At 43.1% G+C, this 70475-nt stretch overlaps 3 protein-coding genes and 12 non-coding genes across 15 annotated transcripts; 5 read left to right on the forward strand and 10 right to left on the reverse strand.

Moving 5' to 3' along the window:
- Positions 1 to 6988: 6988 nt before the first annotated feature.
- On the forward strand, positions 6989 to 30618 carry adamtsl2 (ADAMTS-like 2). The gene is made up of 18 exons (XM_070904705.1): positions 6989 to 7093; positions 10270 to 10412; positions 11331 to 11406; positions 11704 to 11806; positions 12754 to 12899; positions 13370 to 13493; positions 13653 to 13733; positions 13859 to 14034; positions 15036 to 15339; positions 17005 to 17368; positions 25396 to 25499; positions 26063 to 26189; positions 26329 to 26542; positions 27553 to 27708; positions 28864 to 29034; positions 29405 to 29581; positions 29820 to 29964; positions 30491 to 30618. Exons 1-18 carry the CDS (start codon positions 6989 to 6991, stop codon positions 30616 to 30618), a joined length of 2844 nt encoding a protein of 947 aa, XP_070760806.1.
- trnas-gcu (transfer RNA serine (anticodon GCU)) lies at positions 17814 to 17895 on the reverse strand. The gene has a single exon. It is a non-coding gene; the product is annotated as a tRNA-Ser (tRNA).
- trnaa-ugc (transfer RNA alanine (anticodon UGC)) lies at positions 18026 to 18098 on the forward strand. The gene has a single exon. It is a non-coding gene; the product is annotated as a tRNA-Ala (tRNA).
- Positions 18661 to 18742, reverse strand: trnas-gcu (transfer RNA serine (anticodon GCU)). The gene has a single exon. It is a non-coding gene; the product is annotated as a tRNA-Ser (tRNA).
- trnaa-ugc (transfer RNA alanine (anticodon UGC)) lies at positions 18872 to 18944 on the forward strand. Its single transcript has one exon. It is a non-coding gene; the product is annotated as a tRNA-Ala (tRNA).
- trnas-gcu (transfer RNA serine (anticodon GCU)) lies at positions 19507 to 19588 on the reverse strand. The gene has a single exon. It is a non-coding gene; the product is annotated as a tRNA-Ser (tRNA).
- trnas-gcu (transfer RNA serine (anticodon GCU)) lies at positions 20194 to 20275 on the reverse strand. Its single transcript has one exon. It is a non-coding gene; the product is annotated as a tRNA-Ser (tRNA).
- Positions 21041 to 21122, reverse strand: trnas-gcu (transfer RNA serine (anticodon GCU)). The gene has a single exon. It is a non-coding gene; the product is annotated as a tRNA-Ser (tRNA).
- Positions 21728 to 21809, reverse strand: trnas-gcu (transfer RNA serine (anticodon GCU)). The gene has a single exon. It is a non-coding gene; the product is annotated as a tRNA-Ser (tRNA).
- Positions 22481 to 22562, reverse strand: trnas-gcu (transfer RNA serine (anticodon GCU)). The gene has a single exon. It is a non-coding gene; the product is annotated as a tRNA-Ser (tRNA).
- Positions 22693 to 22765, forward strand: trnaa-ugc (transfer RNA alanine (anticodon UGC)). The gene has a single exon. It is a non-coding gene; the product is annotated as a tRNA-Ala (tRNA).
- Positions 23328 to 23409, reverse strand: trnas-gcu (transfer RNA serine (anticodon GCU)). The gene has a single exon. It is a non-coding gene; the product is annotated as a tRNA-Ser (tRNA).
- trnas-gcu (transfer RNA serine (anticodon GCU)) lies at positions 24186 to 24267 on the reverse strand. Its single transcript has one exon. It is a non-coding gene; the product is annotated as a tRNA-Ser (tRNA).
- A 6026-nt stretch (positions 30619 to 36644) lies between the features above and the next one.
- LOC139284699 (protein FAM163B) lies at positions 36645 to 38128 on the reverse strand. The gene is made up of 2 exons (XM_070905051.1): positions 38036 to 38128; positions 36645 to 37088 (listed from the first exon to the last, which is right to left on the reverse strand). Exons 1-2 carry the CDS (start codon positions 38126 to 38128, stop codon positions 36645 to 36647), a joined length of 537 nt encoding a protein of 178 aa, XP_070761152.1.
- Positions 38129 to 63966: 25838 nt separating this feature from the next.
- LOC139283734 (natterin-3-like) lies at positions 63967 to 66366 on the forward strand. Its single transcript, XM_070903762.1, has 3 exons — positions 63967 to 63996; positions 65017 to 65071; positions 65279 to 66366. The coding sequence occupies exons 1-3, from the start codon at positions 63967 to 63969 to the stop codon at positions 66364 to 66366; spliced, it is 1173 nt and encodes a 390-aa protein (XP_070759863.1).
- The last annotated feature ends 4109 nt before the right edge of the window (positions 66367 to 70475 follow it).

Below are 70475 nucleotides of genomic sequence, written 5' to 3' on the forward strand. Positions count from 1 at the left end.
AATAAACGCGTACTGACTGCCATGTCAAAGTGTTTGGTGGGACGCAAGTCACATGTTAGCCTTACACGCAAAAGGCATACACCATGCAAGATCTTCTTTTCGTATGAAACTACTCATCCTTTGGAGAGTTACAAGGTGGCTGTAAAGTTTCTACCTGCAGAAAGTGTTTGTGGACAGTTTGGATCCAGACCGACGACAGCGGATTCTAATAATGCTCTAATAATAAAGTTATTATGACGGTAAAAGAGAATCAGAACATTCATAGAAACTTCTCAAACCGCTCCTGCAGCATAATCCACTTCTCTGCGGTCTGTTTGTGAGCTCAGTGTGTTCCAAACAGTTGTTGTTTAGCCTAAATCTAGCTAAACACACTGGTTGTGTATGTGCTTTTTTGTCTAGCGGAGGATGACCCGCGATAGAAAAGCTGTGCTTTCTCTTTGCTGAAGTTTACGTTCCTGCAGGTGGCGCTCTTTGCCTGTTAAGCCTCGATTGAGTTTACCGTCTACCGTTTATGAACAAAACTATTTTCATACTGAATATACATGAAGACAGCAGTTTGTAATAGGTAGAAGTCAGCAGCATTGTGTGCTTTACCAGCACGCTGTTAAACTGCACGGACTCGCTCCAAGAAGTCTGGTGGTCAGACAAACCACTAATGGGCTCACTTGCTTCGCAAAACCTGCTCGAGTGTAATTTTGTTCTTGTTTCATTGCGAGTGAATGTAACACAGATGAACTGAGCCTGGGAAAGCCAGCCCTGAAGAGCGAGTCTTGAAATAGGTCAGAGTTCAAGTGTGAGCAATCTAGCCTGGCTTCTGTTTGCCCCAGGGGCAACTAAACTCTGCTGTCCTCTCCTCAACTTCTCAGACTGTGCTGCTTACTCATCCATCTTTCTCGTCCTCCTTCTCACTTTGTATCTTATCCGTTATCCTCCCTCCCCATCTCTGTATCTGTCTGCCCATCTGTCTGCCTGTCTGTTGGCTCTCTTGGTGTTTTTGCTTTACAAGAGGCCGAGGAGAGCCCGATCCATTTTCCACTTTGCATGTGTACTTAAGAAGCGACCGTCGCTGAGGAAAAAGAAGACAGTTTGGCTCATGGAGCAAAAGGCAGAAGGGATGAGTCTGCCCACTGACAAGCAGACATCCACAACCCCCCCCCTCCGAGTTTGACCGATATGGGCTTTGGAAGGCAGACACCGACACACTGGGATCTGTCTAATCACCAATATGTCATACCACTTTTTCATGTCACAAATATTTTAAAAATCTAAACTATGCAGCGGTTTTCTTACAAATTTAATCAACATAATTGTCTCAACCATCTAACCATCAATCTCTCGACTGAAACTATGCACATCGTTATTGTGAATCTCTATTACCACCATGTGACTGCAGTGTCCTGGTCTAAAGCTGGCCCGGAACATTTCCTGTCATTCTGTCTTTCCTCACTGTGAACTGCCTGATTTGCTTTTAGTCGTTATGTGTTCAGGTGTAGAAAATTCCGGTCAATGTGCGAAGGTGATGTTCATCACATACGACACGCTTTAAGATACTTGTGGCTCTTAAAGACCACTGCATGATGGCCGCTGCTTGATGCACGTCATTGCGTCATTGCCTGTGGACCGACCCAACACGTGCCTCCCCTGGTCTACATGTCAAAGTGTACAGCTCCAGCCGGTCAGACCAGCACCTGGCTGGCTGCAATCGCTGTGTGAGTGAGTGAGTGAGTGAGTGAATGGATGAATGAAAAGCGCTTTGGATAACAGTGCTATATAAATGTGGTCCACTCACCTTGCAGCCCACAGCTATGATGACTGCATCGCTGCGTGTTGATTGATTGGTGCTGTTTAAATACACAAATTTCAGAGTCCCATGAGAGATGGACGAAAGAATATTGGTCTATAGACTAGACCACAAACCAATCAGAATTGTGTAAAGGAATCTGTGGGTTTACCTGGTTTTATATTGACCCGTGTGCTTTCTGCACAGCGTGAACTACTCACAGGGATGAGAGCGCAGCAGCAGCGTGGGCTCGTTTATGGTTACGGACACTGCAGACAAGTTCCAAGAAGAGATGGAGCATTAGGAATTTGAGATGGCAGCGTTTTTCCAAGGTGCCTAATGCCCACAGTTAGTCTATCTAAAATGGTTATTTGGATTTGTGTTCTTCTTTGGCGTCACTTCAGGGTCTTTCATCCAGTCTCATCTTGAAAAAGCCACACCAACTTCCCCAGTGGCTTTTTCTGTTTTCTCAAGGAGGACATGATACCTTATTGTAGAGCTGCAACTAATGATTATTTCATTATCAAGTAATCAATTAATGTTGATAGTTAGGGTTATGTAAATAGAAATAATAAAAACAGCTATCTCAAGGTGAGCTTTTCAAATTGCTTATTTAGTCTGATCAACAGTCCAAAACCCAAAGATTCAATTTACAACTTATTGTCTAAAACAGAGAAAAGTAGCAAATTCAGTGTATTTTCTTGTTTTTTTTCACTAGATAAATCATCAAAGTTGTTGATTGATTTTATGTCACTAATTGAATAATCGACTCATTGTTTCAGCACTACCTTATTCTAAACCTGTGAAATATTTCCATTTCAATTGTATGATATTCATATTACAGGTGGCCAACAGCTCCTGGCTGATATCCAGTGTTAGATAATAAACGTCCAGTATTGGTCTGATATATCGGTCTGACTGCTCTGCTCCAGTCCAGCCTCCCAGGGGACAGACTACTGCTGTCTGTCTGTCTGCTGAGGCTGCCAGCGCTACAAAAACAAGACAGCGAGGCGAGGGGCCCCAGGGGGCCGTCAGGGTGGGGACGGCACAGGGGTGAGGGAGGGGGAGACGGGGAGGATGAGGGGACTGTGTTTACTTTTGTCCTCTGTGCCTGCCCTGCCCGGCTGGCTGGGAAACGACAGCAAAGGGGAGGAGGAAGGAGGAAGACCCTGTCTGGACGAGCAAGAGGCAACAGGCTGATTCTGATTGTGTGTGTGTGTGTGTGTGTGTGTGTGTGTGTGTGTGTGTGAGCCATTTTGTGGCAAAGGATGTTTCAACCAATTGAAGACACTCTGGCAAAGTGAAAACATTATAGCAAAATAAGGGCATTTTGGTAAAGTGGGGACTTTGAGAATGAGAATACTTGACCAAAATGAGGACTCTGGTGAAGTGATGAAGTTTCAGCCAAGCGAGGACGTTCTGGCAAAGTGAGGACATTATAGCAAAGTACGACATTTTGGTGGAGACATTGCAGCTAAGTAAAGACATTGTACCAAAATTTGGGGACATTTTGGTAAACTGGGGGCAACTGTGGCAAAGGAAAGATATTTTGGCAAAAAGAGGACTTGCAGCAAAGTGAGGACTTTGGGAAAAGCGAGGACATTGTGGCAAAATAAGGATGTTTGTGGCAGAAGTGGCAGAATTAGGTTTAGTTTTAGGTTGAAGTTTAGACTCAGGTGTAGGTTCAGGTAGCTGTGAGGACAAAGATCGGGGTTATGGGGGAGGGAAAGTATGATGATCTCAAGTATAGTTGTAGATGTAGATGTCTGTGTGAGCAGCAGAGAGGGAGAGCGAGTCTCTGTGTGAACAACACTGAGAGCGTGTGACTGTTTATTGAGTGTGTAAATTCATGCTAGGGCATTTGCATACCTGCACGTGCACATGGCTTAAGCTTGAGCACGAGCGTGCACGGTGGGCAACGTGTATGTGTGTGTGTACTCAGTCACGCCACTGGCTGAGTGTATACACATGTGCAGCTGTGTCTGACTGAGGGTCCGTCTCCTGTGTGTGTGTGTGTGTGTGTGTGTGTGTGTGTGTTTGGCAGCTGGCCGGGCTCCAGCTGTGTCTGGTTGGATAATGAAGTCCAGGTGCTGCTGCGCCTGCTTTAAGACACCTGTCACCAATATTTAGTGCCAGAGAAAGCCAGACTGCAAACAGGGCGAGACGAGCTGTTTGCTTATTTTAACAAGGCTGCCTAACTGGACCTGAGGACACGGGATGTACTATGAACCCCTTTCTAGAAGCTCTGTCTGTGTGTGTGTGTGTGTGTGTGTGTGTGTTTGTAAGTATGTGTGTGTGTATGTGCAGCACGGAGACTCCAGAAATCATTCAGCTCCCCCGACTTTTGCTGATTCAGACATTGCGACGAAGAGTGTTTCCCTGCAGTTTGGGCTCAAAAGGTTGAATATTTTAATTGTATAGTATTTAATTGTTTTCTAATTTCAACACATTTGCAACAAATTCCATCAACATATATTTGCTTTGTCATTTGTTGAAAAATAAACCTAATTTCATGATTGTACGTTTAGGCAGAGAGAACACCAGATCCAGCCGACAGTTAATGGGGGTTGAATACTTTCTGCAAGTACATTTGAATACATGTGAATATATCTACTGTATATGAGTATCTATGTATAAATGACTGAATACACTTACAGTATGTAGGCACGTGTGTCTGTTTTAAGCCCACATTCCTCATGTAAAGATGATGATGATTGAAACTCTTCAAAACATGGGTTGCCTGGTATTTGTGTGTGTCTATAAGATCATTCTTAAAGCTCTTTAGCTCAAAACCAGCAGTATTAAAACAATTCTATGTCCCCTGTAGCTTAACAAACTGGTCCACTATCCATTTGTATGCTCAGTATGTTCCAAACACTCACACACATTTGCTAAATGTGACAAACTACTCAGCTTCTGTTTGTAGCTTAGCACAGCTAGCTGTTTACATTTGGAGTTGCATGGTTTCTCCCATAAAAACTCATCTTTCGATCAGTTTAATTTGTAGGTGATGGCCTTAACAATAGATGCTCCAAATGTAACAGCTTTTGCTGCGTGAAATGGCCTGATGGTAAATTATATTATATAATTATTTATAAATGTAACATAGGTTTGTACGGTAAAGGTAAACAGCTAACAGCGATAACGAGAAATATAAGCTATGCGCTAGGCACATACTGATCATACAAATGCAGAGCCACCATTCTGCAGACTGCTGTGGGTTACTGTTTTATACTGTAAACAGAGGTTTTTGGTTCAGTATTCCTTTAACAGGCTTCATTGAGTCTCGTATATACAACTGCAGAGCCCTTCAAGTGCCCCCCTTTTCCTGTGTGTCTGTGCCCGTTCATGTTAGCCTTTACATACAGACATCTACATTTCCTTGTAGTCTGAAGAGCCAAACAAAGGCCTACCTGTGTAAAGTCCTAGGAAACTTACCTTCGTCCTTCCAGCACATTGGGGCTTGTTTAACTTTTACGCAGGCCCCTCCGCTGTCCAGCTCCTGTCTCCAACACCTGTGGCCTCTCAACAGCCTGTCTGTGTCACCCTCCACCTGCCGGCGCCAGCTCGCCACGGACTGCCAGCACATTCAAATACCTGCAGCCGGCACGCTGGTTTTGGCGTGAGCGTGCATTGTCTGAGAAAATGTCTTTGCTTGCTGTGCCGTTGTTTCGCTGGCGTTTCACTGACGTGCTTGGAAACCTGAGTGCATACTGGGTTACATTTCCAGCCCACCTGATGCTGTAATCCAGAACATCTTTCAGCTACCAGCTTTAAGCGCACTCACAAGATGCAACTGTAATGCAATTAAGGCAATAATGTGAGTCAGGCAGGAGCTTTATAAACACTTGTATAAACACTTTACTCTGTTTATGTAAGTGCATTTGTGACGCTGTTGGACGGAGGAAGAATCGGCTCGAGGCATCAGGAACAATCAAACAAACGAACGCAGTAAAACAAATTAGAGAGCTTTAAAGGTGTTGGTAGGGGTCTGGGCTAGCTGTTTCCCCTGTTTCCAGTCTTTATGCTAAGCTAGGTTAACTATGATCTGATCTTTACACATGCTTTCATTGGGCCAAAATATAGATTTGTATTATAAAATCAGTGAGGTTCTGCACCTTATTGAATCTTGAGTGTATGTCCACTCTCTGCTGTTTGAAATTGTCTCTGTAATTACTGCTATGTGCTCTTGAATCTTGGATCAACACTGATGTGAGTTAGTGTCAAACACCCCCTCTCTGTACAAAGGTAAAAGACACCAGCAGCACTTCAGGTATCCTCCCTAAACAACCACAGATGTTCTTGGAGGCGAGGGATTTCACTGGAGAGTCAGAAAGGAAATATTACGACCACAAATGTGTTCTCGTGGCGTAAAAAAATCCAACTTCAGGCCCTTCTGTGGGTTTGGAAGCTGAGAAGCCTCAATTTAGAGAGGGAAAAGACATGAAAAAACGCCCACACGTCTCAGCAATATGCTTTCATCCACAATTCACATAAGTGCCTGGACGTGGGTTTTTAATGCCACGAGAACTCATTAGTGGTCATGATATTTCCCTTCATACCCGTCAGCCTTTGTTAAAGACTCATCACTGGGTGCTTCCATCGAGAAACACAGACAGATTTCTGGCCCAAATTCCCTCCATTAATCATAAGGTTGGCTGCTTTGTGTTTGGTGAAAACTGTCACGTGTTGGATGTTGGTCTGCGTGTTGAGCACTTGAGAGGCTGCTGATTTCTGGCTTTGATTGTCTTTCATCACAAACAGGACACAAGGCAGATTTAGGCAGAAACATTACAGTGTGCCAACATGTTTCTCTGTGTTGAAGTCATCTTGATGGTTTTAAAACTGTTTAATGGGCATCAAGGGTCCTTGTATTTAACACTACACATGGAGAAAAAAATTAAATCTTTGGAAAACTGGGTTACTGTATGTTTTCCTAAGACAGCAGAGATGTTTTGCTTAGCTTTCGTGCCGGAAATTAAATAACTATGCTTTATACATTCGACTCAAAGGTCAGAGGTCAGTTACAGAACAGTTCCTGGTGGAGCTGGTCGAGGTTCAGTTTCTTGCTGCTGCAGTAATGACCTGGGAACCATTAGTAACAAGACGGCCTCTTCAGCCGCCAGATATTTCCTTTTCGTTCACATATTAAACCCGTCTTTCTTCCTTCTCTCTCTCTCTCTCTCTCTCTCTCTCTGATTAACCAGGATGAGGTTGTGGTCATGGGAACAGTTCGGGGAGATCAGCGTGGTCCTGCTGGGCTTCCTGACGCTGGCGGTGTCTGTGGGGAACCTGTCCACCAGGGGGCTGCAGGTACACAACACACAGGACAGCACTGTACTATTGTGACTGAAAGACACTGATGACTTACAGTGTTTGTGTCAGTCTGTGTGTAAATGGTTGCGTAACAAACATGAAATCTCAGACACCTTCGACTGGATTCATGACATTATTTCAAAGAAGTAGTCTGACATGTTGGGAAATATGTTAGTTTGCAGTCTCATCAACCCAGTAAGCATTTGGTGTAAATGGGTAAAAACTGGGATCAATTTTGCTGAAAGTTGAATCAGGTTTTGTCCAGCAACAACTCCAGATCTTAACAATGACCCTAAATATCTACATCTTTGATCTGCTAAACACTAATTCAGTCCTTACTGGGAGGCGTTAGAGAGCCAAAGTGTCCTTCAACTTCAGGACTGTCTGAAGAGCTGAAACATGATTGTTCATATTCTTAGGTAAATGGGTATCTACTGCTGTACCTGACATCACAGTTTCACCCCTAATTACCAGCGTTGACGCGTGTCGACACTCCAGAGAAGCAGCAGATTTAACACAGTCAATTGAATCTGGACTGTTCACAAAATTTCAATGCAACCTGCTTGCGAGTGAAACATTGCTATCGTGTCACCTCGTCATTCATCTTTCAGATGAAGCCGCATTTAGCAAGCTCGTTGTCAGAGGAGGAGCGTTTGTTCAAAGTCTAAAATGGCATCTTTAAAACGGTGCACCTGAGGATGAGTAGACTGAGAAGTACTCGTGTGTGTAATGAAATGCAATGAAACTATTGCCAACAACACTAAATGTGCCCCTTTTGAACCAAACTGTCCTGTGGAGGGAAGAATCATAAAAGTGAATCGGCAGAAATCATCATAATAAGACAATAAGCAGTGGAATCAGCCTTTTAAAATATGAATACAGTGAAGAGCACAACACTTACATCCGTATGTCCGCCTGGCCATCCCAACTTCTGTGTCCAAGTTTAAGGATGTAGTTACACAACAAAGGTGTCAACTGAAATTATTCTTACAAACATTCTGTAGTTCTGGAGTTTTTAGAACTTGAATATCACTTGCAGTCCAACCTTCAAGTGGACGTCTACGACGTGTATTTGAGAAGCTCTGCTCTATTACAGGCAGTTGTAGATACAGCTGGTGGAACAGAGTCGAGCTCTATAAACTCTATAAACATCTGCAGACTAAATCAGTTGCAACGTTCACACCTGTTGACATTTTCCCTCGACAACGACATGACGTGACAAATTTGGAAGAAAAGCTTCCATCACAACAACACTCACCTCCTCAGCAGTGACATTACAGCTGAGGAAAACATCAGAGACGGTCTATTTAGATCAGAGTCACAGCGCCAGGCAGAGAGGAATCACTCCTTCTGCTGGTGGTCAGTCCTGTTCCTGCTCACCATGGTGATGATGATGATGATGATGATGATGATGATGATGATGATGTATGTGGCCCTTTTACCTCTCAGCCTTACTTTTCTTCAGTTAATTTCATCAGTTGGTCAGTGAAGTGACCACAGAGCCAGTTGGTAACTAAGTGGGTCACATCAACATAATTAGTTACTTTTTTATTGATTATTCTTGTGTATTAATCCTGTTTTCCAAGCAGGAAACCCAAACTCATTGATTTTCAAGTAGACATACAGTTATTTAACAGATAGCGTGTTGTCTGCATGAAGGTAGTAATGTTACTTCTGGGAAATGTACTGCTCCTCATACATGTAGAGGGCTGTCCTGAGGCAGCTTCCATACTCCTGTTTATACGGAGGGAACATACAGAGCTCAGTAGGAAGGCAGCTCCATCTGCTTGGAAAGCCTGTGAAAGACACGGTCATTAACAGACGCGTTAATATCATCAGTGATTTTAAACACAAAGTCAATTTCAGGGCGCATGCAGTTGTTTTAATGAGACTGCCCTCACAAAGGTAAACATCTCTAACTGAATTACAACTAAAGTAGAAACAACGTGCAAAGTGTAAATACTAACTTTAAAAGTAATCTGAGCACTGTGATGAGTTGCCTGCCTCTCTAGCTCTTTTCTGTCTCTCTCTCTCTCTGTACCATCTATGTCTCCCTGTCTCTCCCTCACTTACGCTCTCTGTCTGGTATTTCCAGTGTCTCTCGCCCTCTCTCACAGCTGCTCTGTCTCACACCTTTACAAGGAGCTCAGTACACATTCCAGCGCTCACTCTGATGAATCTGTCTGAATGAAGGGACGCAGCCATCGGCCTGAATTAATGCTGCTCCTGTACATCAGGAATGTGTGAAATGCTGACCGTCTTCAAAACGCTCTGACGCTCATTTACTGTCGTTCTGTTCGGTTCTGACGCACTTTGTTCTGTAATAGTTGGGCTATTACCTCCATGAGTACTACTACTGCAGCTGCTGCGGCCACCACTGCTGTTCTCCTGCCCCCCCCATTAATGCTAACAGCTACTATTGCTGTTTCTGCTGCTACTGACTTTTACTTTTGCTCAATTAATATAAGTACTATGGCAGATGGCCAAAATATGGTTGAGTTAAGGCAACTATTGGCCAGTTGGCATCCCAGTAAGCAGTATGGCAATAGCAGCAAAAAGAGAGCATTGCTCTCAGTGAAGTTTCCTCAAATGTTGGAAAAAAAGTAACCAGCCACATGTAAGATTTATTATTAGGATTGTGACAGAATTGAGATTCTGGACCAAATATGGCCCACATGCAACAAATCAAAAGTAATCTGCTTTTAGGGAAACAGGCCTGTCTTAGAAAGGCTAAGTTGTGGCCCAGTCGTGGCCCATGTAAAGCCCGGCCTCCGAGCTCCAGATTGTGTTGTGGCTGTGGTGGTGCAGCCACATTCTGATGGATTCACCACTCTCTGCCTGGTGGTGTGTGGGCCAGATGAACTTGGTAAGCCGTGGGCCATCACTCAGTGCTGTGCTTATTGTAAATCAAACAAAATGATCTGTTATTTAATGACCCCCTTCTCACAACATTGCAGTTGAAAGTGCACAGCTACAGAGAAAGATATGAATAGTAAACGTCATCTGATTTGATTCACTAAGCTGAAAAGGTTTGGTTTGACGGTAAACACAAACAGCTGCTTCTACATGAGTCTTAATACTGTTAATATGACTAATGCTACTGCTCCAGCTGCCAGCTGAATTACCACTGTTAGTGTGTCTTTGTATTTGTGTGCGTGTGTGTGTGTGTTCAGGAGGACGGCGTGGCTTCCAACAGTCTGGAAGAGGAGCTGGAGGTGACCACGTACTGGTGGGGGGAGTGGGCCAAGTGGACGGCCTGCACTCGTACCTGTGGAGGGGGAGTGATGTCACAGGAGAGACACTGCCTCAAACAGAGGTCAGTCTGCACACACACACACACACACACACACACACACACACACACACACACACATTCATAGGATCTACATCAGGGCTGCTCAAAGGTTTTATTTCAGTTCAGATGGTAAAAAATACATAATGTAATACATGACACGTGGTCCAGACCAACATCATTTGCAGTTTGGGCCCAATCCTGACATTGGTTCACACTTTTCACACAGTTCCAAACATAATACATAATACATTCGGTAGTCTCCTTACTTAACCTTTAAGGAATAGTTTGACATTTTGAGAAATAAGATCGATTCCAATATTCTCATCCAACTCTTGCTCAGAAAGTAAATAAGCGTATTTCTCCAAATGTTCTAACTGTTCCTTTAACCAAAAACCTTATTCTAACCATAACCGTAAAACCAAGTCTTAACCCTGAAACGAATGGTTCATGTTGTGGGGGGGGACCAGCTTGTTGCCCCCAGATGGAGGTGAGTCCTCACAATGTGACTGAACAGATTTTTGTCCCCACAGCGTAAATAATGAATGCACACACACATATACACATAGATAGGCATAATTACGCATATGCATATGTACTCATTCACACTCTCAGAGGCAGTAATAAGAATGCATGGATGCACACATTCATGCACAAGTATTCACAATTATTGCACACTTATTAAAACGCGGATATATAGGAATATTTTTCAGTTGGGAAAATCAAAACAAGAATATAAGCTGATATTGTTTGGAGCTTGACAGTCAAATTATAGATTCATATAGATTCAGAGTATATTTGGGGTGAACTGCGCTTTAAGCTCAGCTGACAGATCATAACACAACATGCATCTCAACCTTATTATGTTTCATTCTGGTTTATATCCAGTCTTTTTTTTTTAATATGTTGTTATTTCTCCAAATGTTTGTTTTCTGTCCAAAGAAAGAAAGTTGCTGCTGGGAAAGACAACATGACCTGTACAGGAACTGCTAAGAAATATCATCTCTGCAACACTAAAGTGAGTCGCAGACTTCTAGTTAATTTCTCATCATTTTATTTCACGTCTTTATTAAAACAAACACAGTCCCTCTGACTGGCTGACAGTGGAGGACCGTGGCCTCCAGGCGAGACTGCATGTAGCTGTTTGAAAGTGAAGCCGGGCGGGGCTCAGAACGGCCGTGCATTCTCAGAAAACCATCCCTGCACAAATAAACGCTTAAAAAGAATTTATTTGTATAACATACTGTAAAACCGAGTCTTAACAAGTGTGAAACAGACCTCTTTTAATGCTCTGAGCTGTCTCTCTGCACTGCAGGAATGTCCTGCCACTGGGAGGAGCTTCAGAGAGGAGCAGTGCTGGTCCTTCAACTCCCAGCTTTACAATGGGAGGAACTACCAGTGGAAACCTCTGTATCCTGGTAATAACACCCATAAAATGCCTCGACAACCTCTCTTTACCCCATTAAACAGACCAGAGGTGACTGAGGTCTTTGCTGTCGGAGCTGCTGAGCTCCAACGTCCTTTATATGACTTCTTAAAACAAGTGTTGTCTTCTGATATAACTGCCTGTTAATACAGGATGTTGTTCCTAATTAATATCTGAAAGTGTTTTTTATTTATTCGCCTTGTCGGCTGATATTTGTCAGTATGGTAACAAAGATCGGGCCTGTAACTGAAACAAAAGGTGATGACTGACAAGTGATGGAGGGATATAATAAAGGTCAAGGACGAGAGGTGAAGAACTGGGTAAGATGTAAGCCAATGAGAGCTCCCGAGCTGAGAGACCTCACGACTCCATGTTTCCTCCACGGAGTGTGAGCAGCGAGACAAAGGGGAGACTCTTCTCAAGCTCCACTAATCCACAGCTTCTTATAAATCAAATGACTGTGTGAAAGTGGTCGCTCACAATGCTGAGAGACAGAGAATTCTCATCAACTCTGCATCTCTGCACAGACCAAAGGCCAAAGTTAGCTTCCAGCTGGTGATGAAGGTGGAGCATCCAGCAGCTAAAGAGCAGCTGTGAGATCGTTTCCCCAAATCAGAGCTAAAATGAGAGCGAAAGATGGACTTACATTCGTCAGGTGAACATGTTGCTCTGTGTCTGCTGGATGTGTAACTAGGTAACATGTTTACCGTGACAACTGTACAAGGTCATAATAAGGCCGTTGGTTGACCAGAAATTGATGATTGCACCTTTAAGCTATAATAACTTCATTAGTAGCAGTGGTAATGCCAGTAGCAGGAACAGAAATAGCAGACGTTGTAAAAAGCAGTGATAGAGAATACGCAGGTACAAGCAGAAACTATCGTATTTCCAGTGTTACTGGTTATAAGACAGTGACGTTTGACCTGTGTTCTTCTCCAGATGACTACGTTCACATCTCCAGTAACCCCTGCGACCTCCACTGCACCACGACCGACGGCCAGAGGCAGCTGATGGTGACGGCACGAGACGGCACTTCATGCAAGTACAGCAGTTACCGCGGCGTCTGCGTGGACGGTAAGTGTGAGGTGAGTCCAGCTTCTTCTTGTCTTACTTCCCCTCACCACACCAAGTTTGTATGACCAACGACCCCTCAAGGAGGAAGCTGCTGCAGTAGCATCTCAGCTTCATGTCTAAAGTGAATGAGATGAAAAGTTACAAAGCATTTATAAAAACGAAGGTCCCCCTGTTCTCCTTCACTGCTTGTTCTGTCAGATAGACTCATCGTTTAATAGCCAGCGCCCCCGTCAGGCTCCATCCAAACTATTTCTACACATGAGATTAGTCAAGTGAGCTCCGGACAAAAATCTTAACACAACACGAATGTATCACAGGAAAAGATTATTCATTTTATATCAAACACAATCTAATGATAGAAAATATTCGCTAGCCTCTGCGTCATTACCATGTTATTACTGTTAGTTTCACTTATTTATGATTTTTGGAAGATTTGTTTTATGTTATCCTCTCTACTTCCACTTACTGCTCTGCTGCTCAGCCAATCGGATGTGACGGAGTGCTGTTTTCCTCCAACACCTTGGATAAGTGTGGGGTCTGTCAGGGGGACGGCAGCAGCTGCAGCAGAGTCACTGGAAACTTCCGCCGCGGGGCCGTGACTCTGGGTGAGCCTCTGCGTTCAGTTGTCCCATGCTCTTCTTATTATAATATGTAGGACTTTCTCTATCTGATGTGCACCCAAACATTTAGTGATTTAGTGAATAAAGGCATTACATAAAAAAGCATTAGGTGACGCTGACCACTTTCTATTTCCTGTCGTCAAGGTTACTCTTTTATCACTCAAATCCCTGAAGGATCATGGGACATCCAGATCATTGAGAGGAAGAAGTCGGCCGATGTTCTCGGTGGGTACTAACCCAAAAGACAATTATCTCTCTTTGGAAATGTCTCATTTTAACTTGATGGAGAAAACGCAGGACTTTTCTGACTCAAACCAGAGTTCTCTGTTTACATTGATCTTGTTTCCCAGCTGTGACTGACCAGGCAGGCAACTTCTTCTTTAACGGAGCTTACAAGGTGGACAGTCCGCAGAACTTCCATGCTGCAGGAACCGTTTTCAAGTACCGCCGGCCCATGGATGTGTACGAGACCGGGATCGAGTACATCGTTGCCAAAGGCCCCATCGACCAGGCCATCAATATTCTGGTACACCTAACCTTCCTCCTGAACTCTTCCTCCACACTCACCTGTCGCTTCTTCTTCATCATGGCGCTAACTGTTCGACAGAGGATGTGCATGTTGTATGATATCATCATACATGCAGTGACCACAGCAACTCACCGCAACGTCACCGGTTTGATTCCGGCTTTGTTGCATATCAGTCCCTCCCTGTAATATTAAACTAAGGTTCTCTAAAAGTTGTTAAATTACAGAACAGAGGAATGTTTGCTGTTTGACCTTGACAGTCTTTGTTACCTAATTGTAAAATAAGAAGCCCAAGAATTGAAGCTTTAGGCTGCTGTTCTTAACTCTTAAACTTAATAAAGGTCACTCTGATTAAGACTGCTGACTCATGAGGCAGTTTTTTTCTGGGTAGCAGCGGAGACTGCCAACACTTGCAGCAACAAAAAACAACTGAGCACAGAGTCTGTTCAGAATATTTCCTGGCAACAAGATGCTCATGTGTGATCAAAGCAGTGATGTTGCAGCAGCTCAGCTCCTGTAGCGCATCAGAGATGGACAAAATGTTTGTATCGTCTCCTTTTTAAGAGTGTCTGCCAAATGTCTACGATGTAAACGATTGAGTACAGGCCTTGTGTTCTGACAGAGGCCATATATCCCAAACAGAGTCCATGTCACAGGCCAGGTCTGATAGATCTCTCTGCAGGAACCCAGAGCTCCTCCTGGACGCTCACGGTGACTCCGCTGGTTCATCTCTCTGCTAACACTCTCTGAGTTTTTATCATCAGGGTTATGAGCCAAGATGCATATCATGTAAAACGCCACAGACTTCATTCTTGTTTTGAACCTGGAAGAGCATCATATTATCCTTGTAATTATAATCTGTGGCAGAGTCACAGGCCTGCAACAAACCCTACGGCTATTCAGCACATTGTCTCTGGGAAATTTCATCTTAATACAAAATGTGTTCAATATGTATAAACTAACCCGACCTTGACTTGACTCACTCTCCCCTCATCACTCAGGTGTGGAACCAGAACGGTCGCACACCGTACATCACTTACGAATACACCGTCCTCCGAGACTCCCTGCCACCCGTCCCACCTCCTCCTGTCTACACCGGATCAGACACCTCAGCCGGAGAGGTTTCCGTGGAGGTTGGGGGTCTGCTGCCCCCAAACAGCAGTATTTATGACCAGGCAGCCCCTGAGGGCCAGTTAGAGCCGGGAGGGGCCGAGGTGCAGAAGGGCCAAGAGACCAACGAGGTGTACGAGGAGACAGCTGCCATCGACTGCGACCAGGATGGAGCAGCTGCCCCAAAATTCACAGGTGGGGAGTGTTTGTTTTTTATTAATCGACTAATCATGTAAGAGCCCAAGGTGACGTCCTCTCATTGCTCGTTGTGTCGAACCAGAAGTCCAAAACCCAAAGATATTCAATGTATAAGCATTCACTTTAATTTGGTCATTTAAGAATTGTGACCTGATCTTTACAATATTTTACAGTTGAAAAATTCAAAATAAACAGAAACTTCAGTCCATCAGTGCTGCAGTGTTACGGTGACACTGTTTCTTACCTTCAACTTATCTTTTGCATTTTTTGTTACTTATTAGCGGACATATTTTCCAAAACAAATGTATCTGTGATAAGATAATATCGTCCATGCTGATGTATCGGCTGGGCTCTTAGCGAAAGAGAAAAGTGAAATCAGAGGGTGGTTCAGTGGCAGATGAGACGAAATAGGTCAGATTTTACACCAGATCCTCTCTCTGTTTCTGTGTGTGTGTGTGTGTGTGAGATGGCCCTTTGGAGCTCTGCATTATTCACAGTACAGACATATAAAGAGGATCAGCAGCAGATGAAAAATTCAGAGTTTGGTGGTGTTTTCTCCTTTTAAAAATGGCTGCATCACAAACATGAGAGGTAATGGCCTTCCTGCGGGCTCTCAGCTCACTCAGCTGACTGTCGAGTCCATTACACCACCGCTTTGGGTGGTGAGATGAGATGGGTAGGTGGTTGAAAGGCTCCCCATACACTTTCTACACAGGCTGATGCCATACTACAGACCACTGAGAGCTGAGTGAGACAGTTTGAACTGAGTTCATCTTCTCGCAGTCCTTTTTTGTTTTCTTTCTCTGATAGTTTTCATTCACTCAGTGTTTTTGAAATTTCCTTCAAAAATTGTAACTTTAAATTCTTATCTCTAAAGTTAACTGAATACTGCAGACTAGCACAGGCCTATTTATCAATCACAAATTTCCACAAGATTAATTTGGTATCCTTCTACGCACTGAATTACCAGTTTATTAGATACACAATGTATTGCAACTTCGGCCTGGTGTGTTTGGCATCTTTGGAAACTTTCAATCTACAATTCAAAGTCAAATTCTGTGGGTTTAAACAAGCTTTGGTTTGAACAAACACAGCAGAAAGCCTACAATATTCAAGTTACTTAAATGCATATGAACCTGTTTGTGTAAAATTTTGCCCAAAACAATGACATGACTCACAGCTGCATCAAAAATCCTCCAAAGTTACTCGACATCTGTCTTAACATGGTAAGATTCACAAAGACAGAATGTTTTGTAGGGCTGCTGTATTATATTGCATTAGATTGTACAGATATATAGTGTACATTAAAATGTGGAACATCAATGTCTGGCTTTGGCTTTTGATTTCTTGATGTCATGGTGTGTTCAGACATCAACAGCTGCAAAGAAACAGGAAGCAGCGACCAATGGGGAGAAGAATTTAGGTAAACGTCCTTTGATGCAGAGATGAGACGCTTCATATGAAAAATTTTGCTTGTATTCATTCCCACAGAAAACAAAAATGGACCAGAAAACAGCTACAAGTCAATCTGAGCTGAATATGTAAATGATCTCAATGATCTCAATCACAGGACGCAAAAGCTACATCACAGATAATTCTTGAATAAGATATTTTCAATTAGCTCTCCAAGTACAGCTAATGTTTTGCACTTTGATCCACCAGAAGGAAACAGCAGCCATGCAGGCAGCACTGCCAACCCTGTCGCTGCTGGTGGGCCCCTGGATATGGGGCCAGACTCCCCAAACCTCATCTGGAGGGTCCTGCTGGACGGCCGAATTGGCCCCGATGAGCTGCTCATCAACATCTCAACCAATCAACTGCTGACAGAGGGAGGCAGTTTGTTCTCGTCAGAGGTGGGACCAGTAGAGGTGGACCTGAGCAGCCTGGATCAAGACGGGCTGTTTGGTCTCAATGAGACGCTGGAGTTTACTCTGGGTCGCAAACGCAATGACAGCGGAGACAGTTCTTACCAGAACAAAACAATGCAGAGTGGTGGGAGGACTTCCAGCCGCTCCAACAGAACCAGGTAATCTGCCAGAATCCAGGTGGTCCAACAGGAACCAGATAATCTAACAACACAGAGCAAGTACATCACATCTCAAATGAGTTTTAAGATGATGTACAACAGAGGTCCACTCTTCACAGCTCACCAAAAGACAGGAAGGCTAACGTGCAGTAAAGCACTTAGACAGGAAGTCTAACGTGCAGTAATGCAGATGGACAGGAAGACCAGGAATAAAGCAGGTAGACAGGCCTTTCTCAAAATTCCCCCGACACCCTCTCCCTACCACCTTCGAGAGAGGGTGTCGGCACGTTAGACACTTGTTTATTCTCTATTCATGTGGCAGTGTATCAACGAAGACATTTCTGAGGGACAAACTGGTCTCATTGTTCCAGAGAGGGTTGTTGTAATGGAGCCAGTCATATTGCTGATAGTTGAACTACGCGCCAGACTAAAGAAAACTGGCCTTCGACGAGGATGGGATTCGAACCCACGCGTGCAGAGCACAATGGATTAGCAGTCCATCGCCTTAACCACTCGGCCACCTCGTCCACTTTTGCCTTGTTTTTTACAATAAAAGTCAGATCCAGGTCACCTTTCAGGGTGCTCTACATAGGCCTGGAAAGTGGTGGCATGGAGGAGTAGGCGTCGGGGCGCGTTAGTCAGTGGTGTGTTTTCACAGGGGAATTAGCTCAAATGGTAGAGCGCTCGCTTTGCATGCGAGAGGTAGCGGGATCAATGCCCGCATTCTCCATAGGACCATAGTTTCCTCTGAGATCGTGATCGGAGGTAAAAATTTTTGAATAAACGACCACGACAAGACGTCTTGAACCAGCTGAATGGAGACTTGTCTACTGCAAATTTATATGAGGAGAATCTCTGGCTTCTTCTTAATAGTCTTGTCAAGGAGGCGAGGTGGTCGGGACACGGTAGGCACTTTATTTTTATAATTGAATTAAAGACTCCGGAGGACTAGTAGTCCAATCCAGGTCACCTTTCAGGATGTTTTACATAGGCCTGGAAAGTGATGAATTCCACCTCGTCCGTTTTCGCCTTGTTTTTACAGTAAAAGTCAGATCCAGGTCACCTTTCAGGATGTTTTACATAGGCCTGGAAAATTTGGAAAAGCATGGCCAGAAGGACAGGGGGTCGGGACACGTTAGACACTTGTTTATTCTCAGTGCATGTGGCAGTGTATCAACGAAGACATTTCTGAGGGAGAAACTGGTCTCATTGTTCCTGAGAGGGTTGTTGTAATGGAGCCAGTCATGTTGTTGATAGTTGAACTACGCGCCAGACTAAAGAAAACTGGCCTTCGACGAGGATGGGATTCGAACCCATGCGTGCAAAGCACAATGGATTAGCAGTCCATCGCCTTAACCACTCGGCCACCTCGTCCACTTTTGCCTTGCTTTCACAATAAAAGTCAGATCCAGGTCACCTTTCAGGGTGCTCTACATAGGCCTGGAAAGTGGTGGCATGGAGGAGTGGGCGTCGGGGCGCGTTAGTCAGTGGTGTGTTTTCACAGGGGAATTAGCTCAAATGGTAGAGCGCTCGCTTTGCATGCGAGAGGTAGCGGGATCAATGCCCGCATTCTCCATAGGACCATAATTTCCTCTGAGATCGTGATCGGAGGTAAAAAATTTTGAATAAACGACCACGACAAGACGTCTTGAACCAGCTGAATGGAGCGTTGTCTACTGCAAATTTATATGAGGAGAATCTCTGGCTTCTTCTTAATAGTCTTGTCAAGGAGGCGAGGTGGTCGGGACACGGTAGGCACTTTATTTTTATAATTGAATTAAAGACTCCGGGGGACTAGTAGTCCAATCCAGGTCACCTTTCAGGATGTTTTACATAGGCCTGGAAAGTGATGAATTCCACCTCGTCCGTTTTCGCCTTGTTTTTACAGTAAAAGTCAGATCCAGGTCACCTTTCAGGATGTTTTACATAGGCCTGGAAAATTTGGAAAAGCGTGGCCAGAAGGACAGGGTGTCAGGACGTGGTAGGAACTTGTTTATTCTCAGTGCATGTGGCAGTGTATCAACGAAGACATTTCTGAGGAAGAAACTGGTCTCATTTTTCCTGAGAGGGTTGTTGTAATGGAGCCAGTCATGTTTTTGATAGTTGAACTACGTGCCAGACTAAAGAAAACTGGCCTTCGACGAGGATGGGATTTGAACCCACGCGTGCAAAGCACAATGGATTAGCAGTCCATCGCCTTAACCACTCGGCCACCTCGTCCACTTTTGCCTTGTTTTTACAATAAAAGTCAGATCCAGGTCACCTTTCAGGGTGTTTTACAGAGGCCTTGAAAGTGATGAATTCCACTTCCATCATTTCAATCAGACCACAGCGTTGGCTCAGTGAGAGTCCCGAGGCAGTGCAATGTACTGGAAATCTGCTTATCAGATGGTGGACTTCAAGTAGTGGTGCCTGAGATTTAGGTGCTTCCTTTGTTAGATGCAGTGAATGAAAGTGGCCATCATTGTGGTTTCCAGTTCAGGAGGAGAGGAGGTTGGGACGCGTTTCAGGATGTTTTACATAGGCCTGGAAAGTGATGAATTCCACCTTGTCTGTTTTCGCCTTGTTTTTACAGTAAAAGTCAGATCCAGGTCACCTTTCAGAGTGTTTTACATAGGCCTGGAAAATCTGGAAAAGCGTGGCCAGAAGGACAGGGGGTCGGGACACGTTAGACACTTGTTTATTCTCTATTCATGTGGCAGTGTATCAACGAAGACATTTCTGAGGAAGAAACTGGTCTCATTGTTCCAGAGAGAGTTGTTGTAATGGAGCCAGTCATGTTGTTGATAGTTAAACTATGTGCCAGACTAAAGAAAACTGGCCTTCGACGAGGATGGGATTCGAACCCACGCGTGCAGAGCACAATGGATTAGCAGTCCATCGCCTTAACCACTCGGCCACCTCGTCCACTTTTGCCTTGTTTTTTACAATAAAAGTCAGATCCAGGTCACCTTTCAGGGTGCTCTACATAGGCCTGGAAAGTGGTGGCATGGAGGAGTAGGCGTCGGGGCGCGTTAGTCAGTGGTGTGTTTTCACAGGGGAATTAGCTCAAATGGTTGAGCGCTCGCTTTGCATGCGAGAGGTAGCGGGATCAATGCCCGCATTCTCCATAGGACCATAGTTTCCTCTGGGATCGTGCTCGGAGTTCAAAATTATTGAACAAACAATAATGACAAGACGTCCTGAACCAGCTGAATGGAGCGTTGTCTACTGCAAATTTATATGAGGAGGATCTCTGGCTTCTTCTTAATAGTCTTGTCAAGGAGGCGAGGTGGTCGGGACACGGTAGGCACTTTATTTTTATAATTGAATTAAAGACTCCGGAGGACTAGTAGTCCAATCCAGGCCACCTTTCAGGATGTTTTACATAGGCCTGGAAAGTGATGAATTCCACCTTGTCCGTTTTCGCCTTGTTTTTACAGTAAAAGTCAGATCCAGTTTACCTTTCAGGATGTTTTACATAGGCCTGGAAAATTTGGAAAAGCGTGGCCAGAAGGACAGGGGGTCAGGACGTGGTAGGAACTTGTTTATTCTCAGTGCATGTGGCAGTGTATCAACGAAGACATTTCTGAGGAAGAAACTGGTCTCATTGTTCCAGAGAGAGTTGTTGTAATGGAGCCAGTCATGTTGTTGATAGTTGAACTACGTGCCAGACTAAAGAAAACTGGCCTTCAACGAGGATGGGATTCGAACCCACGCGTGCAGAGCACAATGGATTAGCAGTCTATCGCCTTAACCACTCGGCCACCTTGTCCTTTTTTGCCCTGTTTGTAAAGTAAAAGTCAGATCCAGGTCACCTTTCAGGGTGTTTTACAGAGGCCTTGAAAGTGATGAATTCCACTTCCATCATTTCAATCAGACCACAGCGTTGGCTCAGTGAGAGTCCCGAGGCAGTGCAATGTACTGGAAATCTGCTTATCAGATGGTGGACTTCAAGTAGTGGTGCCTGAGATTTAGGTGCTTCCTTTGTTAGATGCAGTGAATGAAAGTGGCCATCATTGTGGTTTCCAGTTCAGGAGGAGAGGAGGTTGGGACGCGTTTCAGGATGTTTTACATAGGCCTGGAAAGTGATGAATTCCACCTTGTCTGTTTTCGCCTTGTTTTTACAGTAAAAGTCTGATCCAGGTCACCTTTCAGAGTGTTTTACATAGGCTTGGAAAATCTGGAAAAGCGTGGCCAGAAGGACAGGGGGTCAGGACACGTTAGACACTTGTTTATTCTCAGTGCATGTGGCAGTGTATCAACGAAGACATTTCTGAGGAAGAAACTGGTCTCATTGTTCCAGAGAGGGCTGTTGTAATGGAGCCAGTCATGTTGTTGATAGTTGAACTACGCGCCAGACTAAAGAAAACTGGCCTTCGACGAGGATGGGATTCGAACCCACGCGTGCAGTGCACAATGGATTAGCAGTCCATCGCCTTAACCACTCGGCCACCTCGTCCACTTTTGCCTTGCTTTCACAATAAAAGTCAGATCCAGGTCACCTTTCAGGGTGCTCTACATAGGCCTGGAAAGTGGTGGCATGGAGGAGTGGGCGTCGCGGCACATTAATCAGTGATGTGTTTTCACAGGGGAATTAGCTCAAATGGTACAGCGTTCGCTTTGCATGCAAGAGGTAGCGGGATCAATGCCTGCATTCTCCATAGGACCATAATTTCCTCTGAGATCGTGATCAGAGGTAAAAATTTTTGAATAAACGACCACGACAAGACGTCTTGAACCAGCTGAATGGAGCGTTGTCTACTGCAAATTTATATGAGGAGAATCTCTGGCTTCTTCTTAATAGTCTTGTCAAGGAGGCGAGGTGGTCGGGACACGGTAGGCACTTTATTTTTATAATTGAATTAAAGACTCCGGAGGACTAGTAGTCCAATCCAGGTCACCTTTCAGGATGTTTTACATAGGCCTGGAAAATTTGGAAAAGCGTGGCCAGAAGGACAGGGGGTCGGGACGTGGTAGGAACTTGTTTATTCTCTATTCATGTGGCAGTGTATCAACGAAGACATTTCTGAGGAAGAAACTGGTCTCATTGTTCCAGAGAGGGCTGTTGTAATGGAGCCAGTCATGTTGTTGATAGTTGAACTACGCGCCAGACTAAAGAAAACTGGCCTTCGACGAGGATGGGATTCGAACCCACGCGTGCAGAGCATAATGGATTAGCAGTCCATCGCCTTAACCACTCGGCCACCTCGTCCACTTTTGCCTTGTTTTTTACAATAAAAGTCAGATCCAGGTCACCTTTCAGGGTGCTCTACATAGGCCTGGAAAGTGGTGGCATGGAGGAGTAGGCGTCGGGGCGCGTTAGTCAGTGGTGTGTTTTCACAGGGGAATTAGCTCAAATGGTAGAGCGCTCGCTTTGCATGCGAGAGGTAGCGGGATCAATGCCCGCATTCTCCATAGGACCATAGTTTCCTCTGGGATCGTGCTCGGAGTTCAAAATTATTGAACAAACAATAACGACAAGATGTCCTGAACCAGCTGAATGGAGCGTTGTCTACTGCAAATTTATATGAGGAGGATCTCTGGCTTCTTCTTAATAGTCTTGTCAAGGAGGCGAGGTGGTCGGGACACGGTAGGCACTTTATTTTTATAATTGAATTAAAGACTCCGGAGGACTAGTAGTCCAATCCAGGTCACCTTTCAGGATGTTTTACATAGGCCTGGAAAGTGATGAATTCCACCTCGTCCGTTTTCGCCTTGTTTTTACGGTAAAAGTCAGATCCAGTTTACCTTTCAGAGTGTTTTACATAGGCCTGGAAAATTTGGAAAAGCGTGGCCAGAAGGACAGGGGGTCGGGACGTGGTAGGAACTTGTTCATTCTCTATTCATGTGGCAGTGTATCAACAAAGACATTTCTGAGGGAGAAACTGGTCTCATTGTTCCTGAGAGGGTTGTTGTAATGGAGCCAGTCATGTTGTTGATAGTTGAACTGCGCGCCAGACTAAAGAAAACTGGCCTTCGACGAGGATGGGATTCGAACCCACGCGTGCAGAGCACAATGGATTAGCAGTCCATCGCCTTAACCACTCGGCCACCTCGTCCTTTTTTGCGTTGTTTTTACAGTAAAAGTCAGATCCAGGTCACCTTTCAGGGTGTTTTACATCTGGAAAATCTGGAAAATCTGGAAAAGCGTGGCCAGAAGGACAGGGGGTCGGGACACATTAGACACTTGTTTATTCTGCAGGTCACCTTTCAGGGTGCTCTACATAGGCCTGGAAAGTGGTGGCATGGAGGAGTAGGCGTCGGGGCGCGTTAGTCAGTGGTGTGTTTTCACAGGGGAATTAGCTCAAATGGTAGAGCGCTCGCTTTGCATGCGAGAGGTAGCGGGATCAATGCCTGCATTCTCCATAGGACCATAGTTTCCTCTGAGATCCTGATCGGAGGTAAAAATTATTGAACTAACGACCACGACAAGACGTCCTGAACCAGCTGAATGGAGCGTTGTCTACTGCAAATTTATATGAGGAGGATCTCTGGCTTCTTCTTAATAGTCTTGTCAAGGAGGCGAGGTGGTCGGGACACGGTAGGCACTTTATTTTTATAATTGAATTAAAGACTCCGGGGGACTAGTAGTCCGATCCAGGTCACCTTTCAGGATGTTTTACATAGGCCTGGAAAATCTGGAAAAGCGTGGCCAGAAGGACAGGGGGTCAGGACACGTTAGACACTTGTTTATTCTCAGTGCATGTGGCAGTGTATCAACGAAGACATTTCTGAGGGAGAAACTGGTCTCATTGTTCCAGAGAGAGTTGTTGTAATGGAGCCAGTCATGTTGTTGATAGTTAAACTATGTGCCAGACTAAAGAAAACTGGCCTTCGACGAGGATGGGATTCGAACCCACGCGTGCAGAGCACAATGGATTAGCAGTCCATCGCCTTAACCACTCGGCCACCTCGTCCTTTTTGCCCTGTTTGTAAAGTAAAAGTCAGATCCAGGTCACCTTTCAGGGTGTTTTACAGAGGCCTGGAAAATCTGGAAAAGCGTGGCCAGAAGGACAGGGGGTCGGGACACGGTAGGCACTTGTTTTTTGAATTGAATTAAAGACTGCAGAGGACTAAAAGTCCCATCCAGTTCACCTCTCAGGGTGTTTTAAGGCATTAAGGCAGGTAGATAAACAGGTAGAGAGGTACATCTACAGGTTGTATGACAGGTTGCACTGGCAGGTTTTTCATTCATCATATTCATAATTGATGCTGGCGTCCCTGCTCTGTGTCCAAACACAGTTCTGCAGCCAGCAGCTATAAAACACGCTGACACACCCTTTCCTCTGAGAGACAGAGAGGAGAGGAAACGAGAGGAGCAGAGGAGCACAGAGGGGAGGTGGGGGGATACAGCCACACTTTGAAACAAATAATTCAAGGTATTGCATGAAAAGTGAAGAATTTGATGCAAAGGGGGAAAGTGAGCTGTCAGACTGTAGTCACCTCTGGGGAGAAAATAATGTGCAGGAATCAGTCTGGCTTACATGGAGGGATGCCGGCGAGGTATAACTCAAAGTGCTGTGAAATTCAAATAAACGTCTGGCGGCTGGCGGAGGCGCAGGGAACGACCGGTGTTATGACAAGAATGCGCTCGTGACTTTTACGTGATGAGATGAAAAAACAAAAAAAAGTGCGTCTGTCGGGATGCAAGCTGTGAATCAGCTGTCACACTGTGGTCGTCTGAGTGTGTGTGTGTGTGTCTCAGGCTCTGTACTACTGGGTATCCTTAAATGTCCTCTAAAGAATATTTCACAGAAGATGTTTCAATTGAAAATCTGTTGAAAGGTTGATATCTTGCTCCCTCGTGGAGGGCAGTAGCTGTAATCAGCTTGTTACAATCATTTTAAAGGTGAAAAAAGTATAAAAGCTTCTATAGAAACTTCTCAGACTACCCCTGCAGTATTGTCCACTTCTCCACTGACCATTTGCATGCACAATATGTTCTATAGTTTCGCAAAAATATGGCTAAATACTCGCGTGGCACGAGGATAAATGCTGCCACAGCTACTGCTTCCTTATAAAGTATGTTTGTTTTTGGGTGACAGGGGGAATCAAAGGATCAACCAGAAGAACCTGAAGCTGAGTGCTGCTGACATGTACCGCTGGAAACTGTCCTCTCAGGAGCCCTGCAGCATGACCTGCTCTATAGGTACACGCAAACACACACACACACACACACACATACACTGGGCGGCATGGTGGCGCAGCGGTTAGCAAGACGCTGAACCCTCAGTTGCTCCCGATGGAGGCCAGCACCTTGCATAGCAGCTCGGTCGCCGTATGTGCCTATGACACTAGTTTGGCGAAGTACACATTTGGTGCTCAGGCATCTTTCTGTGCATTTACACTGTAAACTTCCTCACAGCATTTTGACTTGAAACCTGAAACACATGTGTGAACAATAACATAGTAAACTTCACGTTCTTTATGATAGCAGTGTTGTAAAATGAAGTGACACAGTAGAAATATGTTAAAAACGATCCAACTCCCATAAAAGTAACTAAAAACCTTCACTTTTGCTGCTGCCAGTTGAGTCTTGTTGTGACACATTTGTGAATATCTCCCCTTAACTTCTTTAATGATAATATTTCTAATTCTTTCTCCTTTTTATGTAAAGCACATTGAGTTTTCCTTTCTTGTGTTTAAAATGTTCTATATCAATACGTTTGCGTTGCTTTGCCTTCAGCTTATTGTTTCTTGCTCATAATCCAGGAGTGTCAAAGTCCTTCGTCACATGTATTCGTTATGACGGCATCGAGGTGCACGATATGTATTGTGACGCTCTGACCAGACCGGAGCCGGTCCACGACTTCTGTATTGGGAGAGAATGTCAGCCCAGGTACAGTCCACAACATTTTAATGAGCCAGAAACAGCACATGGTGCAATATGTTCCTTGCTATCATAAAATCAGAGCGTGTACTTGTACAGAATCTTAACTGAATTGAACCGATGAGGTGGGACTAATGTGGTCTTTCAGATGGGAGGCGAGCAGCTGGAGCGAGTGCTCAAGGACCTGCGGGGAGGGTTTCCAGTTTCGTCAAGTTCGCTGTTGGAAGATGCTCTCGCCGGGCCTGGACAGCTCGGTCTACAGTGACCTCTGCACCATGGCCGACCTGGAGAGACCTGTGGAGAGACGGCCCTGCAAGAGTCCTGCCTGCGGCCCACAGTGGGAGGTGGCCGAGTGGACCGAGGTATGAGACGTCTGTAATGATTCACCCTGCTGAGAACAAAAGCAGAACATTTAAAACACAAGGAGCGAGCAGACGGAGAGAGGAGGTGTGTGTTTCACGTCTTTACGGCACTCCTGTAATAATGCTGCGTGACTGAACTGTCAGGTTTTGGTTAATCCACATTCTCTCTTTTTGTAGCTCGTGGTTTTTTGTCACGTCGCTTGCCTTTGTTTTAATTAGTTTATTTGGATTCTTGTCCTATTTGAGTTTTGAACAAATCACCTCCATCCTTCAGAGACTTCAGGTTTAGCAGCTGCCTGCTGCAGTGGTGTGGTCTGACTGCGGCCACTGATGGATTCTCCAGAGACACTTACCAGACACCAAAAAAAACCTCGATGTGATTCGAGCCAATGGGGTTTGAAAAACACAGAAAAATGAGTGAAATGTAGAGCTCACTGATGAGTCCTTCTGTTTGGAGCAACACAGTGTTAAAACAGCTATACATGCGGATAGATTCAGCTGTTCTCACTGCATTTTTAAAGAGTATTTTTTCTATGTGTTCTATGTAACTAAACATCAGGAGTCATTTGTGTTGTTAGCAGAACATAAGAAGTAAACTTCTTTTCCTTAATTTGTGAAGTGTGAACTTCAAACCAGGCAACATGTTAGCAGAGAAACAACAGCTGTAACGCCTGAACTGAGCAGTGGAGTTAGTTAGTAGCTGACTAGCTTGCTGCACAGGCTGGACTGCAGGCAACAATCCATATTAACATTAGATATATTAAAAGGGAGCTGGTTTTGGGTACAAATCGTTGAAATTGGCTTGAAATAAGATCAACTGGAGCAGCGAGGTTTCAAATGTCTTACACAAGAGCGGCAACAGTATTGACTCAGTCAAAGGAAGAGGCTTTCCAACAGTGACCCTCTGATAACAAACCTGTGTCGATCTGATGACACTAGTATTTATTTTATACAAACGTGTTGGTACTAATGAGCTTGCATGCGTCTCTGTGTTCCCCTCCTTGATCCAGTGTCCTGCGAAATGTGGCCGCAAAGCCCAGGTGAGCCGCGACGTCCGCTGCTCTGATGAGACCAGACCATGTGACCCGATGACCAAACCACCAAACATCAAAAACTGCACCGGCCCGCCCTGCGAACGCCACTGGACTGTGTCTGAGTGGGGGCCTGTGAGTGTCTACAGCACATCAGTATATGTGTGTTTTCTGTTTTAGCACCAGTAGCTGCTGCTCTTCTATCTGCTTTCAGCAGAAAACATTATAGTTGTGTTCATCCACACAAAACCATCAGACAGACAGTTGATCCCTTGATCTTGAGGATTATTCTCACAGCCTGTTTCTTCTTCGCTTGTATTCCAAAAGGTTTTTCCATCATCTAATGTTTTTGAGCTTGACGGGGTTGTTACAAAAAAACAGCTCGTCTCTCCCGGCTTACTTCAGCTGTTACGAGTGCCACAGTGTGAATTTATGGTTTTTATTGTGTTGTACAGACAAATGTAGTTCCTGATGTTCCATTCAAAGTCAAAGTCTGGAAACTCGCAGGTCTAATTTACAACTATGGAGTCCAACCAGGCACAAACATGGACAGATGTGAAAGTAAAATATATTTCCCATGAAACAGCTAATGTTAGTGATGTTTGTTGTTATTTAGGCTCACCAACACATGTACCTTTACATTTTTAATATATTTTGCTTTACCATTTCATTGTGTACATCTGTGCAGTCCAACAGAACCTGCAATAAATCAGTATTTTTATTGAGTGGTGTTTGTAATATTGTACCCCTCTCATATATGTAAATCAGGTGGACAAAGCTACACAACTACCAACGTATATATTATATCTATATGAGTGATTCAACAGTTTGAGTCGATTCTTCCAAATGATCTAAAAGAAAAAGAAAATACCTCTAGCTGTATCTCTCCATGCAGATTGTTTTATTGATATCGGTCTCTGAGATCCACAGATATTTCTAATGTATAAAAGTAGAGTTAAAAAAACTAAAACAGAGGTATTTTGGGCAGCACCAAGATATGCTGGAGGAGTCACAGGTCTAAACATTTGTAAGACTGAACATGCTTCTATAAAAAGTCCAGTAGACAACAGTGTGTCGCAGCACTCTGTATAATAGAGCTAACAGAGGTTTCATTGTACTTCCTGTGACGGTGTCTTTAATGAACGTGACGTGATGCGACTCCTCCTTTTTATTTAACGTGATGTGTTTCGACAGCATTTGACTCTGAGCTCCGTGACAACACTTGGCTGAAGAAGACAGTGTTGTTGATCATGAATCATCCAGTCTGACCTTTGACCCTCGTTGTTGCAGTGCTCGGGGTCGTGCGGCCAGGGGAAGACGGTGCGTCATGTGTACTGTAAGGCTCCGGAGGGTCGCGTGGTTCCTGAGAACCAGTGCTCTGCAGAGAACAAGCCGCTGGCCATCCACCCCTGTGGGGAGAGAGACTGTGCTCCACACTGGCTGAGCCAAGACTGGGAGAGGGTGAGGCCTCCTCATTCACTGTTTATCAGTGGACCTGAAACCACTGACAGAAAATCAACAAATATTTTGATTATTGTTGAAGTCATCCATCAACATTCTCTGGTTCAACTTCTGAAATATGAGGATTTGCTGCTTTTCTCTGTTTTTTTATTGTTATAAATCGTAAATCTCTAATATTCTTTGGACAAAAAAATAATTTTGAGGACATCAGACAGTCTGAAAGTAAACGGTTGTAGTGCCTTATAGTTTTCACTTTTCAACACTCTTCTTTGTGAAGAAACTTTGAAATACAGAACATCCCTGCAGTTGTCTTAAAGAGAACCAACAATGTCAGACTTGAATTCTAGTAACCGTCAGTTTGTGTCTGTAGTGTAACACAACCTGTGGCCGCGGCGTGAAGCGGAGGATGGTCCTGTGTGTCGGCATCAGTGGAGGAAAGTTCCAGATCTTTGATGAGGAGGCGTGTGGAGGCAGCGAGAAGCCTGAGGCGGAAAACACCTGCTTTGAGAGGCCGTGCTTCAAATGGTACACCACCCCCTGGTCTGAGGTGAGCTCAACAGACTGGACTCTGTCAGTTTACTGTCTCACTGTCAGCTCAGCTTCTCTCTCAAAGTCTGTTTTGTACAATCCTCCACATTATTTCATTACTTCTCTCCACTAAGTTTATTCATCTTTAATGCTCGTGTTCAGTCTGAACGTTGAACAGACAAATCAAACGTCTCAGACCACAAAGACGTCCTCCAGTTCATCAGTGGTGTAGCGACTGTGTCTCTGTGTGTCCTCAGTGCACCAAGACGTGTGGTGTCGGTGTGAGGATGAGGGACGTGAAGTGTTACCAGGACAGGGAGCTGGTCCGAGGCTGCGACCCCCTCACCAAACCGGTGGCCAAACAGACCTGCACTCTGCAGCCCTGCCCCACCGAGCCGCCAGGTAACACCCCCGGAAACCTGCTGTTCAGCCTCCACACACACACACACACACACACACAAACACACTCACACACACTGCTGTTATCTCTCTCTTAGAAAACAAAGTTAAGGTTTAGGTTAAATGTAGTTAACAGCAGTTTTCCCTGGGAGAAGATCACTTTGCAGTTAGCACCAACTGCTAATCCAGGAAGCTACTTTCAGCTGGAGTCGATGATTTGTGTTGAAATGTAAGATTATTTGGATCTCTATAGTGGAGGTGGCGAGTGCAAAGTTAGCATGACCCACAGTCGGAGTAGACCTGTGAAACGGAAGCTGTTATTCAGCCGCTGTAGGCCGATATATAGATTAAAATAGGAGCGTATCTTTTCTGTGGAAAATACAGGAATTTCCCTTTAAATCTGAGAATTCCTTTGTTCAATGAAAAAGGTTTTGTTGTAAAAACGTTTCTCACAGTGAGCTATCACTAAAGGTAACCTGCTTCACCTGGTTCTGGGTTGAGAGTGAATTGTTTTGAAATCGTGTCCCAGATGAGAGCTGCCAGGATCGTCCCTCCACCAACTGCCTGCTGGCGCTGAAGGTCAACCTGTGCAGCCACTGGTACTACAGCAAGGCCTGCTGCCACTCCTGCCGCGCCGTACGACCTCCAACCTCCTAGTCCAGGACACCGCCGCCTCTCTCCACCCCGACTCTAACTCCAGCACGAGGAAAGAAATGGGTACGTTGATGCACGCGAGGTCCTACAGTCACTGTGGACAATGAGAGGAAGCGTCAGAGGTGGAAGCTCCTACCTGTTTTTAAGAAGCAGAGCTGATAATAACTCGGATTAAAATGGGTTCATTTGTCTGAAATGAAATCTGGTCATGACGATGTCAGACAGAACCATTCAACTGCAACGTTCACACATAAAACACGCGTGTCGTTCTCTATTTCTTCACAGTTTAGTAAAACACGAATCACCTGCGGCAGCCTTTGGCCTCGAGACCTCTGAGACGGTTCAAAAACAGATTCAGGAAACATACATTTAGTTCAGATCTCCAACATTATCTCAAGACCTCATGCAGCTCCTGAGCCTCCCCTCACTCCTTCACACATACAGTTAATGTGCCTCGTCATCATTCTCATTGTACTGTATCTCCACCATGAAGCCAGTTTCTATCAGCTGTGATTCTTGATCTTCCTCTAACAACATGTGGAGTTGGAGACAAAGTGGAGTCGACGCTCGATGGTCTCACAGACCTCCATCAGCAGTTAGCAGCTCGCTCTTGTTGTGTTCATCGCTGCCATGAAAAGATGTATTAAGTTATTTCCCAACGGAATATACTGCATGACTAGAATATTTAATACAGGTACTGTTTATGAAATATTATTTAAGTGTGTTTCTGTTTGGTGTCTGGCATGTAAAAAGTTCATATTTCCATTCCACCGCCTGCCGCTTGGCGCCGTGCCGGTTCGCCTGCAGGACGTGGAAGCATATTTATTAGTCATAGCACATTTTCATTTATCGCTCCTGATGCCAGCCGATGGTTATTCATCGGGTCAACTGATGCCAGCTCTGGTCTGTGTGTGACAGAGGAGGAGGAGTTAATACAAACACAGAGAGAAAGATTCCTGACACTTGAAGTATGGTTGAAATGTATTCAGACGTGTACATGTCTCATTTTTAACTATTGTGTACTGTGTTTTTATATAACTGATACCTCTTTGTACAAAACGTAAGTATGGAATTTGTGTACTGTTGATAATAAACTGAAAGCTTCATGGTACTGACTTGTATTTCAATTAAATAACAGTTCAAATCAACTTATTGGCCTCTTTGTCATTTTTACGTGGATTGATGTATTTATACAGGGTCGTTGATGAGACATCAGCAGACCTTATTTCACCTTTATTTAACCAGGACGGTCTCTTAAGATCTAAATCTCTTTGTCAAGAGAGTCCCAAACCAACACAGACACTAAACACGAGAGAATGAGAGAGTAAGTAAGAAGAAAAACAAAGAAGAAATAGTCATCAGGTCATTTCTAGAGACATGACAGATGACACGAGGAGACAAACTTTAGATTGCATTAAAACAGTTGCACTTTGCAGTTTCAGTTCTTAAAAGGCTCGTGACTTCTACTCGAGAGAGAGTGAAAATGACTTGTATCTGAGCGTATCTGAAGCTGCACAGCTGACGTCTCTTTTCCTGAGCTGTTGACGTAAACCTCAGTACACAAACACGAGTCCAGGTTTTCAAACTGGCAACCCGACTGACCCTAACATCAGCTGAATGTTTCGACAGCAAAGTGTTTGCTGGAATGATTGTAGTTTAGTCTCCTGTTGAAACTGGAGGTTGTGATGCCGAACACGTCAGGACAGTTGAGGTGGTGCAGCGATGACCTGTGTGTCCTCCTCAGTGACCTCCTGGATCCTCCCTTTTCACTTATGTTTTACAATCTGAATTTTGTCTTCGTAATTGTTTATACTATGATTTTCACGACATCATTGCTCTTCCTGAGCTTTCTACAGTTTCTGCCTGTGAAAGTTTTTCTTGTCTGCTTTGATGAGGGTCAATGTGCATCACTCATCACACAGATACCAAACAGTTTTGCATCATTTTATTAACACTGTAAATGAAGTCACTTTCACACACAGAGCAGATACAGTCGATGCAGGTTTGCAGCTCACGCCCCCTGCTGGTCAGTGCGACAGCATCAGACCTCTCGTCGACTGAACGGCAGGATAATAGAAACACATCAACCACTGAAGCAGAGAGAAACAAACGCAACAGTTTCAGGAAACACTCACTGATAATGAAAGTGGATCTGCACTCATTCTTCCTCAGTAAAGCGTAAAACTGCAGCTTCATCGCCCAAAACACCACGAATGAATTTCAGAGACTTCGTTGCCCTGAGTTAAGACTCCCAGGATGGCTGTAAGACAAACCTCTATCGTCTATAACATCAAACATTTCATAGTTGGAGCTTATTGTGGGCTTCGCTCTGTCTGAGAGGAATCACTGCCTGGTAGGCAGAGTTCAGGGCAGAAACCCCTCTGTGAGAGGAGGTCAGAGGTCAGGAGAAGCATGAAGTTTGGTATCTTGACATTAAAATAGACATTCCAGAGATGGATGTTACCTCACTCAAATGTGTGTAGACGTCATCACTACAAACTGGTGGAGATTAAAGAAGCTAACAGACAAAAAGGTGAACGTCCACCTGAAATGCAGCAGAAACAAAAGCTTCAATATTCAGATCAACACAAAATGTTACAGCATTCTTTGTAAATCACTGCTTGATGGTACAAGAAAAGTCAGTTACTGAACACTAACATATACTGAATTTACATTTGTTCTCCTCAAGGTACAAGGTAAAGATTTTTAAAAGTCATGAACAGCAAAACGATTTTTAAGTTTCACCATTTCTTTGCCAACAGTGTAACACGATGTCATCCGGTCTGTTCAGATAACGGAACCTGGAAATGTTGAGAGCTCCACGTCTTTGAAGAGGATTATGTATAAACACGAGTTGTGCCCCAAATACACGGAATAATAATGGATTAATATATACAATATACTTTATTGTGTCACCTTCCCAGTGTGAACACATTGCAGACTCTGCTTGGACCTGCTTAGACCTCAGACCTCGATGTGTAGTCTGGATCTGGGACTCAGAGACTGTGTTGGTTGAGATTGCAGTAATTTGCCTCAGAGGAAGCAGAACCTGGAAGACTCAGTTCAGGGCAAAACGCCTTCTCCTAAGTGGTCAGAGGTCATGTGAAGCAGCACAGATTCAGTTTGTTAACACTTTCTGGGACATCACGCCAGGATTGGATTTTAGATCTAAAGCTAAATTATTATAAAAATCAATGTGATTTTGAATTGTGAAAGTTTTCTTACAAACATCCATTCATCCTAACGAAGGGGTGTTAGGGCGCCGCAGGTTCTGCTCTTTCATCCATCTGATGATCAGTGTTAGAAGATGCCAACGTGTTGCTACCTGAAGCTAAACACACTTTCATGAAAAACACAGAGGGATGAATCACACACGCCAGAAAAAACACACTCAGACTCGTTTTCTGAGTCGGCCTACGAGGATAAACGGGGCTTACGTCCTTTTTTTTTATCTCACATGTCCTCCTCAAGTTACAGTGGACGTTTTCTCCAAAAGAAGAGTTTTGTTCCATCTGAATGTTCATGTTGGAATACAGGAAAGAAAAGTTATCTGCAGTGAAGTGAAGTTTGTAAAACACCAAACACTCATCTACTGTCATGATGAAATACCAAAACGTGCCGTCAGTCTTTTCTTAAATGCTCAATATCTCAAGTTGGAAGAAAACTCTTCAAATATCATATGAAGTCTGGCCTACAGCACAGCATCTCTCTACAGAGGGATGTCTTTAACATGAAATAAATGTCTTCCAGAAATCACAGTCATTGGATCACTGAATGCTTCAGAAAAGCCCTTTAAAATGCGATTTGGCATTCACACACTGAAACACACACCGACGGCGTCACCAGCTGCTCTGAGTTAGAATCAGACACAGACGAACTGAAGCTGAAGCTCCATGTAACGTCTGCGCGGGAAGCCATTTTAGTTTTTATTCTTTCTTTTTTTTAAGCCAAGATTAAAATTGTAACTTAATGAATGAAATCCTTAATGACGACTGTGTTTCATCTGGAATTGAAATGAATGAGGAGAAAAGTATATTAACTAACTCGAGTTAAATTCATGAGCTCAACGTGAGAAACGTTTCAACATGTTAAAATGAAGCTGTTCATACAAAGAATTCAATTGACAATATCAGGTCATTTTGATTTAAATCCAGTTTTTTTAAATTTTTCATAAAACTCAAAAATGTAATTCTAGACACCAATATTTCAATTTTATCTGGTTAAAAATGTCACTTCTGTTCTTTGATGTCAGCAACTCAATGAAAATTCAGATTTTAACAAGTCAGTGTTGTCGCAGGCAAAAATTATGCAAACAATTGAATTTATGTGCATTAATTAGTCATTAAACTTTTAATGTTGTGTACAAATTTGTCATTGATGCTCTTAAATTAATACGTTGTTTCCTCCCCCATGACACCTGCCAGGCTCAGAGCAAGTGAATTGTTGATATCAAGGAAAAAACATTAAATGTTGAAATGACTTCCTGCTCGGCGCTCACAGGTGTTTTCAGTTAGTCTGGCTGATTAGACCTGGACTCTGGACTCTGGACTCTGCACACAGGAAGAGGTGTGATCAGTGTCGCAGTATTTAAAGTGTTTAAAAAAGTATTCAAAGATGCTGTTCGGCTCTTAAGTGACAGAAATAAAGGTGTAATGTAACAGTTATCGGACACTGTACAGGTGCTGCTTCACTAACAAACAAAAAAAAACATTTCGTCTGTGTCACTTGTATATTCTTTACACTGTATAAATGAATCACAGTCAAGTGGTATTATAAGTAGTAGTAGTTCAGTTGCCAGCAGAGCACTGGCCTGTTGGAAATTTGGTTGTGCACAAATAATAGACTTCTAGAAACTGAGATATAAACAAGTAAACTGAAACGGCTGTTTGTGAAGTCGGTGAAGTCAGTGAGAGTCAGTGAGATCCCAGGAAACAGACGTGTCTTTAGCTTCATATCTTTTCCAAAACACTCGCTGATGCTTAAAGGAAGTGTTATTCTTTATTTTTCTGACCAACAAATCCCATGACAAGACCAAAACCAATCATGTGTTAGTGCGTCTGTACTGTCTGTAGCTCCAAGCCCACTGGTTCCTGCTGAAGACGTAAATCGTTAAAGACACCTCACAAATATACAGTTTCAGCCTTTAAAATAAAGCCCCAGTAATTTCCTCAAACAGCTGCTCGCTGTAATTTTCAACAAACAGGAGGAGACAGTGCATCTGTTGGGGACTATTTTAAGCGGCGGATGAATCCACATGTGGTGCTCTCGTGAGTATTTGTGGCAGCAGGACGGTGTGTGTGTGTGTGTGTGTGTGGGACTGAGTGAAGATAAACTACAGTGTGTGTGTTCATGGTGATGAAGGAACACAGTGAGGCTCACTGATGTGTTTGAATAGTTTTTGGACAACGATGGAGCTCTACGGCACCGAGGAAGGAGACGTATCAGGCTGTGATACACAGATGATACGTGTTAGTAGATACATTCGCTGCTGGTTTTGGTCCGCACATGGGATTCATCGACAGTAACTGTTGACTCGTCCTTTAAAAGAGACTCGCTAACTTAGGACTCTAGGACTACTGGACTCTTTTTAATTTCTGTCTCTTGTGTGGTGCATTCAAACAAAGGGAATCTGTGTTAAATCTACTGAAAAAAAACTCAAATTGTAAATTGTTTTGTTTATAATTTGATACACATATATTGGTTAGCCACTAGCTAATTAGCAAACAAGCTAATTTTTTCTAAACACAAAATCAGACATATTGGTCACAAAATGATCAGTTTTTGTCTGTTCAACTCTGTCAGAAACAAATGTTTACGTCCAGAAATGCGTTCGGCTGTTAGCAGTTGCTCCGGAGCTGTAGACTTCCAATATGGCTGCCAGGAGATGTGTGACATCACCCAAAAGCCCTCAGTGTTGTAGTTTATCAGCAGCACAGTATTGATGCTGCACCCACAGCACAACACCGACCGAGTCACTGCAACCTGTCCTCCGGGCCAGCAGGGCGGCGCTGGCTCCGCTCTGCCTGCTCCTAGACGTCGGTGCTGACGCTGTGGGTGACCACCTCCCTCATGGTGACGGAGCGGATGAGGTTGAGCTTCTGGTAGAAGCTGGCCAGGTCCATGGGCAGTTCCAGGTCCTGCTGCTGCACAGTCCTGTAGCTGATCCTGCGGCCGCCGTTGCAAAGCCTCTCCGGGTGCTGCAGGTAGAAGGGCAGCGAGCAGCGGGCGCAGGACGGGCAGAAAGCGTGCGAGCGCTGGCACCTGCGCGGCGGAGGAGTGGGGGAGTAGCTGGCGGGCCCGTTGGCCTCAGTGAGGAAGGTGGGGGGGTAGGGCTCCGGGTCGCCGCCGTAGTGCTCCGGCGTCGGAGGCGTAGGGGGAGCGGACAGAGCCAGGGGGCGGGATGGCGACATGGTAGCAAGCTCCGGTTCCTCCTCTTCCCCCTTCTCAGACTCCTCCCTCTTACAGCAGTAATACTGGAGCGGTCAGACAGGAAGAGAGAAGCTGTCAAACCTTTTCATGTCGACACCGACACACATGATGCAACAGACACTAACTGAAACGACACAACAGCTCCACCCTCTGGACCTGGACCGAGTCCTTGTGGACTTCGGTCGGATGTATTCTGCATGTCTGAACCACAGACTGTACATAAAGATGGCCGACGCGTCTCCACTTCCTCTCACTGTACAAAAATGAAGCCAAACTCATACAGAGTCTGCCCAGTGATGATCGGGGGGTGGAGCCACGGTATCAAAGTCCCGCCCATACACCCGCCCGACCCAGTCGCGAGCACACCACAGCCAATCACAGCTGTCAATCGTGACGTCTCATCCCATTTTATAGCATCAAATAACGAATTAAAACCAAACCAATCAGCGAGATAAGAACTACCTAAAATGACAGAAACCATCTTGTATTTGACGTGTACCCATCTGCTAACACGGAGGGGGCGGGCTTTATGACCTACACTGCAGTCAGCCACCAGGGGGCGATCGAGATGTTTTGGCTTCACTTTTGTTGAGCCGTCATGTCGTCCATCTTTATATCCAGTCTGTGAACGACACCACGTCACATCTGTGAAATATCTCAACATCTGGGGTGTCTTATGTCCCAAATGACGTCATCGCAGCCCGGAGGCTCCGCAGGTAGTTGCGGTGCGCGGTCGTGCACCTCTGAGTTTTGGTAACTAGGTGACGCGACATTTCAACATGGCCGCCTGTGAAACTAGACTGGCCGAGCAGGTCCGCCTCAACGAGCCCTCCGTGAGAGACCACAGGGACAGACATTCACCACATTCAATAGATAAAAACAGATGAATTCCTCCTCAGCAACAACAAGCTACAGAGCTGCCATGTTGGTTTGTGACGATCTTCCTCTCGTCACAAACATGAGATGTGGAGTGAAGAGCAAAACGTCCTACCTGTAACCTACATAAACACAGTACAGCGACGATGGTCAGTAAGATGACTGTAGCCAGAATTCCTCCTGCGATGACCACTGTCCCGGCTGACATTCGAAATCCTCTCCATCAACAGCCTGCAGGGAGGAGGAGGAGGATGAAGAGGAGGACGTGGAGGAAGGTGAGGCAGAGAAATGGAGCAAGAGGAGAGAAGAGTTAAGAGGAGGAAGAAGAGGATGGAAAATGAGACAAGGGTGGAGGGCGAGTCAAGAGGAGACGGGAGGAGGAAAGGAAACATGGGAGGGAAAAGGAGCGAAAGGAGAAGAAAGGTGGAGATGATGGAGGAGCAGAAGAAAAGCAGGAGTAAAGATAGAAAGATGGGGGAACAAGGCAGTGAGGCAGGAGAAAGAGGAGGAGGAAAGAAAAGAGATAATGATGCTATAAAACTTTACGGCTCCAAAATGTTGAACTGGTTTCTCCTGCCAGCAGCCGAAAATGTTGCTGATCGATTTTTATCGTTCATCTGTTACGACTCAGCGCTCATTTCTGGCTGTAATTCAGCTGAGTCAAAAAACAGAAGTTTAAATATTAGCAGCTCGGATTCTGATGATGATGATGCTCTCAGGAATGACCTCATGTCAGGAAACACTTCATTACTGATCTTTGCCGGCTCGAGTAAACTATTGTTTGTTCCCTGAACAAAATCTTCCAGGCATTTTGTTCTGAGGCTGTCAAATTATTCTCTTCTTCTTTTTCCTTTCTTAGTTTGACGTTTTGGGAAAACCCTATATATGCACGGTTAATATGAAGCTACAGACAGGAGCCGGTTAGCTTAGCTTAGCTTAGCTTAGCTTAGCGAAATGCACCTACAAGCACCTCTGAAGCTCACTAATTAACCGGTTAGATCTCGTTTCTTCAATCCGTACAAAAACCAAAGTGTAAAAAACAACTAAAGGCTTTTGAGGACAGTCTCTAAAATGTTCGTGTTCAACAGACATGAATCAAAAAGAAGACCGGAGTTCTAATAAAATGGAGTTTTCCTTTGAGGTTATGGCCACGGTTGCGGTTAGTTTGTCAGTCAATCCCTGCAAGAGACGAGAAAGTTAGATGCAGCCTGAAAGGCAGGTCTACCTAAGAGGCTGGACTCAGGGCAAACAGGTTCCCTGCATGTTTCTATGTTCGGCTGCTTACAAGAATCTCCAACTCTTTTTTGCTCATGTGATACTCCCTTTATTTACAAGCTTTTATTTTCTACACGTCTCAGTAAGGCATCCCATATATTGTCACTTTTAGAAAAATCACCGGATTATTTGTGCTACTGCAGAAAACCTTCCACCCTGATATTATGAGGCATTTTCTATGATTTCTGAGCAGATTTATGGACATTTTGATTTCATTTTGAAGTTTAATTCTCATTGATGCTAACAGAACTGACATCATGTTGTCTGTGGGTTCAGATCTGAGTGAGTTATGACTCTGAGGAGGAGGAGGAGCAGAAAATGCATCAGTCTGGTTCAAAGAAAACCTCCAGACAGGCCTTGAGGTTCACAGACGTGGTTTTTATGAGATGGAGATCTAAATAAGCCTCATGGTTAGCATTTCACGGGCTAACTGCGTTCCATTAAACATTTTGCATTTTTCAGTTTAAGGCTGAGAGCTCCCAAAGCAGCCTGACAATTAAACAGTAAGGCAGCCGACCGAGCGCAAACCTGCAACCTGCAGGACTGTTTGTCCACCTGATGGATAAAAACACGACAATCGTCTCGTGGATGACGCTCTGTTCTACACCTTCACGTGGGAACAATCAGTTTGTGCAAAAAGAGACGTGAATTTAAAAGATCTGCTCATAACTTTCAAATTACGGGGGGGTTTGGGGAGGTCTGACCCCCCTAAATAAGACTTGAACCAACCCAAAAAAGAGACGAAAAGAACAGTTCAGGAGGGTTGAAACAGGTATATATCCTTCTTACCTGTAATAAACCGTAAATATTACCATATAGTTACCATATTCATGACTGGAAGAATCTTGCAATACACCCCTAAAGTGGGCTGTACCATTTCTGAAGTGATCAGCAATAAAAACAATCCCACATAATATTTATTTGTCTCTGGAAAAGGTTTTCAGGAGAGAAGAGGAGCCAACAGGGGAGACAAATACGAGACAGGGATGATTCTTAAACAGAAGAAGGAGAAATCATTGAAGGAAAAGGTGACTCGTCTTCTTCCACGCAATAATGAGGACGAGCGAAGACGTCTGTTTATAAACTCCTTGAAGTTACATTAGCGAGAGGGAGAGACATTATGCAGTTTATTATTCACTTTCCCTTCATGTTTTATGCAATAAATCTGGTCCCAAATCAGAATTAAGTGTGCATTAGCAAATGGGAAGAAAAAACAAAACACTAAAGGGACACCAGCAAAGGTTCCTCAACCTTTAAAGTGACGACAGATGGAAATGTGACCGCCCCCCCCCCCCCCGTAGGCTTCCGCTCTCTATAGTACTCTACTATTATAGAGTGAAACCACTCATCCCTGATTTGTTTTTATGAATTTAAATTATGAATTGCTAATATTCAGCTTTCCCTCATGTTTTATACAATAAACCAGGAACCAAAGTAGCGTTGAAAAAATGTGCACTGATGAGTAGTAAAGCACCGGCAGGCATGATGAAGAGAGTCACGTGAGAAGAGGCTGAAGTGAAGCCATCATCATCATCATCATCGTCATGTCATTTCCTCTGCTTCCCGTGTGGGTGTGACGAGGGTCAGCAGGAGAATGATCACAAGACCACCTGAAGTCAAACACTCCCTCAGGGCTCCATGCTGCCATACCAACATATTAGATATCATATTCAGTCACAATAATCCATCTGAACCTTCATCATCACTTCGCGTGAAATCGCATGAAAATAGAGGGAAATGATGGCACTTCTGGCAAAGCTTCTATCTTCTCCCAATGAAGACGAGTGTTATTGAACTTGTCAACACTCACGAAGTTTAAGATACACGACCAAACACACCGCCACGAGCTGCCCCTCTCATCAGCACCCTGACCGACTCATCGCTGCTTATTGCATTGCGTTGCCATAGCAACGGAGCCCTGGACATTACACCCACACAGCCAGTCAGCATCACACACAAATCACCGGACAGGCACAGTCAAAGGTCAGCCTCCATCCATCCATCCATCAGAGCTCACAGAGAGCTTCAGTCCATTTAAATAATATCAAATAAATCTGATAGAAGCACACACACGGCAACAAATCTCCATCTTAAAATGCACTTTCTGTCCATTATTAAATCTAAATCTCATTTTCTTACTATCTTATTCCAACCTGTTTCCAATACACATCAACATCATCGTCATCATTAAATTAGAAGAGTATGTTGAAACAAGACGGAATAAATCAGGTTGCTGCACAAGAATCAAGAAAAGTGACACTCGAGATTCTAGAAAATTGTCACATAACTGTAAGACTTTTACTTGGCAAGATGGAAATGTTTTTGTAGTGTAGATACATAGAAACAAACTGTGTTGCACCTACAATAAATGTTATAAATACTGAAGCAAGTTATATACAAGTGAAGAGCTGAGATTAAAGGGGACCTATTACGCTCATTTCCAACTCTATATTTTAACTCTGTGATTCCACTAGAGCAGCTTTGCATGATTCACAGCTCAAAAAAGTCCTGATTTCTCTTCTCCTGGTCCTTCATGCAGCCCCTCAGTTCCCCCTCTGTCTGAAACAAGCCGTCCTGTCTCTTTAAGGCCCGCCTCCCTAAAAGCCCACTTTCTTCTGATTGGCCGGCCAAGTTCTGGAAGTCTTTGGAGGAATTTCCAAAGGCAAACTGTAAAGCTAACGTTACTTAGCAACGCTGACATAAACATAAACATCTGGTCTGTGCCTGGAGCAGAGACACCATATAAGGACATCCGTGCCTGTCTGACATCAGATAGACCCGGCGGTTGAAAAAACTGAAACGGAGCGTTCAGAGCAGTCTGCAGACTGAGCTTTTGGCTCACAGCGATTACTTTTACATACGTTTACCTTATTATTTGCCAACATTTAGTCTGAATATCCAACACTGTAACATTAGATACATCACAGAAAATAAGGAAAAGCGTGACAGGTCCTCTTTAAATAATATTCAGATATACGAGAGTAAATATACTGAACTGTGAAGTAAAATACAAAAATAAATGATAAGCTACTAACATTAGCATCTAGTTGTTGTTGATGCAAGTTATGTGTTTTTGAAAAGAATAAAACCAACAATGAATTGATGATACTAAGAATTATTATCTGTGTTTCCCAAACCTTAAGCCAAACATGGATTCATCCGCAGCTGAAAATAGTCCCCTACTAATACACTGTTTCTTTCAGTTTAAGCAACATTTGATAGAAAACTACAGCGAGCAGCTGTTTTAGGAAGCTACTGAGCCTTTTTAAAAAATGTTAACTATATATGTATGAGGTGTTTTTAAAGATTTACATCTTCAGAAGGAACCAATGGGCTTGGAGCTGAGAGCCACAGACAGGAAGTATTGATAGACGGATTAACATGTTGTTGGTTTTACTCTTTTTGTGACATTTGTTAATAATTAGGAAAATCTACATTTCTGCTTTAATACTTGCAGCTCAGACGCCTCAAAATATATCGCAGTATATATTTGTCCAAATGTCAGACATTATTATGATATTAGAGATGAGGTGACTGTAAATGCTATATTGACTCAGGGACACAGCTTCCATTATGGAAACTGAGGTCATGTCCTCCATTTTCTGGCTTAAAAGTAGTCAGATTTAAACATATCTTTTAATATTTTAATATATTATCTGACTGCTTTTAGGCCAAATCAGTATTTCTTCATTTAAGCAAGATTATAAATGAGATATGACAATTATAAAACATCAATAAATCTTATGATTGATTTCCTGATTGCAGGGAGTGAATGTGGACTCAGAGTGGGGTTTATGGGTGGGTGGCGGTTTAAAACGGATCAGGTTCACGTTAACATTTTCACTCTGACGGTTCAATAAGTTCCAGCAGCCTCCTGCACTCAGGTTTCGGGGGTGTGGATCTGTACATCAGCACCACAGACACACACCAGCCTGAGCGACGCGACTGAACAGGTTCACGTTGCTTCATTTGAACATTAGCAGAGAAAAGATTGAAAACATTTCTTGATCTGCGATCACAAATTAAAGGCATCTCGAGACATTTGTTTCAGCTGAGTGCTCAGTTAGAAGTTAACAGTTCGCCGCGGGGAGCGTCTCTGTGGTGGCTGCAAAGCTCCTTCTGCGCACATTTTACGCGTTTCGAAAGCGTTCTAGCAACATGGCACAAACCCCTTCACAACCCTTTTCTGGCACTTTGTGCAGCTACACCCACTTTGCTTCTCAGTGCACCGCATGAGCCACAGACTCTTTATATAAACAGCTGATAGTCTTACCCATCACATTAGTATTCGGATCGTCCCATGGCGACTCCTGCGGCTCCTCCAGCTCGGGGCGCCCCGGTTTGCAGGCGGAGGAGGGTCGAGTTTCAGCCGGGAGAGGTGGAACCAAACCTGTAACTCTCAGCTCACAGCAACGTCTTACATCCACACACACGTCTGACCTGTGAGGATGAGGAGCAGATCTGTCTTCACATTTCTTCTGTAATCTCACAACACGTGCTTCGATCCGCAGCTGGAGAGAAAATGTGACACAACTTTAACTTAACGGAGAACAGGTTCCGTCGTTGTTTCTTCTGTTAAACCTTCTTTCTTTCCAGCGCAGCTGTCTGCTTCAGAACAGGTGGCAGATTTTAAAAAAGCTTTTCAATTCAATAAAATCCCAAACTCTGGAATATTTCCTCTCCGGGTCCCCGGGCTTTTTTTTCTTGGCTTTAGTCCCAATAAAAGCTTGAAAAAAGAAATAGGCAGCTGGTCCAAAGTGTCGCAGGAGAAAAGCTCGGCTCCGCTTCTAATGAATTGGGGGATGTGTGTTCAGCTCCCCGGATCCGGTCTCATCCTGTCTGCTGCAGCGCATTCAGTCCCGATGCTGACCTGACCGGATGTGCCCGTGCGTCACAGGAGCGCGCGCTGCACAGATACCTGAAGGATGCATCCAGGTCGCTTCAAATCCCGGATCTTCATTTGACACCTTACTGAGTGAAGTGACTGCTCTTGTTTTCAGGGAAAAAATATGTTTGACTTCACTCGAAGAGAAATAATCTGAATTTATGGACGATGTTTTCATATTTAGTGAAAATAAACTTCGGCCTCAGACTCTCCTCCTGAGTTGATGTTAGTTGGTCACTTTCTGCGGTTTCAGGTGACTTTCAGTGTGTTAGGTTCACCAGCAGCTCACCTGAACAGGCCACGTGTTCACAACATCTGATCTTATATTGTTACATCCAATCACACACGTCCTGTGCTGCCTCATGCCTGTTTTAGTTATCTAGGATCTTTAAGCTACTTGTCTGTAAAGTGTGAGTAAAGTGAGTGTAAAGTGGCGTAACATGTGGGAGGTGGTCCCATGTCCCATCCAACAAACTGCTAATGAAACAAAGCAAGGCCACGATCCCTCACTGGCTTCCCACCTGCTGTTGGGGATCGAACCCCCGGTCTCTGCAGCAGCGAGCAAAAACTGTCCTGCAGATGCAGAAAATGGAACCTCGTTCTTTCACTTCCAGCAGTCAAACCATTACATGGCCAGAATTAGCTGGTTTTATTATCATTATTAAATATCATTACATTTGGAGCAGTTTGTTAACAAATGAAAGTAAATAAAAACAGTTTATAGCTCCTTTTAAAATCGCTGAAATCATTTTGATTCTGTCTGACAGATAAAAAAAAAAGAAGCTATTTATTGTGTGACGCTGTGATGAATGTGTTCAGACCACGAGATGGTGGTTATTGTTGTCAGTGATGACAGTAACAGCAACTACAACTGTAGTATAACTGAACAAAGCACGAAGACAGAGAGAGAGCAGCCTGTAACTACAGAGGACAGAACTTCAGAAGTGAGAGATTTGAATAAAATACTTCATGGCCTCCCTCTGCCTCCTCTCTCTCTTCCATCAGCACCAAGAAGAGACGAGCCAACGGGAGGCCGGGAAAGAAAATATTTTATGGTGTGAATTATTTAGAGGTTAAAGCAGGCTGAGATTCCACCGTATTGTACAGACAAGAATGTGTAATATTAATGAGTGGAGACGCTAAAGGTTATTTCTCCTCTTTTTCCGCTGCTCCTGCTGTGCTTCAACACTTCAGCATCCAGCCGCTCCCACAGGAAGCTGCCGAAACAGATTTTCAGGTCAAAGCTGGACTCGCAGGGCAGAACTTCACTGACACGATCGAACACTGTGACTTTTATCAGACTTTTCAGTCAAAGAATCAGCTCCCGAGGACGAGGACGACGACGAGGACGACATGGGGGTCTGTGTTTTGTGTCGGTCACATTAAACACAGAACAACACAAACATTATTAAAAGTTGTACAGAAACAGTTTGAGAAAACAATGATGCAACTTTTTTGGTGTAAAATGGAGACTCTCCATGACAGCATGTTATTTGTTGAGACACCTAAAAACTAAACATGTTTATGTAACGTGCCACTTCGACATGAGGAGGTGGGGACTGAACCCCCGACCTGGTCTACCTCCCGTGCATCAGCGCTAACCGCTGCGCCATCATGCCGCCATCAGGTTGACAGAAGATGCAGCTTTCTTCCATTTCCGACCACATTTGTTTCCTTCAATCTTGAACATGATCTTTCCCAAACCTTTATATCATCGCAGCGGCAGATCAGAAAACTCTCTAGCTGGTTTGTTAGCTGAGTGGTGTATCAGGTCTCACTGTGTAAATCAGCGCCCTGTTCTATGAATAGGAGTTTGAATGTTACTGTTTGTTTGTTTGTTGCAGAAAAGATGTTTGAGTTTAATGGTCAGTACGAAGTTTACAAAGAGTGAAAGCGTTCAACTGGAAAGTTAGCCTCAGACACGACGATCAGCCTTCACCTCAGTGGCTTAAAGCACGTTTATAAAGTATTTTGTGGTTTCATTTGGAGGACTTGTTGGTCTTTGACTCTTTCTTTGTTCCCAAACCTAAATCTAAAAGAAAAAGGTCAGAAAACTGTCATGTGAATCATTTTTAGATTTGATGGTCTGATGTCTGAGATCGTTGTATGTTGTATTTTAAGTCTGTGACTTGAGAACTGCTGCGATCCTCCTTTGATCCCGGATCTCGTTTAAGGAGGAACTCCACTGATTCAGCGTTGCAGTAACATGTCAGACTCACGATGGACAGTTTTGTTTTTCAGAAAAAGATCAAAATCGATGCAGCAGAACCAGAAATATTGCCTCTTTTATTCCACACATTTTTCTTCCTTCTCAAAACCTACAAAAAAAGAGTCAGCAGCTCTTTGTTGCCTTCGTAACCTCGTCCACCGGTCTCCTCTCGCTGCTCGTCCAATGACATCGCTCAATAAGACAAACAGGGTCTCAGTGTAAGTCATCCACTTAGCATTGATTCCCACATCGGGCCGATGGATTAGCTTACAGCGAGGACCGCGTGCACCTGGCAAGGTCAGGTAACGGGTCAGCACCGACGAGGCAGAGTCCGATACAGACGATGCTTTCACTGAGTCACACGGAGCTTTTACAGCCGGGAGCGACTGACTCACCTGAACTACAGCTTTTTATTAAATAACTTCTTCCTCAGTGTTTTCAGCAGCAAGCAACCATACTTCAAATAGTTAAAGGAACAGTTCTTTCCAACAGTGAAATGAGAGGATCAACACCAATACTTACAAAACAGACGTGTCATTAAAGACGTTAGAAATCACAAAAAATATATATCCCAAAACTTTATGTTTCAAAGTAACTTGTACTTGATGTGTCTGCAGGATCATATTGTGAGTGTTGCTGCAGGGTTTTTAACCCGTACGTTAACAGAAGCAACAGCTTGAGGTTTAGGTGGAGGTATTTCCTGGTGATCATCAGCCGTGTGCGGGATCACAGTGTTGTCATTACATGTAGGTTGCCAGGTTTGTTACTATTGTGCCTGTACAGAGACCAAAACCAACAGCTGGGCTTACCGAGTGTATCTGGCAACCCATGCCACAGCCAGAGAAGCTGCAGAGTAAATAAAAATAAATAAATAAATAAATAAACCAGCACATAACTCCCCCTAAAACCAAGAAACTGTTCTTCCAAGAGACATCATGTAAAAAAGACGTTCAGAGCCGGTGATAAGTTTATTTCTTCCACAGAGCTGGGCTAGCTGTTTCCTCCTGCTTCCAGTCTTTATGCTAAGCTAGGCTAACCATGTAACAAGACAAGCGGATACAAGAGGTTACATTTTGTCCTCCATAACTAAATAGTACTGGTTTGCTAAAGGTTGACACTGCTACTGTATTTTCCATCGAGAAGGATCTGTGTCCTCCAGCGTTTGTTCCACTCCAGTTCATAAAGCTGACTGGCACAGAGGAGCTGCAGAATTCTTAATGTGACACACCGTCATGATACCCACCAGATGCCATCGTCCTCCTTCGTATCTCTCACGTCCTGACAAGCTCTGCATTCAGCACGCCGCCTCGCTCAGAACATCATCCAGAGCCAGAGGGCTGACGGGAGGCTCCCGGCTCCCTCCGGCCTTCCACGCAAAGTCTGTTTACTACTGCAGCGTCACCACAGCGAGCTGCAGGACTGGATACCAACTGACAACGTGTATCCAGCTGAGTCTCACCTGTCGTAAACCTGTTAGGGAAACAAAACCTTCTGTTTTAGATCACATCCCATTTCTGATATTCTTTATGACCAGATTTGTCGACCAGACGGAAATCATAAAATAACTTTAAGTCCTGATAAAATCTGACTTATTTTTGATGTAATTTAAGTGACATTATTTGGATTTTTTTCTTTAGAATACACTCAAAAAAAAATCCTTGTTAATCTGCAATAAAGTTTATGTTGTTTTCAACAGTTCACACTGATCCGAATCAATGCAACACTTGAAAACTTTCACCGGCAGAATGAGTGGACAAACAACAGTCTAATCAACAACAATAATTGGCACTGTAAATCAACACTTGGGTTTCAGAAAGTTTAGTATGTGAGGCTGATATGTTGTCAGATGTGTCTAACGTCGCAGGATGGCAGCTGTGACCAGTGCCGGGGGGGGGGGGGGGGGGGGCTCTGCTGGCTGCTTCATGGGTTCTCCCATAATTACAGCAATAACCGTTTATGAGTGATCCATCAAAAGAGATAGCCGAGGGAAAAACAGCAGCTCGATACGCCTTGATAGACCACTAAACTCTCCGGCCAGAGTGGTTATTGATTTGTGGTGCTGCAGGGCCGAGGTCCTGCACGCTGGGGAACCATAAAACTTTTTCGTCAGAGTTCAGATCGCTGAGAGGAGGCTTCACTTCAGCCACAAAGATGAGCTGCTGCCATAAAGACCATCACTGCTGTAACTTTTCCTACTGGTAGTCTCTATGTTTGTGTATTTTACTTTATTCATAAAATGAACTTTAATATATATACATATATATATATATATGTATATATATATTGGTAATCACATTATTATTATTAGAGTTATTAGAGTTAATCCAAAAAGCAAGATCATATTTCCACTTTGAAAAGGGTGGGGTCAGTACACTTTGTAGTACTGAATCCACTGAGAATCAACACCAACTCTGCAGCCATGGGGAGCTTGTACCCTCCTTTTGCTTTAGTTTTGGCCCTCTGGCTGAATAAATACTGTATGTTTGAATCCCCCCCCCTACGGTACCTGCTCAGCAGTAGTTGGTGGAGCCCAAATCCTCCAATGCAGCTAAACATTCATGAGGCCTTTTACTCCTGTATACTACACTCTCATACATCTTCTTTAGTCTACTTAATACCATCCATTCTTATCAACTGTAAATACTTGTTGTTTAGGTGTAACTGTACACGTTTTCCTAATTTTTCCCAAAATAAGAATCTCAAGAAGCCCTTTCTTCAAGACTATTGGATCAGTTCAATATTGGAATCAATTCATTCAACAAGTACAGTAACTACAGACACGTTTGTCTTGGAGGTAGCCTATTTGTGCAGAAACATCAACAAGCGGAAATGAATGTGCACCGGCCAGAAAATGCCAAGAGCGACATCAGTGGTTCACATGCAGCTCATTCAAATGGATAGTAAGCACACGACAGACAGCAGACTAAACATATCAGATACACATGAAGCTGTCAGTGAATCAGAGTGGCATAAAGCATAAAGTACAACACAGACATGTCTTTGTAGCAGTTATCTACTCTGACAGATCTCCAGCCCTCATTAAAACGGGCTGTTTTTAGCAGAGATGACTCCTCTAGCTTCTGGCAGCCTCAGTTAAGTCACTCCTGACCAACCGGCCTGCAGGCTTTCATCACAGCAACATACTGGCAGTAACACTTCCTGTCCCAACAAATCATGGGAACAAAGTCATGTTGGATTCCGGTTAAACAGTTTTGGAAAATATGAATTTCATCATCTTTATTAATTTAGTGTTTTTCAGAGCACACATATTAAGGAATGCCTATAAAATCAATGGAAAGATGAGAGTGGGTGTGAACAGCCACTGATTCGCTCTGGATTCATAAATGTACTGAGATAAAAGAAGAAACTGGAGGAAAATATCAGACTGCAAATAAACAAAGACTGCAAAAACAGTCCCTCAGGACATTTGCATCACATTCAATACTAATGCACCTTCAAGACTTGTGGTGTCTGTTGTAAAAAATGCCGTCTGATTATATTCATTTATAGAGTTTGTGAAGTCAAGACGTAGCTTTAGGCTGCTAGGCTAGGTAGCTAGTTCCAACATCCATTTATGATTTTAATTAATTATGAATAACTAAATGTGGCTTCTGGTTCAACATGATACACAGACGTTTGGCATGACATGTTTTAGAAACGCTGATCGTTTAATACCGACGAGATTCAGGACGCTGCACACCAGCGGCCGCCATCTGGGTTGTTTATGAAAACACCTCAACGCTACTACAACCCGCCCAGTATTAGATAAACGGTTGTGATTGGCCCGACCTGAATCAGGTCTGTACGGGAGGGGGGGGGGCCAGACGCGTCTGCCAGAGCAAATAAAACATGAGCCGGCAGATTCATCTGGTTCCCAGGCTGAAACATAAGCAACAGACCTTAAAAACACACAAGATTACAAACACTGGACAGCGCGCGCTGAGACAAAGGCCAGTTTGAATAAATGAGTCTTCAGCTGCTTTTGAAAGGCGTCAGCAGAGACTGCAGATCGTATGTCCTTCAGCGTTGTCGGAGCCACCACCTCGAAGCCAACCAGTAAGCCAGGAGACCTACGTGACCTGCCGGAGACGGGTCAGAGACGTACGCTGGTTTCCTGACCGAGCAGGGAACCTTTCAATGAATGTGCACACAACCATGTCGCAGGTGACGGACTGCGATTAGTGATTACTGTGCTGACTTTCATTTGTGCAGTAGTTCAGCAGTTTGTGTCACCTTGTTGCTTCTTTTTAATCTCTCATCTTCGCTGTCTGTCACCTCTGTGTTCTGTCAGTTTAACGCCATCGTGTCACGTTAACGAGGAGCTTCACTCCTAAATGAGAGATCCACCGGCTTCCAAAAACAGATGCTTACTTCAATAAAACATTTGCTGGCATTAAAGTTACAGAACATTAAAATGTGCCATTAACTTTATGAGTCATCGTCAGTCATCTGCTTGCAGAGCGGAAAAGCTTTCAAACACTGATTGATGAATTTTAAAGAGAATACATTTTCCAACCAGCAGGTTGAACCTCTCTCGCCCTGATACAATTTATGGGTCCACTATTAAAAACTTAATTCATTATTTGGACCGACAGACTTTTATTAAGTTCTAGTCACAGCATTTTATAAGCACCAACTAAGTCAGGCTGAATTAAAGTTAAATGTATATAAAGTGAAGCAAAATTCAAGAGTTACAACATAAAAGATGTAAAAAACAAAACAACTAAACTCTTGCTTTTGATGTCTCCTAAAGGAAGAGTTTGACATTTTGGGGAATATGCATATTTTCTTTCTTACTGAGAGTTAAATGACATCCAGCAGCTAGCTTAGCTTAGCACAAAGACTGGAAACAGAACAAAATACACCGACCAGCACCTCTAAAGCTCAACGAACATGTTGACACAAACAAAAGAAGTGCTGGTGGTCAGATATTGTTACCTTTAGACAGAGCAAAGCTAGCTGTTTACCTCTGCTTCCAGTCTTTGTGCTAAGCTAAGCTGCTGGCGCTAGCTTCATGTTCAGGCCTTTTCTTTGTATTACACCGCTCCAGCACCAATATTAACATCTAAGGTCTCTGAAACCTTTGAGTTGACATCAGGAAGTCCAGATTTGATCGATTGATGCAGGCAGCAGCTCCTGATGGCTGCAGATGTTGTCTGAACTTTGTTAAATGCATGCTGGGTGTCTCCTCCAGCTGTGTGAACGTCAGAGCAGACTTCCTCCTCTGACCCGGCCCGTCGGTTACAGGTGTCTACTGTTTCTTCTATTATTTAGTCTAGGGATTCCAGTGTGAGAGACGTGTCTGAAGGCAGGGAGGGAGCCTCTGGCACCCAGCAGCTTTATTATCATTTCATCAGCCTGCAGGTTGTCTGTGAAAGGTCAGACTCCCGGACGGCTACCCGCTGTGGTGTGAAGGCCCTCGGTGTTGTGGTGAACTACAAGGCTTAGCTGGATCACCTTAAAATGCCGCGGGTGAGGGAAATGTGATGTTAGCATGATCCGCCGAATTAGCCCTCCCCGGCTTTCCCACCAAACCCCAATGTTTATAAAATATATAGAGTTATCCTCATGTTACGGCCCGTGATGTCAGGCCGCCGCTCTGCGCCCCCTCCCTGCGTCATCGGCCGGGCCGGGCGGCACAGGACGGAGTCTGGATCCATTCAAAGAGCCCTCTGATCCTGAATGCTGCACAAACAGGCCCTCACCTTCAGACAAAACACAGGAAATAACCTGTATTTCTCTTGTCTTCAGACATGAGCTCCTGTTCTTTCTTTGTTTGATTTGTTTCCAGTGGTTAAAGGTGTGTAACATAATTTTTAAAAGATACATAAACCCCCCCTCGGGCTGTTAGCTTAGTAGGCGTTTAGCTGACAGGTCAGGCTTTAGAGCAATTCCAAGTTTTGTCCCTGTCCATTTAATAGTTAAATCTCCGTCTTTATACATTCACTGCTGGAGATACAGTACTTCAGAAATACTCACTCTCTTCACTAAACTGAATAACTTCTACAGTATTTGTTCCTCGTAAACGTAACCAGACAAACACGTAAAGTAGTCGTAGTCGTCATTGTGTCATTTTTTTTATTTTATTGTTTAACTGAGTATTAATCGATAAAAATTAATTATTAACATCCCTACTTGTAACTCCATGTCCATACAAATAACATAATGGAAGAAAATACTGAAGGCTTCTATATCAGCTTGAGTCAAGATAAAGTTCAATTTTATCTTCAATTTTATATGATATGCATTATATTATTGTATATTATATTATTATCATCTTCTTTTTCTCAAAAATAAGCTCTTCAATCGTTTGCTGTCGTTCTATGTGGCTACATTCTTCAATCATTCAGATCAAAACTCCACCAAAGACGCCTTCACCTGTTGTAGTCCTCAGACTCACAGTTGGCTAGCATCTTAGCAGTTAGCTTACTTCGCTGTGCCACAATGACATGTATATTCATATACATATAGAGCCGGTCTACACCGCACTCTTTATAATATTATTTGTACCAAAAACATCCTCACAGTTCACACACTGAGCTCTTTCACTGGGTATAAAACAGTGTGACCGGAGTACAAACTGAATGCTGATGTAAGAGAGCAGATAAGTGCTCCTGCATGTATTTTTCAAAGAGTAAACAGTTAAATTACAAAATAAGAGGAGAAACATCTCAACAATGAGACGGCTTCTCCAAACAAATTAACGCTGAGACGAACTACAGGTTATTATTAAAGTTCATTTCCCAACTGCACGAAACCTGTGACAGAACAATTGTTGGGTTGCCGTTGCACAACATGTCGCCGTGTTTTTAAATGAAACTCCACATAGAAATTTGTGCTGCGTCAGCTAAATTAAATCATTTCAAGTATGATGATTTGCTTGTTTTTCTGTTTCATATGAAATACTTTTGCTGTTCTGGCTGTTGGTCAGTTGGAGTAAAGTCGTCCTGATTCATTTAGAAAGTAAAAATAATCAACAGATCTATTGGTAGTAACACAGAAACGCGTAGTTCGAGTTTCTCTGTCTAAGCCAGTACAACATATCACAGCTGGTTACCATGACGCCTCCTCCCCCTCCTGCTGTGCCAACAGCATTATTAATAATGAAACACAAAGGTTTCTATTTGATGGTTTGGTCCTCTCTCTGACGCTCTGACCCCACTTTTAGAAAAAGAAAAAGGCTTTTTCAAGGAATATTCCAGCTCGTCTCCACTGAAGCGCGTGGAGAGCGTCTCTGTTTGAAGAGGCTTTTATTGCACGTCGAGCCTGAGAGCACCTGAACGTCTCTTTTCTGTCGCAGGAGACGCTGCAGGAGACGGTCAGATATCAGAGGCCGGTCCTGTCCAAACCAAACCTCTTCAAGCACATTGACAAGTGAAAACATGGCTGATGCTGTAAAACAATCCAGCAGGATGAACGGAGGGTGAAGCAGCAAGCCTTGTTGCTCTGATGCGTTTATTTATTTATTTATTAGGATGAAAAACAACATCTCAACAAGCCTCGTCAGGTTTTACAGACGCATACACCAAAGACAGAAAGTCAGACACAGAACAGGGTCTTCACGCGACCGTCTCCACGTCCTCGCACCTTTAGGGACTTTTAATAACATCGAATTCATCTTTAGTAAAATCTCTTTTCTCTTGTTTAACAACATGACGCCTCATCAAAGGTGGCTTTATTCTGGAGCAAACACCGATTTTTACCTTCTCAGGTTATTTATTTGAATGATGACCCTAAAATAATAAAACTATCCAGTATTTTACAGGGAAAAAACACATAAGGCAGAAATATATTTTTGTACTTTCCTAACTTGTTTATCATCATATCAACAACCTCAAAAGAACCTTAAAGACAACTTCAAATCTGTGTCAAACCATCAATTAAATGACATAAGACCAATGTAAAAGTATCAAACAATAAACAGCAGCCAGAAGAGACGAATTCAAAGGAGACCATGTGGATTTTAAAACAGATTTGCTTTTCTTTTTTGTTAATATTTTCTGCTGTAATTTAATGATTGGTTCACCATTGAATGTTTCGCAGTGTGGATTTACTTACTATTCCTAATGATAAACACATTTAACAAACTTAATGGTCCTTTGCATTTTGCAGTGCTCCATTACTTCCTTTCTTTAATGTGGTTGTGGCTGTTTCTCCTCGTCTGTTATCAGGGGCTTGTTTTACGTCTCTGGTGCTTCTAGAGGAAGTATTAGTAATTAGTAAAACCAACTGAATTATCTGTGAAAGCTGCATATTAAAGTTAAGATATTCCGAATACGAGGCGGTGCTTCTCATCAGCCGGGAGAATATGTGTGGAAAGTGATGACTTCATTCTGTGCCCTTTAGCAAGGCACTGCAAGGCAGGAGCAGACTGGCTGCACTGGGAAGCTCCCAGCACTTTGACTGGGACAACGTGACGTATGACAACACTGGAAAAGTCTTCCGGGAATAAATGAAGGTTAAAAACGTTGTCACAGCCGAGGTCAGGCTATCAAGGTATGCAGATGAGGTCCAGGTGTGTGATCACTTTAACGAAGCGAGCATTCAACTGAAGGCTGCATGAAAATAAAGGTCACGGAAACAACCGTCACTTTCTGAGCACATATGGTCTTCATCAACAAGGCTCTGTTTCACACACAGTTACACATTCGCACTAGTGAACTACAACGCAGTTACAGCTCATTCGTTTTTGTTTCTTACTTTTCATGAATAAAAATAAATTATCTGTTTATTTAAAATAAAACAACAATCACGTGCAAATCAGAAAAACTTGCTACATACACATTTTATTTTGAAAGGCTCTTGTATTTTCTCTCTATTCTTCTCTTCACTTCCTGTTACTGAAACGTGATATACTCACTTTACTGCAGTGAACTATGTTTAAACTGATCGGCTTCTTTATAAAAATCCTGAGTGTAAAACGAGTTTGAAGTGAATAAGTGCCCATTAGAAGGACAGCATATAACACAGACGATTATTTGCATTTAGTTTCAAACTGTAGTAACATTTTATTCATTAAATTCATCAAAGATATTTGAAACTAAAAACCATCTAAACAATATTTACAAGTTTAAAATATTTAAAGGTTATTTAAAGGTCCTGCACAGCTAAAGTTAACCCACCAGGTGATTTTAATCTAAATCTAATATCTAATATTTCTCAGGACTGTTGGTGAGTGCAGACGGCTTGATTGACATCTCAAGGTGAACAAGTTAGTACAAATATATTATTATAGTATTTCAGGTCTCTAAAAAATATTCAAATGAAATAATCTGAAGTAACAACACCAAGAGTCTGCAGCCATGCTTTGAGCTAAAGGCTAACATCAGTGTGCTAACATGCTCACAATGACAATGCTAACATGCTGTTGTGCAGGTATAATGTTTACCATGTTCACTGTCTTAGTTTAGCATCTTAGCATGCTATTTGCTAATAAGTGATGAACTCAAGTGCAGCTGAGTATTGGACAAATTCAAACGCTGACCTGATGATGGCGCTAGATGGAAAGTGAAGAGTTTTAAAGCTGGTAGAATTTATCTTCTGAACGTCTGAATCAGATTTCATGGCAATAGTTACTGAGACATTTCACTCTAAACCACAAATGTTGACCTCATGGTGGCGCTAGGCGGAAAGCCAGAGGGATTCATCCTCTGGGGAACATGTCATGACCATCCATCCAGCAGCTGCTGAGATATTTCAGTTGGGATCTTGTCGTCCGTAGAGCCGTGCTTCTGTCGTGAGTTCACTTTGCATCATTTTAAAAGGTGACAAGACAAAACGCTTGGAAACCTCGATGCTGGTGAACACATCTTTCTGCCAACTCACCTGCTCTGCTCTGGAAATCCAACCAGCAACCTCATGACCTGCCTCAGGTCACCTGGTGAGTCATCCAGACAGAAAGTTTGGAAAAGTTTAGTTGTACCTTTCCTCCAATGACATCGAGTCTCAGCTTCCAACTGTCACCCTGAATGTATTCCAATACGTTAATGAATATTCATTGACCCTCATTAGCATACTGTTCAGGATATTAGCATAGCCAGTGACACAAACATCAGCGTGAGGGGAGCAGATGAATCAGAGGGCGCGCAGAGAACGAGTGGGCAGACCGGGTCCCGGAGGGGACAGCAGGTCAGCATTCATTACTTTCATCGAGGGGACGGGTCACGGAAGACACAGGAAGGCCTGACAGGGAGAGGTAGCAGCAAAGAGAGTAAAGAGAAGTCTCATGGAGCCGTGGAGCAGCTGGAGCCAAGGAACCACAGCATTTATCAACATTTTTCAAACATTTTCAGACACATTGAATCTGTTAGCTGTGACCGGAGGCATTATGCTTTTTCTCGTGAACATAATATATCAGGAACGCCTCGAGGGAATTTCTTCAAATTCGGCGCAAACGACTGATTAGGATTTGGTGGTCAAAGGTCAAAGGTCAAGGTCACTGTGACCTCAAAATGACTTTGACAAACACATTAACTCAAGAATTGATGCGATGATTATGACAGAATTTCTCACAGATGTTTGATGAGATACAACGATGAAGTGATTTTAATCCACAAGGTCAAAGGTGAACTTCACTGTGACATCATAACGTCCTGGAAAAACACTTCTTTTGGCCATTATTCATCCCCATCACTCAGGAACAGAAGGGATTGAGATTGTGTCCATATTTCACAGCTGGTCAGACACAGAATAGACCATATTCACACGGCGGCCATTTTCCTCATACATGTGTGTCATCACTATGGTGATAACTTACATTTAGACAAAAAATACCCATTCACTACATATATTACATGAGTCTGGACAGAATGTTGTATTTCATATATTGGTATATTTCAATGTATTGCAGATGAAGAAAAAATATTTCTTTCTTGCAACAAATAAGAAAGTAACTGAAGCAGTGACCAGGAAGTCATTATTTATATTTTATATATTTTATTTATAGTGTTTGATGATTTTACATTATTTCAGATTTTTATACCAAATATAATGTAAAATTATGGTATTCTGGAAAAATAAAACATCGCTAAATTTGTGTGAATTAGAAAAGCCAGAAGTGGTGCTGAATGAGGAGCTGGCTCTTATTGCTGAGCCGAGCCCAGTGATCCGGATCACTAAAACGAGCCGGATTTCCCATCACTGTATTGTACACTGAATCTGTGTACTGTGTACTTCATTAACTGACTGTTATACCTCCCCAGATCTCCGTGACACTGTGTGTAGAAGAAACACGGAGTTGGAAAGATGGACATCCCTCTGACATGACTAATGATTCCTAATGAACTCGTGGGTTGTTATGTGGAAATCACTTGTGACCCTCCAGTTACAGTTACCACACACACACACACACAAAGAGGCAAATGCCGTCATGCTGCCGTGAGGTGCCGGGTAAGATGAGGCTCTGAAATGCACATGTGCTCAAAGATAAAGCCCATGCATTTTTCATGGTGGACGCGGCAGCTTTGCTCCTCTGATATGACAATGAGCGCTTATCGTCCCGTGTGCTCAGCTGGGCGTGCGACCACGGGCACAAACACACTCTGCGCCTCGCTCGCTGGAGCAGATTCAGCTCTGAACTGCAGGAAACACAATGCACCTGTTATAAAGATGGTGATTATCATTATATTATATCACTTAAAAATAAAGGTTCATATGACATCCACCTTCTGTTAATGGCTGCCACCGGATGCATGTTGCAGGGTCGCAGTTCACATTAGTTGATCTTTGCTTGCGCAGTATTCAGTAGAACTCAGGGAGGGATAGGCTGAGGCGGTATAGCTTGCACAGCTGCTCAGGTGCAGACTGAATTCCTTGTCTGTTAGCTCCACTGAAAATGATGGCTTGTCTGTGAAATGTCTTACACCGTGGCTGTGAACGCTAACTCGTCGACTTACAGCGGTTGCAAAGGATCACCTGAAAGCTAATAGCAGTTCCACATTTGACAGTGATTCTTCAGTAAATCACTGTTGACCAGGTCTGTTTGGGCGTTCATCTGTTCACAAATCTAATATTAATTATCCTCCTGACACACACAAAAGCATCCCTGCCTAGTTTAAACAAGACTTTGAGGCTCTACTTCAGCACAGTGGTACTTTGAGCTACAGTGCATCCGGAAAGTATTCACGGCGCTTCACTTTTTCCACATTTTGTTATGTTACACCCTTATTCCAAAATGGATTAAATTAATTTTTTTCCGCAAAATTCTACACACAACACCCCATAATGACAATGTGAAAAAAGTTTTTTTGAAATTTTTGCAAATTTATTAAAAATAAAAAACTAAGAAATCACATGTACATAAGTATTCACAGCCTTTGCCATGAAGCTCAAAATTGAGCTCAGGTGCATCCTGTTTCCACTGATCATCCTTGAGATGTTTCTGCAGCTTAATTGGAGTCCACCTGTGGTAAATTCAGTTGATTGGACATGATTTGGAAAGGCACACACCTGTCTATATAAGGTCCCACAGTTGACAGTGCATGTCAGAGCACAAACCAAGCATGAAGTCAAAGGAATTGTCTGTAGACCTCCGAGACAGGATTGTCTCGAGGCACAAATCTGGGGAAGGTTACAGAAAAATTTCTGCTGCTTTGAAGGTCCCAATGAGCACAGTGGCCTCCATCATCCGTAAGTGGAAGAAGTTCGGAACCACCAGGACTCTTCCTAGAGCTGGCCGGCCATCTAAACTGAGTAATCGGGGGAGAAGGGCCTTAGTCAGGGAGGTGACCAAGAACCCGATGGTCACTCTGTCAGAGCTCCAGAGTTCCTCTGTGGAGAGAGGAGAACCTTCCAGAAGGACAACCATCTCTGCAGCAATCCACCAATCAGGCCTGTATGGTAGAGTGGCCAGACGGAAGCCACTCCTTAGTAAAAGGCACATAGCAGCCCGCCTGGAGTTTGCCAAAAGGCACCTGAAGGACTCTCAGACCATGAGAAACAAAATTCTCTGGTCTGATGAGACAAAGATTGAACTCTTTGATGTGAATGCCAGGCGTCACGTTTGGAGGAAACCAGGCACCGCTCATCACCAGGCCAATACCATCCCTACAGTGAAGCATGGTGGTGGCAGCATCATGCTGTGGGGATGTTTTTCAGCGGCAGGAACTGGGAGACTAGTCAGGATAGAAGGAAAGATGAATGCAGCAAAGTACAGAGACATCCTGGATGAAAACCTGCTCCAGAGCGCTCTTGACCTCAGACTGGGGCGACGGTTTATCTTTCAGCAGGACAACGACCCTAAGCACACAGCCAAGATATCAAAGGAGTGGCTTCAGGACAACTCTGTGAATGTCCTTGAGTGGCCCAGCCAGAGCCCAGACTTGAATCCGATTGAACATCTCTGGAGAGATCTGAAAATGGCTGTGCACCGACGCTTCCCATCCAACCTGATGGAGCTTGAGAGGTGCTGCAAAGAGGAATGGGTGAAACTGCCCAAAGATAGGTGTGCCAAGCTTGTGGCATCATATTCAAAAAGACTTGAGGCTGTAATTGCTGCCAAAGGTGCATCAACAAAGTATTGAGCAAAGGCTGTGAATACTTATGTACATGTGATTTCTCAGGTTTTTTATTTTTAATAAATTTGCAAAAATCTCAAAAAAACTTTTTTCACATTGTCATTATGGGGTGTTGTGTGTAGAATTTTGAGGAAAAAAATGAATTTAATCCATTTTGGTATAAGGCTGCAACATAACAAAATGTGGAAAAAGTGAAGCGCCGTGAATACTTTCCGGATGCACTGTAAATGCTAACAGCCTGATAATGCCACCATGTTGATGTTTAGCAGGTATAATGCTGACCATTGGGCTAACATGCTAATATTTGCTAACACTGAACATAAAGTACTGATGAGGATGATGGGAATGTTATTAGTTTTGGAGCTGATGGTGACACTAGATTAGCATACTTTTAACCCTCAGTTCACACTAAGGTTATATAATAGTGATACTGTTCACACCATTAAAAGAAAAACCTTTCAAGAATTTATAAATCCTGAATCCCAACCAGCTCCAGGTGTGCTGTTCTGTGCCCGACCTCTGACCTCTGAGGTAGGTGATTAATGTTATATTACTGTGTGTCTGAGTGAACAAAAGAGGAGCCCATCTTTTAATGCCAGAAGGTGGAGTGGGAGTTTATAGCCCTGAGTTTAGCCTCTCAGGCTGTGGACGGCCCCCGAGACCCTCCACCAATCACGCATCACTGGACTAACCATGAAGTTACATGCAAGATTATATAATAATAATAATAATGAATAAATGCTACTGAAAACAAGGCTGACCATAATATTGGGTAACAATGATAACAGCAACAACAACAACAACAACATAAACTAAACAAATAAAATAAAGATAATAAAATAAAACAAACAAAATAAATAAATTTAAAAAAATAATAATTTGAAATATAAAATACAATTATAAAATGAAATAAAAATAACTGAAAAATAAAAAATATTACTCCTCGTATTGCTACAGTGCAGACAAATATTATTACTTACATGTTGTTTTGTTTTTATTATTATTATTTATATATTTATATACTGTGCATGAAATTATTTAAACTGTTTTTACTGGGCGGCGTGGTGGCTGGTAAAAGCTGGTTAGAGCGGGTCGGGGGTTCGATCCCCGGCTGTCCCCGTCACGTCGAAGTGTCCTTGAGCAAGACACTGAACCCTAAGTTGCTCCCGATGGAGACCAGCACCTTGCATGGCAGCTCGGCTGCCATCGGTGTGTGAATGTGTGAGTGAACGTGTGAATGAGACTTAGCTGTAAAGCGCTTTGGGAACCGTGAAGGTTGAAAAGCTATATAAGTGAGATCATTTACCATTTTTAAAAGCATATGGAGAATATTCTTATAATTTTTAGGGATTCGTTTAGAACATATTTGAGCATGTGTGCCATGTAATCCCCCCCCCCCCCCGTGTGTTTTATCTCTTTATGTTTGAGTGTGAGTGACAGATAATAACTCACCTCAGAGACGAGTGGCTTCAGGCACAAAGCTACTCGTTACTGTCAGTATCTCATTAAAACAGACACGGCCTGGTAGCTCAGCTGCCTTTAATGAGCTCTTTGCCTGATCGCTGTCACCCTGAGCGCAGGCAGCCATCTATCCAACTCCCCCGAATGGAACAGCTCACTCAGCCGAAATGAAGCCTGACACGACCTTCAAGGGCACAGCAGAGCGCAGGCTCGCCTAAAACTCTCTCCAGTCACTCTCTCTGACCTTCGACGGGACACAGTCTGCAAAATCTGCTGCTGTGTCGCCGTGCTCTGCAGAGGAAACAAACATGCACAGCACACAGAGCATGACCTATGACCTTTAGACCTTTTACAAATCATTTTCAGTACTTTTATCCCTGATTTATCTGGCCGGCCCACTAAAAACTAAACTTAACCTCTTCCCTGAAAATACATTAATATCCAAAAAGTTCTGCAGCAGGCACAAATACAAGTACTGTCTAAAACTACGTTACCCCGGCAACAATACTGTACCTGTGCCTGATCACCATTAGCACACTTAAAGTAAGTCTCTTTACCTGTGCCCTGATGACGTGAATGCTCCACCTGGTGCCTGGAGGTGTAAATGCATATAAAAAGACAAACAAATGCATAAAGTACAGATAAAATTTGTCACTTCAATTGGCTTCTTACCTTGCGGGCAGCCAGGTTTTGCGAAGCTAATGCTAAGCTAACTAATGCGCATTTGCAAATGCTAGCATATTAAAACAAAAACTGAGATGGTGAACATGGTAAACATTATACAATATGCTAGCATTGCCATGGTGAACATGTTAGCATGCTGACGTTAGCATTTAGCTCAAAGCACATAAACAGAGTTTACGTTTATTACTTCATCTCAGATTTCTCTGGTTCTGTGATTTGACCATCTTTCATGCCAATAAAACCTTTTTGAATTGATCAGTACGACTTCAGTGAGACAGTGACTGTTGTATATGTTACCATTTGATTATATCCAGTACGTGTTGCATAGGTAGGGAAGTATTTAGAGCATTTACTTAAGTAAAAGTACTAATACCACACTGTGAAAATACTCCACTACAAGTAAAAGTTCTGCATTTAAAACCTTCCTTCAGTAAAAGTTTGTAAGTACTGCAACAATCAGCAACATGTACTTAAAGTACTCATGTCGCAGTAAAATGTTCCCTGTCAGTGTTTCTCTTGTGGTGATTTTCACTGGACAGGAAGGGACAGCATGAAGAAGCTGCCAGATAAATGTAGTGCAGTAAAAAGTAGATAGATAGATAGATAGATAGTTTATTTTTCTACATCCTGTAGATACATAAAAATGATTAAGGAACAAACACAACAACACAGCCATCCAGCAGAAAGATGGTGGTAGAGGACGAGAGAGACACTGCAGTTATGTTTTGAGGTGTATAGAAACATCAGAGCTGTGAGACAAAGAGACAGAGAGATATAGATAGATAGAGAAAGATGGGAGTCTATGTTTTATTCATCTCTGGTTAAGTGCCAGTGAGAGCTGCAGTAAAACTGCTGGATGAAACATTCAGACGTCCTGTTACCTGCAACATGGCCGACCCACAGAGCTGCTCCATGTGTCTGTGATTAATCAATAACCCGCTGAATGCTTCCTAATGGAACGTCTCTGACATGAAGTCCTAAATAAATGTAGTTCTTTGTGTTTTTTTGTTAGTTTGGGTACACAGTTTCTATGAAACATGACAAATAAATCATTTGTTTTCTAAATTTCAAATGAACTTGTGTGACAGGTTGAAGGCAAATGTTGTGTTTTATGTAGAACCACCTTGATTGATTGATTAATTGATTCATTTTCATTTTTTGTATAATTTAAAAAAACTGAAATGTACCCATATCCATTATACACTCCCATCTTACATTCAGAATCAGAATCAGAATCAGAATCAGAAACTGTTTATTGCCAAGTAACATACATTACAAGGAACTTGCTGTGGTCTGAAGGTGCTATTGTTTCAATAACAAATAAGTAGAATATAAAAAGCTAAAATAAGAATAAGAATAAGAATAAAAATAAGATAAGATAAATAACAACAGTGCAGTGACCAGAATACAGTAAAGTGTCCAGGTAAAGTGTCCAGTAGGGGGTGGGTGCGTTAATGTAATGCAGGGGGGACGGGGGTGATGTACGTTAATATAACGTATAAGTAGTGTTTGTTTTCGGGGGGGGGGGGGGGGGGGGGTCAATGTAAGTTCGTCAGGTTGACTGCAGAGGGGAAGAAACTGTTTTTGTGGCGGGAGGTTTTGGTCCTGATGGACCGCAGCCTCCTGCCAGAGGGGAGGGGGTCGAACAGATGGTGTCCGGGGTGGGAGGGGTCGGCAGCGATCTTCCCTGCTCTTCTCAGGGTCCTGGAGGAGTACAGGTCCTGAAGAGATGGGAGGTTGCAGCCGATCACCCTCTCTGCAGAGCGGATGATACGCTGCAGTCTGCGTCTGTCCTTGGTGGAGGCAGCAGCGTACCAGACGGTGATGGAGGAGGTGAGGATGGACTCTATGATGGCGGTGTAGAAGTGAACCAGCATTGTTTGTGGCGTTGTCTGATGAAACAAAGACTAAATCCAAACTTTATGTCTCGACCTTCAGTTCTCTGTCGGTCTGTTGCTGCCCTCTGCTGCCTGGGACTGTTAATAGAGTCCTGATCAAAGCATTTCAACCAAAGACAAATGGAGGCCAAGCTTCACATGAAGGTGTCTGTAAGTTACAAAGCTCACAGCACAGTAACTTGTCTGAATGTTTCCCATTCAAAGAAGGCACCAAAGAAAACCCAACTGGACTTTTTCCCCCCAAAGTCAAGAATGATCTGTTATACTGTCCCATGCTCATGTTTAAATCATGAAATGTTTCATGAATTACCCCTTTTGCCCTTTCTTTGGGAAAAAGATAGAAATATTATTAGCATTATTGTTTAATATTTCGTTTTCTACATGCTTTTAAAAAGAAGGAATGATACCTTATCAGGGATGTAAACACGATTTTAGAAATGTCGAGGTCATTGGTCCAAAAGCTCATCAGCTCAACTGCACCTCCTCAGAAAGATGTTTGACACATAAAAGCATCATCAAAACAAATACTGGACTGGATTTGGTCGACAGACTCTCAAGATTAAAACCCGTTGACCTCCTCGTCCATGTTCTGACTGTAAACTGAACAAACGGGTTTACATGTTTCACATTTTAGGTAGTCTGTAATCTTCATAGATTTTGGTGCAGAGCAACAGAGGACAGTAACCCACAAATATTGATTTCTACGTATTTCCCGTTTTTATTGGTCAAAGTCAAAACCCAGACGAGGCGAGAGTACATATTTGTTTTGATTGAGCAACAAGGCAGCTTGATAAGCCCGGACACGTCGGGCTGAATCGTAACTCTGAGGGTGAGTGCTTCTCGTACATTTCATCCACTTGTATTGACTAATTTGAAAATGAGTTGTCCTTGTAGTAATGGGTTAGTTCATTTGTGCAAGCAATATACTACAACTCACCTAATTAAAAAGGTTTTAAATTAGACTTATTTCACTGTCTTATGTCAGATCGTGTATTTCTGTTGGGTAACAAAACGATTTCCCATGAACAGACAATCCAATGTCTTTCTTATGATCAAAGTCTTGTTTTTCCTTGTTTTTGTCTCAGTAACTCAACATGTGATGTGCTGATATTTCCACCAAGGTTTCATGTCCAGATCCAACAGAGATGTTGTTCTGTGTTTCATCTGCAGATGAAGCTGTCAGTGTTGCTCCTGTTGGCCTGTTGTGAGCTCAACACCAAACCAGGTGAACTGAAGCTGCCATTACAGTATGAAAGTTCAGCTGAAGTTAATATGAAGCTTCAATAGTCTGAGTTAGACAAATCAAGTGGGAATCTTCCAAAGGTCGTCTTTTTAGTAATGCATTTGTTCTAAACTTGTCTTCTCTCAAAAAGCATTACGAATACATTGATTGGTTATTGATGTCTTTTGATTTATACTTAAACATTGACAGTCCTGTCACTGGACCCAAGTCTAGAGGACAAGGTTCCTAAAATCACCGGCAATGGATCAACAACTCAAGCTCTTCCGACTCCTGAGGAGATTGAGAACAAGCTGAACCAGTCTTCCTCTGTCAGCTTTGAGGAAACCAACCTGCAATGGCAGACCTGGGACGGGTCTCTCCCCAACGGGGCAATTTCAATCTACAACGGATATGTTGGACGTGTCGACTATGTTTGCAAATACGGGTGCGAGGCCGGTTTCTACAACCCAGACATGGATCCTTACTGCCACTACCCCTATGCAGGGAAAGAGTATGAGGGCTCCCCTTTTGAGATCCTGGTGAACAAAGACAACTTTGAGTTTATGGAATGGAAGGACGGCTCCTACGGTTCAGTGCCTCCGAATTCAGTCAAGACCTGCTCCAACAGAGACAAATATGTTGGGAAGAACAAGTATGGTCTTGGGAAGGTGCAAGTTATGCATGAGGCCTTCTTCCTTCCCTGGGAAGGTGAAGAGTATTGGTACAAGAGCTACCAGGTCCTGACCTTTACCAAAGATATATACAGCGAGAAAATGTCTGATGTCAAGTACAAGACTGATGGGGTTGAAGTCGTAAAGTATCCTCCAGAGACCATGCGCAAGTCTTCCATTACCAACCGTCAGTGCCAGCCAGTGACGGGGACCGCTAGCCTCTCAAAGACAAACCAAGTGGAACAAAGGTGGGACACCAGCTTTTCCATCACACTGGGTGTCAAGAGTAGCATCACGGCCCAAATCCCCTTAATTGGCTCTACAGGTATTGAGCTAAGTGTGGAGACAACCGTCCAGTTCACCAAAGGGACCACTTATATCGAGTCTACCACCCACTCTGTCTCTGTTCAGCACGTCGTCCCACCAAACCACTCCTGCGGCGTCAGTATGGTGGGCTATAAGTACAGTGCAGACATCCCATATACAGCACGCCTCAGCCGCACCTACAGCAACGGGGAGACCACATGGACGTCCATCTCTGGGACGTACAAAAGCGTCCAGATTGGAGAAGTTAAGGCTGAGGTGGATCCCTGTGAGCTTTTACCTGACCCCACACCTTGTGCCTGAGAGAGTAATGGAAGAGGCACCGTGAGATAAAGCATCGGACATACTGCATGTTGTATACCTGTTATGTTTTATATGTCATCATATATTTTATAAGACAATAAAACTACTTGGCATTTAACAATTTCTTTCAAAGTTTTTAATGAATTGTTTTCAAAGCAACAAGTAAAATGTATTCATTGTTACATGTTAACTGAACTTGTAATCAAACTAAATCTGTGTCAGTTCACTCAAATATTTAATCAGCCAGATAACAACTACAGATAAATGAGTCTGATATTTATTTCTCAGTGAAATATTCAGAGAAAATATGTTCAAAGCGTCAAAGTTGTTTTTTCACATTAGACTCTTTAGAAAAGTGCCAGTGAGAGCTGCAGTAAAACTGCTGGATGAAACATTCAGACGTCCTGTTACCTGCAACATGGCCGACCCACAGAGCTGCTCCATGTGTCTGTGATTAATCAATAACCCTAATGGAACGTTTCTGAAGTCCTAAATAAACGTAGTTCTTTATGTTTTTTTGTTAGTTTGGTTAAACAGTTTCTAATTTATTCGACTGACAAATAAATCGTTTGTATTTTCAAATGAACTGGCATTGTAGGTTGAAGGGAAAATCACCTTGATTGATTAATTTATTGACTTAAAGTCTGCACATTAAACAGTCAGATATGAACACACACAAACTGTGTACATTGCTGATGAAGCAAGGACTGAATCCAAACTGGTTGCAGTCAGAGTAATAAATGAATGATGTCTAATTTAGATTTTTCAAAGAAAAACAATTCACCAAGTTTGGACCACCGGTAAAGTTTTATTTAAGCTTTATTTACGCTTTATTTAAGCTTTATTTAAGCTTTATTTAAGCTTTATTTAAGCTTTATTTATGCTTTACAGCTAACAGGACTGCTAGCTGCACAACTAACTGAGCTAATTAGCTAACGGGAGACATCAGACAGAAAACCAGAAAATATTTCTCTATCAAACACAATTAAGTTTGAAGTTATGAAGTTGTTGTGTGTACAGTAATCAGTCAGGCACGGCCCCCAGACACACGTCTTTTCCAACCAAGTCTCATTTTTGCTCTGATAAACAGTAAATTCATCAAATTCAGGTTAAAAACAACAACATATTTGGTCTTTGCAAACGGAAATGATGTACATGTTTATTGGCAGGGAAGTGAGATCCGATCACAAGTGGTCACCCAGGACGCATGTTAATACCAGGTGTGATCTGATCAGATGGACTCACATCAACCTCCCTTTTAACAACCAAGGGGGCATCAAAAGGTTCTGTACTTCGTCTATCATTATTAACAATCTACAACATGGTTATTCCAACACTTATAATATCTTCAACACTTGTAATAACTTTTATGCAGATGATACAATCTTGCATGGACATGGCTCCACAAAAGGAGGTTGATTAAATGTAGTTTGTGTTCACGTCATTGAAAAATGACATTTCAAAGATTTATCAGCAATGTGTCTTTCAAGAAACTCTCCCTGTTACTCTGGATAATCCATGTCTCTCACCGTGGACAGTTTTAGTCGGAAATTCTTTCTGCAGAAGAACTAGTCCCTAGAGGAAGCTGAAATATGTAATATATCCAGCAGGTGGCACTGAAAGATTAGTAATTGCTCATCACACATTGTATGTTGCATGTCAGTCCACAGCTCATTATCTCATACAACAGAATTGAAGCTGACTACAGCTGAAGAAGCAAACGACACCGAACTAAACTAAACCTGACTTCTGTGAGCCTCCGTTCAACACTTCATGGAGTTACTGTCTGAACATTTTCATCCTTTAAGGTTTGTGTCAATGTTCAGAGCTTAACTCACTAAATGCAAAGCATGACGATGAAAAAGGAGAGACACACTCAACTTTTTAATCTTTATTTATTCTATAATTTGTATTTCTTATCGTTTATAAGTTGTTGTTTGTAAGGACAGATAACATTAGAGCAGCACTGTAACGAGCGTGTGATACACTAAAGGTCATTGATATTGAGTATGATAGTTTGGAGGACAGAGCTAACTGATAAGTTACTACCTTATCAGTCTGTTTTCTTTTTAAGTCGTCAATAATCTTGAATCTTATCCTGATTTATCTGCACTGATTTTATAATGGGTCAAGAAATCAGCATGACCACAAGAGCAAGGTTGTAAATTATAGAGAAAGGGACAAACAGACTTCTTCAGATTTGCCTTCCATCACCTTTATCTTGTTAAACCCATTCAAGCTCCATTCATAAAACTACAGACATTCACCTGGAAGCTGATCAGTAATATCAACCAACTATCAATGCAGTTGAATAAAGAATAAAGAAGCTCAGCTTAACAGGAGCAGTTTCTGTAAGATTCCTCTTTGACACCTTCCAAACCTGTTTAGGTATTCAAACCAGCAACCTTTCAAACACAAGTTCCTTATTTTAAAGATACACTCCCTGATTTATTTATAAGAACCAATAGCACCCCTAAATTTCAAAAAGCTGTTCATGTGAACTGCGTTGAATTAGGAAAATGTGGTCGAGCACCATAACAAAATGTGTGTGCTTTGTTTTTTCAAAGAAAATCTCCACAGGATGAAATCAGACTTGGCCACTCCCTTATCAGTGATGTCACACAACAGGTGTTGTCCATCAGCTGCCAATAGGAGAAGGTGCTGTGACATCACTGATTGGGGTGTGGCCAGAGTTGCTCGAACGTTTCCTAACCCAAAGACAGAAGTTCAGTTGTGATTCGATGTGAATTCAGTCCGAATATTTCTCGCTCAGGCTGGATGTTGGCCTGGGACATAACTCGGGGAGGGATTGTTTAAAAGTTAAAACCGATGGAATATCAAAAAGTAAGACAAAGCTAGATTATTTTAGCGTGCAGGTGGAAATTGCTCCCAAAAGCTGTGATGCTTTATATTTCAGTTTTTGTATTTCTGCCAACTGATACAGTGTGAAGTCCACATTAAAGATATACTGTAAAGGCTGTCTGAATCTCTTGGCTTGTGTTGTTCCACAGGTGTAAATTAAGGCACAGAAAACTAGCCATGTTATCTTTTTTAACACACTTTAAAGGAAGTGACACATTTCTTACACTTTCCTACTCACCATGCCCACACATGATTCAACTGGGCTTGCTGGTAATTCAGTATTTTCTCCTATAAAACAAATCTCCATTCCAAAATTCAGTTTTTGTCAAGGCACCACCTAAAACTCAACCTGGACAAGACTGGGCGGGAAGGACGTCCCACTGAGCCCCGTCCATCACCACTGAAGCTGTGGGTGTACCAACGCTTTCTTTAGAAGGGTTGCTCTTAAAACTGTTGTTCCTACTGAGGTTGAATGTATTTGTTGTAAGTCTATTTGGACTAAAGCGTAGAGAGCGATACGTGATCATAACGGGATGGAATCAAGACTTTGAAGTTAATAGTTATGGTTGACAGAATTGACAGAAATCATAGATTCAGACGTGCCAAAGTCTTCATATATTGGCCAAAGTTCAATCCATAAAATAAATGTAATGGAAACCCATTAATACACTTTTGAAGAGAAATGAGACAAACTAACATGAAAAAGGGAAAATTAGTCCCATCTTAGTCTGAGAAAGACAAGAAAACCACGAGTCCTCCTCAGCTGTTAACAAACCCACTGCACCGCTTTCTGTTTATTGATCCATGTCAGGCCGAGTGAAAGTGCGCAGTCTGCTTTATGATTCAGCCATAAACCAGTATATATAAACCTGGAGGGGACTGGACTGACTCAGTGGGGAGCGACTGTAAGGGTGAGTGCTGTTCAGTCTCTTTTCACCTCCAGTCAATCAGACTCAGGACGATCACCGATGACCGTGATCGAGTGGCAATAATCTCTAGTAATATTTAGTAGGAGAAAATCTGCTATTTCAATACTTTACTATACTTAACTAATTATCAAACAACAATAAATTATAGTTAATTAAGCTTCATAAGTGACCCACTGAGAATGAATGAAGTTATTGATTGATTGACAGTATATAATTATCATTTCAGAGAGTTGTGTTGTTTAGCACTGACTTCTACAGAGATACAGGTTGTAGATGACATGGAACATGTTGACAGAGATCATACTTGTTATTGCAAAT

This window comes from Enoplosus armatus, chromosome 4, assembly GCF_043641665.1.
Source record: "Enoplosus armatus isolate fEnoArm2 chromosome 4, fEnoArm2.hap1, whole genome shotgun sequence".
Classification (NCBI taxonomy): domain Eukaryota; kingdom Metazoa; phylum Chordata; class Actinopteri; order Centrarchiformes; family Enoplosidae; genus Enoplosus; species Enoplosus armatus.

Excerpts from the sequence above, each read along its gene's own strand:
- LOC139283734 (XM_070903762.1), top strand. The coding sequence starts at position 63,967 with ATGGAGGCCAAGCTTCACATGAAGGTGTCT. Across the intron at positions 63,997-65,016 it reads AGCTTCACATGAAGGTGTCT|ATGAAGCTGTCAGTGTTGCT; the intron begins GTAAGTTACAAA and ends TTTCATCTGCAG. Across the intron at positions 65,072-65,278 it reads TGAGCTCAACACCAAACCAG|TCCTGTCACTGGACCCAAGT; the intron begins GTGAACTGAAGC and ends AAACATTGACAG.
- LOC139284699 (XM_070905051.1), bottom strand. The coding sequence starts at position 38,128 with ATGTCAGCCGGGACAGTGGTCATCGCAGGAGGAATTCTGGCTACAGTC. Across the intron at positions 37,089-38,035 it reads TGTGTTTATGTAGGTTACAG|TATTACTGCTGTAAGAGGGA; the intron begins GTAGGACGTTTT and ends TGACCGCTCCAG.
- adamtsl2 (XM_070904705.1), top strand. The coding sequence starts at position 6,989 with ATGAGGTTGTGGTCATGGGAACAGTTCGGGGAGATCAGCGTGGTCCTG. Across the intron at positions 12,900-13,369 it reads GCGTGGACGGTAAGTGTGAG|CCAATCGGATGTGACGGAGT; the intron begins GTGAGTCCAGCT and ends TCTGCTGCTCAG. Across the intron at positions 29,965-30,490 it reads CTGCCCCACCGAGCCGCCAG|ATGAGAGCTGCCAGGATCGT; the intron begins GTAACACCCCCG and ends ATCGTGTCCCAG.